This window comes from Lottia gigantea (assembly GCF_000327385.1).
Source record: "Lottia gigantea unplaced genomic scaffold LOTGIsca_61, whole genome shotgun sequence".
Lineage (NCBI taxonomy): Eukaryota > Metazoa > Mollusca > Gastropoda > Lottiidae > Lottia > Lottia gigantea.
In genome coordinates, this window is record NW_008710086.1 from 1059381 (window position 1) to 1131469 (window position 72089).

The 72089-nt window shown below is 34.2% G+C and overlaps 8 protein-coding genes across 8 annotated transcripts in view; 4 read left to right on the plus strand and 4 right to left on the minus strand.

Moving 5' to 3' along the window:
- Nucleotides 1-6417, plus strand: part of LOTGIDRAFT_166832 (hypothetical protein) — a gene marked incomplete at both ends in the record, with an annotated part of 7404 nt that extends 987 nt beyond the window's left edge. Inside the window, 10 exons of the mRNA XM_009064274.1 lie at nucleotides 75-133; nucleotides 434-601; nucleotides 882-1040; nucleotides 1246-1417; nucleotides 1958-2156; nucleotides 2409-2457; nucleotides 2767-2905; nucleotides 4893-5059; nucleotides 5357-5443; nucleotides 6022-6417. Coding sequence (XP_009062522.1) covers nucleotides 75-133; nucleotides 434-601; nucleotides 882-1040; nucleotides 1246-1417; nucleotides 1958-2156; nucleotides 2409-2457; nucleotides 2767-2905; nucleotides 4893-5059; nucleotides 5357-5443; nucleotides 6022-6417 — 1595 coding nt within the window. The remainder of the gene's footprint in view (nucleotides 1-74; nucleotides 134-433; nucleotides 602-881; nucleotides 1041-1245; nucleotides 1418-1957; nucleotides 2157-2408; nucleotides 2458-2766; nucleotides 2906-4892; nucleotides 5060-5356; nucleotides 5444-6021) is intronic.
- Nucleotides 6418-16830: 10413 nt separating this feature from the next.
- Nucleotides 16831-20532, plus strand: LOTGIDRAFT_166833 (hypothetical protein; the record flags this gene model as incomplete). Its single annotated transcript, XM_009064275.1, has 3 exons — nucleotides 16831-19432; nucleotides 19801-20144; nucleotides 20431-20532. 3 exons carry the CDS (start codon nucleotides 16831-16833, stop codon nucleotides 20530-20532), a joined length of 3048 nt encoding a protein of 1015 aa, XP_009062523.1.
- A 3567-nt stretch (nucleotides 20533-24099) lies between these two features.
- On the minus strand, nucleotides 24100-29872 carry LOTGIDRAFT_220364 (hypothetical protein; the record flags this gene model as incomplete). The annotated part of the gene is made up of 12 exons (XM_009064276.1): nucleotides 29845-29872; nucleotides 28998-29227; nucleotides 28583-28718; nucleotides 27999-28232; nucleotides 27382-27646; nucleotides 26929-27148; nucleotides 26360-26479; nucleotides 26038-26147; nucleotides 25650-25839; nucleotides 24872-24979; nucleotides 24548-24626; nucleotides 24100-24360 (listed from the first exon to the last, which is right to left on the minus strand). The coding sequence occupies exons 2-12, from the start codon at nucleotides 29180-29182 to the stop codon at nucleotides 24100-24102; spliced, it is 1908 nt and encodes a 635-aa protein (XP_009062524.1). The 5' UTR covers nucleotides 29183-29227; nucleotides 29845-29872.
- A 2085-nt stretch (nucleotides 29873-31957) lies between these two features.
- LOTGIDRAFT_207048 (hypothetical protein) lies at nucleotides 31958-43219 on the plus strand (the record flags this gene model as incomplete). Its single annotated transcript, XM_009064277.1, has 16 exons — nucleotides 31958-32160; nucleotides 34127-34181; nucleotides 34541-34610; nucleotides 34798-34925; nucleotides 35220-35373; nucleotides 35676-35785; nucleotides 35928-36044; nucleotides 36316-36538; nucleotides 36726-36849; nucleotides 37570-37747; nucleotides 38106-38327; nucleotides 38661-38820; nucleotides 39067-39215; nucleotides 39419-39553; nucleotides 39879-40038; nucleotides 41707-43219. 16 exons carry the CDS (start codon nucleotides 31958-31960, stop codon nucleotides 41952-41954), a joined length of 2436 nt encoding a protein of 811 aa, XP_009062525.1. The 3' UTR covers nucleotides 41955-43219.
- Nucleotides 43220-44557: 1338 nt separating this feature from the next.
- Nucleotides 44558-52709, minus strand: LOTGIDRAFT_128290 (hypothetical protein; the record flags this gene model as incomplete). The annotated part of the gene is made up of 7 exons (XM_009064278.1): nucleotides 44558-44758; nucleotides 45256-45362; nucleotides 45868-45994; nucleotides 46535-46723; nucleotides 47093-47220; nucleotides 47891-47994; nucleotides 52627-52709. 7 exons carry the CDS (start codon nucleotides 52707-52709, stop codon nucleotides 44558-44560), a joined length of 939 nt encoding a protein of 312 aa, XP_009062526.1.
- A 378-nt stretch (nucleotides 52710-53087) lies between these two features.
- On the plus strand, nucleotides 53088-53981 carry LOTGIDRAFT_194714 (hypothetical protein). Its single transcript, XM_009064279.1, has one exon. The coding sequence runs from the start codon at nucleotides 53182-53184 to the stop codon at nucleotides 53773-53775; it is 594 nt and encodes a 197-aa protein (XP_009062527.1). The 5' UTR covers nucleotides 53088-53181; the 3' UTR covers nucleotides 53776-53981.
- A 431-nt stretch (nucleotides 53982-54412) lies between these two features.
- Nucleotides 54413-61497, minus strand: LOTGIDRAFT_194715 (hypothetical protein). Its single transcript, XM_009064280.1, has 12 exons — nucleotides 61300-61497; nucleotides 60543-60610; nucleotides 60077-60142; nucleotides 59778-59856; nucleotides 59321-59452; nucleotides 58941-59050; nucleotides 58448-58601; nucleotides 57949-58109; nucleotides 57512-57709; nucleotides 56926-57117; nucleotides 56385-56532; nucleotides 54413-56004 (listed from the first exon to the last, which is right to left on the minus strand). The coding sequence occupies exons 1-12, from the start codon at nucleotides 61304-61306 to the stop codon at nucleotides 55889-55891; spliced, it is 1431 nt and encodes a 476-aa protein (XP_009062528.1). The 5' UTR covers nucleotides 61307-61497; the 3' UTR covers nucleotides 54413-55888.
- Nucleotides 61498-67614: 6117 nt separating this feature from the next.
- The window catches only part of LOTGIDRAFT_128306 (hypothetical protein), a gene marked incomplete at both ends in the record, with an annotated part of 6038 nt that continues 1563 nt past the window's right edge, over nucleotides 67615-72089 (minus strand). Inside the window, 9 exons of the mRNA XM_009064281.1 lie at nucleotides 67615-67852; nucleotides 68009-68110; nucleotides 68330-68420; nucleotides 68660-68753; nucleotides 69245-69356; nucleotides 70541-70698; nucleotides 71033-71286; nucleotides 71499-71604; nucleotides 72005-72072. Coding sequence (XP_009062529.1) covers nucleotides 67615-67852; nucleotides 68009-68110; nucleotides 68330-68420; nucleotides 68660-68753; nucleotides 69245-69356; nucleotides 70541-70698; nucleotides 71033-71286; nucleotides 71499-71604; nucleotides 72005-72072 — 1223 coding nt within the window. The remainder of the gene's footprint in view (nucleotides 67853-68008; nucleotides 68111-68329; nucleotides 68421-68659; nucleotides 68754-69244; nucleotides 69357-70540; nucleotides 70699-71032; nucleotides 71287-71498; nucleotides 71605-72004; nucleotides 72073-72089) is intronic.

Genomic DNA, 72089 nt, shown 5'->3' on the forward strand with positions numbered 1-72089 from the left:
AACTTACAATACTGTTACTGTACCAGAATGTATATTTCTGTTCTGTTTTGATTGATAATTATTTTATTCTACAGGATTTAATTTTTGTTATTTGTGTTCTACATTAGAAGAACATCAGAGAAACCACATACATGTAAGTAGATACCTTGTTTAAATAACACATCTACTGTAACTTATCGCACATCTTCTTAAATACAATCAGAAGCTGAAATGAAAAGCTAAAAAACTCCTGCTTGCTTCATTCATTCATTCATTCATTCATTCATTCATTCATTCATTCATTCATTCATTCATTCATTCATTCATTCATTCATTCATTTATCTATATCTATGTTCATTCATATTTATTCATTCATTTCTTTTGGAGCAAATGAATTTCTATTCCTATGTGTATTTGTAACCAAAGCCATAAAACTGCTCTGGTTCATTACAGCATTATCCTAAGAAACCAATAAAAGCCAGGAAACCAAGAATTGAATACATAGCACCAAAACCAAGAGTGAAGAAAAAGGAACCAGAACCAGAATCAGCCAATCATGAAGCTTTATACAGAATTGTGGTGTATGTTGGTAACGTGCCTCAAGCAAGCAGTGATGCTAATGTAAGACATTTAAATATTGAATTGAATCTTGGCATAGGTAGCGAAAATACCAAGCCAACAAAGTAGCAGATTGTGTGTGTCATCATCTGTTTGACACCCTTCAAATTTCTTTTTAACTCTTCCACACATGCATACATTGTATCAATATGAAATTGTATGTATGATGGGAAGAGCTTATTAGTAAAATTAGGGGTGTTTTTTTGTTGCTGCCTTGAAAACATCAAAAGCAAAAGAAGTTGCAAGAACTCCATCTTATTTCTTGTTTCCAATGATATTTCAGGTATCAGTAACTATCGTGGGTACAAGAGATATTTTACCTAAAACTAGACTGTGTCGAGGGAAAGCTACCAAGGCAAAATTCTGTTTTGTTAGAGGGGCAGTCGAGAAGTTTTATGTGAAGGGACCAAAACTCGGAAATCTTAGAATTTTAACTATAGAGGTAAATGAAAACAATTTTTTAGATCATGTATGACATGGCTGTAAGTAGTAAGCCACTCAACCTTAACGATATAATAGACTTTCCCACACATGTTCATTTCCAATATTGTTAAATATTGTTAAAATTGTCTAGAAGAGTTAATGTGCTAAATTAGGGGTTTGTTATTGGCAGTCAGTTCATTTTGGCCGTTTCATTGATATTTCAGCACGATGGTTTAGAAAAGCGTCACTCTCTGTATATTGAGAAGATAGAAGTAACAGACATGCAGACAGATTTAACGTGGATGTTTATGTGTAAAAACTGGTTGTCTCTCCATTTCGGGGATTACTGTCTACGACGAGATCTGGAAGCTCAACAAAAAGAAAGGGTATTAAAAGGTAGGATATCCTAAATTTTGCCTTCAATATGTGCAATGTTTTTTCTAAAAACTGTTTTGACTACTTTGATAACCAGCTCTTGATGCCACAATATTCCTGAGTTTGTTAATTTGGCATTTGAACATTATCAGAGGCTTTACACAGCTAATTATTATATTTGGGTTTGTGTCAAATAGACAACTCCACATAGCTTATAATGTTGTTTTGATATTTAAGTTTGGCCTTTTATAGAGAGTTGCATAGTTTTATCATTTCCATTGGTGACATAGGTTTGTCAACTCGGCATCCGTTTCAGATAGTCCACATAGCTCATATAGTTATTTACCACATAAAAGCGCGTGGACTCTCTGAATGGGGTATCTAGTTGACTAGAGTTATTTACTACTTAAACATTTTGAAGCACGTGGACTCTCTGAATGGGATGCCTAGTGGACCTATATAAAAGTATCAACCATGTAGACTCTGTGAAGAGTATTATGTATTAATAAACATTGAATCATTGTGTACAACATTGTATCATCTTAACCTGTTTGTTTTCAGAGTATGAGATAATAGTCTCTACAGGAAACAAACGATTGGGTGGTACAGATGCTAATGTTTATATCACGCTCTACGGAACAGAGAAAAATAGTCACAAAGTTCATCTGAATAGGGGTAAAACTGGGGAACATTTTAATCGAGGACAGTCGGATAGATTCCTGGTGTCTGTAAAAGATTTAGGAGTTATAAAATCAATCAGGTAAGATGCCATATCACAACTTTTTCATCTAGGGAAATCAATGAATCACTGTACCTACCATACGTGACATGACAAGGTTCAACCCATGGAAATCATCAAAAATATATGTATTGATATGAATGGAAAAAACAAGAATGATTTTACCAAATCAACGGAAATTGGTAGACTTGATGTTGTAACAATTCTTTTTAAAGAAAATTATTCTTTTTACTTCCTTGAATAATTCAGTGTGCTTTGTTTGCTATGTTTTAGAGTAGAGCATGATGGTCATGGAATGGCAGATGGTTGGAACCTGGATAAAGTAAGTTGTGTATAGTACATGCAATAACTAGACTGCTGTTGTAAATCTTTAGATTGGTTGAGAAGAGGCTTTCATCTTACCTGTTGATTTGCTGTGGAATACGTTACCTTCATCACTGTCACTTTCAAATGTTTTGTGTTAATGCTGTAGAGATAGAATTTCTGCTTTGTCAAGAAGAAATGAAAAATTTGGACCGTCATAAGTCCACTAGGATGCAGAAAAGTATGTAACTTTATTTCATTGCATTAGTCCAATACAGAACAGTAGGCCTATGTAAAAATTCATTTTCCATTTCATTTCATTTTTCAGATTATTATTAGAAACACAGCTAACCAGAAGGAGATATATTATTTCTTGTATGGAGGTTGGATAGCATCAGATGAGGGTGATGGAAAATTATGGAGGGAAATCAAAGCCAAAAAGAAACTGGACAAGATATTATTAGAAGGTTTGAAGCTTTTTAGTTTTCTACTTTTGGCTGGAATAGTTTGAATAACTAAATGAGTGCTTTATAACAATTTAAATCAAATAAGCTTTAGCATTGCAATTTCAATCTTGAATTTTTTTAATAATGTTTTTGATTTGAAAATTGTTTATCCTTACAAACAGCCCTAAAGCGTAAACTGGAGTTAAAGAGAGGAATGGATACTGCAGGTTTTTAAATATAAAAATTATCTGCCTGCAGTCTTGTCAAGTCTTGTGATGATGTTTTTAGATGCTTGCTGAATTTTTGCTTGTATGATTTTCACAAATATATCTGCATGTGTATCCGTCATATTAAAAAAAAAGTTAAAATAAATTATTTTCCGTAAAAAACTTGCGTAAATGCATGAAAGAATGATATAATTCATTCTACAATATATGTATATATATATATATAATCAAGCCAAGTTATTTCTGGTCTTGTGGATCCAATTCAGAACATGACATGACCTGTCCACTTTGTTCAGGTAGAATGAATAGTAATAGAAACTTTTCAATCTAAGTTAAAATTGTGCTTATATCTTCTTACACTTCCCAAAAGTCAAGTAGATTGCTCATGTCCATGTCTTGAATCATAGGCAGAAGTTCATAAATAACTTTGCTCTTCTATATCAGATAATAATATATTTATTATTTTTTATTTTCACTATAATTCTAGAAGGTAGTTACTAAATGTTTTAATTGTTGTTTTTAGTTTAGATTCTTTTTTATTTGGCTATTGGTGTAAAACTTCATTTTATTTGGCTTGCTATGACATCTTGTTGTTTGGGAAATTTTTTTTATCTGAGCTATTTTTTGCCATTTACCAGAAACTTCAAAATTCTATTTGTTTCCTTCCATGACTGTTTATGAAATTAAAGTGACCGAGTCATGCTGAAGGTACAAACCGCCCTGGAAGTGACGATAGTCTAGTCAGTGCATTTTTGTTGAATCCTAGACTGGGTGTCAATTTTTGAAGTCCTGTGCTCTATCACCTGCTAAAGAATAGATTATTTACAGTATACCTTTAGTTACAAATGAATAGTGTGCCCAAACAACAAGATGAAGTAGGCTTGTAAAGAGGTTTTCTAAATTTTTTATGTGTATCAGGACACTGACAGCATCAATTTGCATCATTCCAATTTTAAATCAGACATCTGTGGTTCTTGCAATTCCATGAAAATTAAGTGTTTGATGTGGCACAAATTGCAAAGTGCTTTATGTGATGAAGCATTGTTTGCAATTAGAGACATCATCAAACATTTGGTTTTAGTAGAATTGCAGAAACCACTGAAAAAACACATAAATTTTTTAGAAAACAATTCCTTCAACTTTAGTTGTTTGGCTATTCGGGTATATTTGCATGTAGAATTTGGTACTTTTATTTATTGTATTTTTTGATTTTGTGTATATTCATGAAAATCTCACAAAATTTCACCATTTTGCTTCAACATTTTTATTGGAGCTAAAAGAGTCTTACCCCTGCTTTTCAAAATTTTGTCTTTATTGAGCACTTAACACCAGAGCAAATAGTACTGCGTAAATCAGATTGTATTATTTGATGTTGGGCTTGTAGATTCTATCATGCACAATATTTTGACTATGTAAAAAGTAATGTTTATTAAATTACATAATAGAAAATTCACAGTTCATGTACATTTCTATAATATAGTCAACCTAGAATTTTATTTGTACTAAAACTTCAACAAACAAACATTTTTTGCTAATCTATTAACATATTCAAAATAAATCCTTACTTATTCATAAAGTTTCTGCTATATTATATGAATACAGATTAAGATATTTTGTTCCCTGTATTATCTCTTGTTTAGTTCACTAATGTGGTTTAGCTGGATATAGACCTAGATTTAGTGAAATAAACCATAGAAGATATAAGAAACTAAATATCTAGAGCTTTATTTTGATCAAAGGGAAATATTTGATGCATTTAACGATATTTTGAATTTTGTTAGGGAGAAACACAAAATATAAAGTAACAGTACAGACAGGAGATCGTCAGTTTGCAGGAACAGACGCCAATGTCTATATCCAGTTTGTAGGACCTAAGGGTAGCACCAAAAAGTTGAAGCTCGATGATGCCCGGAACAATTTTGAAAGAGGGGTTAAGGAAGAGTTTGAGGTCAGTGAAAAAACTTTTCAGCAGGGTGTTGGTCTATAATGGGTTATAGGAAGCCCATTGGCTCATCAAATGTGATGCTGGCTTACTGGACCTACAAGAGGTTCCTGGCTCTCTTCTGGAAATACATCAGCATAATTTTTCAATCTGTTTTTCAATCTGATATGCAACTCAGAGGGGATGACATTGAAAAAACTTCTAGTCATTTGGACGGGACAATTATTTGAGCCTTTAAGTTTTACAGACAGAGCACATAGGATCATGTTTTAATCTGTTTAACATAGATATTCTGTTTCCTAGGTAACTGGTATTGATGTGGGAGAACTGGATCATATTATAATTGGTCATGATAACTCGGGGCCAGGGGCTGGCTGGTTTTTAGATTTCGTAAGTATTCAATGTTCCAATTTGTGCTGACTCATGACGGGAAAAACTTATTGTAGTCCAAAATACTGTTATAATGGTTGGAGAATGGATATCTTCACCTGTCCCTCTTCATCTGTTCCTCTTCCTCTTCATCTGTCTTCGTTTGTTCCTCTTCATCTGTTACTCTCTATCTGTTCCTTTTCATCTGTTACTCTCCATCTTTACTCTTCATATTATGTTCTTCATCTATTCCTCGCCATCTGTTCTCTTCATCTGTTTTTCATCTGTTCCTCATCATCTGCTCCTCTTAATCTGTTCATCATCTGTCCTCCTCTTCATCTGTTCTTCATCAGTTCCTCTTCATCTGTTCTTCTTCATCTGAGAATAGAAGGTCTGAAGAGTCACACAGGCCACGACCTCAGAAACTTGGTAGTTGTCTACATGAACTTATATATTAATATAATTAATCAATATATTATCAATATTTTAGATTGTTGGGTTCCAAGTTTTAAATCTAACTAGAGATGTTATTTTTGTTGTGATACCAACTGTCACTTCTTTATTATTCCTAATATCTTGATTTAATTTGTATACTCAAGGTTGAAGTAGAAAAATATTTTTCCAAGTCGGAAATACGAGAACGATTAGCAAAGTTACGCAATTTACATAACAACAAAGAAACAGAGGATAAGGACGAGGCTAGTAAATATATTGCAATGGGGCGACGGCGAAGTTCGTTCAGTCGCCAGAAAGCTATCAACCAATCAGACGACGACACAGAAGAACGTCCAATCAACAAGCGTTTAGAAAGACGGAGAAGTAAAGCTGAGTTCCAGGAAGTCTTTGACGAGGATGGAACCATCATCAGGATTCCGTATTATCAGAAATATTGGTTTAAATGTGAGCGCTGGCTGGCGGCAAACGAAGATGATGGACTATTTCAACGAGAACTCAAACCTCATGATAAAAAAATATATTTTAAGGAAAAAAATTAATACTAGTACTAACTTAAAAAAAAACTTTGAATTCAAGTGCCAGTAAAGAAAAAATGTGTTAGTAGGTTGTATTTATCAGTCATGTCTGACTAGTATTAAAATATTAAATGACTATTTCAATCAAATAAAACCAATCCAAATTCTTTTTTTTTTTTTTGCTCAAAACTTCCTTAACCTTTATATGTGTTTTTGATGAAACCTTATTTTTATTTTTGAAGCGTTGTAGTTAATTTCTATCATGTGTACCTGTAAAAGACGATGTTAGTCAATGTTCATTAGCCACTTTAGGAACTGAAACCCCATTTCATTTGGTTTTTTTTAAAACTGATGGAACTTCAGTTTTGTAGAGAACGAATCATAGTGATCCATATCAGCTGGAAGAAAAGATATTTTAACGATAATATCATTGAACAGATTTTTATTATATATAGCATATTTGAATTTTTGAATTTTATATTAATAATCAGAAATATTGTGATATTTTACAGATTTTGAAACTGTTTTTTTCTTATTTATTTATTTATAATGAACCATGTTGTTATTTGTTAAGATTAAAATAGATTTTATGTATATTGGAAAATTACCTCCCTTGACCTCAAGGACCCGAGCTCCCCGGTATAGTGTCGGGTTCTCATTCCAAAGTTGACAACCAGCGTAAATATAAATACTAAGGCTGTAGGCTATCAAGTCACTCCCTCTGTGACGCATGCCCCCCTTTCTTCACAACGCCACTGTTACTGATATAAAGACAAAATGCATACATTTGGTTTGTAGGCGATACATATACTGTCGGCTGTAGGCTATGAAACATTGACCCCAAAACAGCCCTCCTCAAAATTGAATTTTCGCGGTACAAAATGTAGGTCTAACGTTATAACCAGAAGTAGTCAACCAGTATTGCATACTAGTAATTTCAAAAATTACTGCTCAGGAAGGGAAATTCCATTCTATTGCAAATTATTGTTAAAAGCATGGACCAAGGTCACAAGAAGAGAACATAATCAATCTTAGTCTCAAATATGAGAGGAATCACAAAAACCAATTAGCGACCTTCACCAAAACAAAAGTATAACAAAACGAAGGCCTATCATATTACTTTGGTGGAGTAAATTAATTAAATACTGCATTCTATAGTATACAGAAATATTAGCTAGGCTATTCATTACCAATATCCAATAACACATGGTCTAATCGATACCTATTGATTTCTCATTAATACTATTCAATTTGTCAATCAGTATTTCAATAAGGCACATGTCTTACTGGCTTGCAGCCAGACTGTCAAAGGTATATAATCGTCTAAAGATTTTCTTTACCGACTATATGTATCACTTTCGGAATGAAGATTTGACGCCCGGTACGTTTACAATTAGCTAAAGTATGATTTTCATTCTAATGAGTGACTTCTAGAGATATATAGTCGTATAAACATTAGCTTTATCGGTGAATAAAACCTTTGCATGTATCAGTTTTCGAAATAAAAATCTGATGCCTAAAACGTCTGCAATGAAAGTAGGATTTTTATTTTGAAACGCTCTAGTCGCTTGACTATTCAAACATTGCTTTTTAGTGTGCCTTACACCTTAGGCTTATATAGTTCACAGAAGGTCTATAATATGACACATTTCTTGTTGGCCTAAATGTAATTCGTTTAAACTTTACGATACAAGGGCGACTGTTTTCCTTTAAGAATATAATATATTGATCTATATCACAGGGTTAAAAGAAGGTAGGCCTTCGTATATACTCATTATATTGTTTACTTAGATCTGTAGACTGGAAGAGATAAAATAATTTCTATTAATAATACATATATTATTATATGCATGCCTATCTTTCGGTGATTTAAATCACGTGAGCTTTTAAAATCAAACTTATGATAGACAGTTCAGAAATGACTTAAAATTTAAATGGAATTATGTATTATGAGCCTTTTTGTGTGCTACCATTGAATCGAAATAATTGGAGCTTTTACATTGTGTTACATAATTTGTGCACTGAGGACACATTTATGGCCTTTGTGTGCCGTTTATATTATTATCATTGCTTATACTGAAAGGATAGGAATGAATTGGGATAGGCATTCAAGTCTGATGATGGATACTAGGAAATGTGGAAATTTCGAATAATTAGAATCAAAAGTAAGTTGGACAATTCCTTGTTATAAGAAAAAACATATCCTTTAAGCGCGAAGTAGATAAGGTATAGCTTATCTCGTACAGTCAAATTACTTGACTTACTCAACTTGAAAATGCATCTGATCACATTCATAAAAACTATTTTGCCAATCACCATCTTCAACCGTGAAAACATTTATTGTGCTCTGCAAGTTCCACCTCGTAACCGCCGAGATTAGGAACTTCGAGAGCAGAACTTTTAATGTGAATAGTTTGGCATGAAAGGATGGGAGCTACCCTGAAGAAAGAATATTTACAGTTCGAACTGTAAACACGGCTGTTAATATCTGTAAACCTACCATACATCATGAATGTGGTAAATCCATTAGTCTAGCCTACTTCGGTATTTTTGTTTTTTTCCCCTCTCTAAGTAATTTCACAGTAATTTCTGCTATAAGTTTTTTGTGTCTTATTCAGTAATTAAGTAGCAATACAGATAGGAACCTTTTTCAACAGAAACAAATAGGTAAGCTACGTTTTGAAGTTGTTTTTACTTTGATGGGGAGCACTCGATGCCCCTCTATTATTGGGTTTGTCAGCTCGTCTTAAAGAATGTCAATTTACAGGGGACCTTTTTTTAATTTTTTTTAAGTGTTGTTTACATGTAGTCTGATGATTTTTTCATGCTGACCACTGGGACACTGATATTCCACTAGACATGATTTTCCACCAATATATTAGAAATGAAATGAGCTTTTGTGCATCTGATTGGGAAAGTTTGCCAGAACATCGGTCGAGGGATCATTAACGTGCTCAGCCTGTGACACACAATTACTCGGTTTATTGTCTCATCCAAACATTTAAAAAGAAAAAGAGAAAATATTTTGGGTCATGCCCTGCTTGGATGATATGTCTGCGTGATCAGAGTGGGACCTAAAAATTACATAAAAATAAATAACGACTTATCTAACCAAAACATTTTATAAAATCAAACAGATAACACCCGAGGATTATCGCCTGTCCATGGTGATGTAGATATGCCGGAGGGGTGGGGCAAAAGGTCATATTATGGATTGAAATGATATGTCAAGGTAAAAACAAAATCAACATAGATAAATCTTTCCTACAGCGTATTTAGGGAGAGGGTCACTGGGCCATGCCCCCCCCCCCCCACCACCCCCTCGGGCATAGGTCTATGATAGGTCTTTTGAAATAAAAAAAATTGTGACTGGGTATACTTTTAAAGACCTGAATGAATAGTAAGATTTCTCTTTAAATCTCCCAACTATTGAAATATTGAATTAGCCGAGGTGTAAAGGTGTAACCCGTAGAGCTGTTTATATTCTCATTAGTACGGTAGTTTGTTTGTAGGGTGAAAACAGTAATAATAGGGGCCATAACAAAACCCTGAATAATACTTGCTATTCCTTTATTGACTGTAGAATAACTAGGGTCAGATATATACAAACATGACAATAACTATAGACAATAGGTACAGATATATTATAATCACAGAGGTCGACATATATTAAACTCTGGTTTATAAGAGGGGGTTGGTTTATGCGTGCTGAATGGGCGTTTAAACATTGTTAAGAATGGGGATGGAGTTTCGCATTTTTCACCAGTATGAAGAACTAATGACCATGCTTACTCTTTGGAAACACCTGATGGTACCTTGGAGAAGATTTTGATTAACAGAATTGTCTTGCTTGTATGGAATATTATTGATATGTATCGGGCTGTGATATTATGTATCTTAGTAAGAAATTATGCTGTTGTCGGTAATATCTGCGATAAAATGAGTGTATAGATTGTTTGAAATTTGATAAAAAAAAAAAAAAAGAATCGAAGGAAGTGATGACAATATCCAGGTCGTTTTATCACGAATTTTAGAAAGTTATTTTAGAATTATTAGTAGCCAATATCCCTTTATATATTAGAAATTCTGCAGTAAACCGAACGTACAGTTCGTCTTCAATTTAAAACGATGGTTTTAAAAATATCAAAGCGAATTATGACGACCATATTCTTTAAGCTATGATAATATTGAACTATCTGTAGGTTATATTATATATTGAAGTAACTTCTGATTGGTATTAAGAGGGGTCGGGGTAGTTTTTGACCCCCGTTAATTTAATCTTTTGTTGACTATTGTTTATCTCGATATACTCATATATCATACATTACGGTTAGGATGCAGTGCCCTTCTGCTCTCCACAGTTTACTACAATAGCCTAATGTAAAATGGTAGAATCTACATAATAGACTAAAAAAAGGAGTTTAAGTTCCACCTGAACGTTATGGTGAAACAATTTTTAAATCTGGCTGGTTTTTTTAAAAAGTTTTAAGCAAAACAATATCTATTGTCATTTATATAAAAATCAAAATTCACTTCACATTATTTTTAATATTTAGTGGCCATTAAGTGACAGGGTCTAGGACTAATTCCCGTTTTCGTGAAAGTGGCACACAAGTCAATCCCGTTTAGTGTGTTCGCTTTCTTTACCCTAAAGTCTCCAGTTTCAAAAGTGTAATTTCATCCCCTGATCAAATTCATTATTAATGTGGATATACAGCTGTGTTATCTATATTTAATCCTTAGAAAAGGATGTAGGGCATATCTGGCAAACCAGTCCTATAAGTATTGTGTAGTGTAAACGAAACGAATAGATCATATTTTATATATCTTAACTTAATAGCTTTTATATTGACTCGCCTTGTAATACATTGAATATTCTATAACTACAAAGGTAGGGTTTTTTTATATATCTTCTTAAATTTTGATTTATCCCTGGATTTTACGGATTTTTTCTTCGAGATTTTGAATGGACTTTATATGTAAGAATTTACTACAGTAGTTTCCAACACAGGTAATTACATTGTTAAAATGTTTGATTTATTCAAAGGTGATTTTTTAAGAATTTTTGAGATTTTCTTTACTTTGTTTGAAGTACAAGTATATACGGTAGACCGGGTGGGATTTGAGTGTTTTATTTTTTATCAATTTGAGAGTAGACTGTAGATATATAGGAATCACTAACAGGCCTTTATTCCGTTCAATATTAAAGATATCAGTGCCGGTTTAGATCTAAGTCTATGTGAAAATTTGTAAATCTTGATTTTGTCTCGGACAATTCAGTTGATACATCGATCAGTGAATAAAGGTTTCAAATTGGCAGCATGTTATAATTGTCCGAAATAATTGCTGGTAATATCTGGAAAGCAAAACCAGTAACATTGTAAACGAAACATATGATATAGTTCCCACGCTCCAGTATTTATATATATCAGATATTGACCATAGATCGATAATAAAACCAATCAGTTCTGTTAGTACCAGTTCCGTGCATTATAGAACACTATAATCACTACTCATTACATATAGGCATAATCACTTATTATTTTGAATCATAGTGATGTCTGTAGTAAATCATTAATTCAGAAATAAACTCGTTTAAATCCTGTTAAAACTAGGGTTTTATTCTAATCAGAGAGGATTGAAATTTAAAGTGATGTTTGTTGTAAGTCATTTACTCGAAATACTCGTTTAAAACCTTGCCATTTTTTTATTTTAATCGTCGCTGAGCTGTTATTAGAGACTGCATGTACAGATCAAATTAATGTTTTAGTTATCATTGTGGACGGAGTCATGGGAATGTAACTCATTTGGATCTGACGTTATAACATTAAGCACTCTATTCGATTCAGCTACAGTCTCACTCCAAAATATAAATGGCTTAAAATCAAATGTTTATTTATCATTTCAGTATATCACGGTTGAAAATGTTATCAGCTTGATTAAAAAATGGAAGTGAAGTTGATAATTTTTATGAAGATTCCAGAACCAATGAAGTCACTTTATTAAGTGCACGTATACCGAGAAATGCATACAAACTGAAAATTCGTTAGTTATTACCTGCTAGTACTAATTCGAAAAGTTTTAATTATGGTGCTGTTAAGTTATATTGACATGATGTAAGACGTGTGTCGGATATATAATCCTCATTAGGAGAACTGTCTTGAAAATGGGGTAAATTCTGTAGATGTGCTCTAAAGATCTATGAACAAGTTAACCTAAGCGAAACTTGGATATACTTCGACGTGCACAGTTAAGGGCGTGTGCCAATTAGTCAAAAAATATAGCCTATGATAAAAAATAATGACCCCAATTTCTGTTTCTTGAATTTGACTCAATATTTTAGGAGTTGGTAGAAAATGTTTATACTGCACTGTAACTTTTGATATGGGAATCAGCTCTATTTGAGTATTATACAGTGATATGTGCTAAGGTTTTGTGTCCAATTCTGTGAATTAGTGCTTCCAAGACAACAATGGCCAACGGAACAGAGCCAATTATTTTAATATCCGATTCCACACAGACATTAAACGTCATCACTAGTCTGCTGGTAGTTCTCGGATTAATCGGAAACTTGATTTCATTGGTGCTTAAAATGTGTCTGCAATTCGTGATTCCCCCGACTTGGAAAGTCGCCATTTTTCTTGGAGACGTGTCAAATGTGTTTCTCGGAATCGGGTTGTCGTTCTTTCTGTCTCACGCTAGCAACCAGTCGCTAGGGATCTGTAACGCAGCAGGATTCTTCATACTGTTCTCCATCTTGGATTGCCTCACTTCCGGTTTACTTTCAGTCGTCATTTTAATGTATATTCAAAATCCTGTGAAAATTTCCAATTTTTCAAACTACTCCAAGAGTCTGCTGTTTATTTTGATTTTACCGCCAAAAGTATTAGCAATCGGAATTTCGTTCCTGCCTTTTATTCCAGTGGATTATTTCGACATTGAATCCGACTACCCTGTGAGTTGCTTCCCTTTGAGAGAATCTGGCGCCAAAAGTGCGGAATATGGCGCCGTGATATTTGTGTTACTATGGAGTATTTTGTTAGCAACAGTGATCATGTGTGTTATGTGCGCTTTCAAATTATGGCGGAGTAGTTTAAGCAGAATTCATGCGTCATCGCCGGATCTGTGGCAGACGCAACTTCTAGGCCAAGGGAAAACGTTCCAGAAGTTTCTTCTCATGGAGCAGACAATTTGGGTGATTACGTTGTTTCTGCTGACGTTGATTCTCTACACAAACTCCACAAAGTTGCTCGTTCCTCAGTGGATTGTGTACGTAGCGTTAGGAGTCGTCACGACCCTGCATTCCATTTTCAGCCATCTTGAAACGGGTCTCTGGAGCACTCTCTGCTGCTCCACCAACAGAAAGAACAAGGAACCTTATCAGAGGTTGAAGAAGCTAGAACTGATCAAAATAGAGGTAAGGAAGACAAGAAGAACTATTTACTATGACAACAAGTTAGGTTCACAGAGATCCTGTCTTCCAGCTGGCCAAACCTTTTGACATCTCTCCTGCATTATGCGTAGGATTACCTATTTACAGCTGGATAGACCACCAGGTTGGGTACCGGGGGACTAGGATAATCAGGAAGGATGAATTATTCCAAGGTCAACAGTAGTTGAGGATTGATAAATTAAAATCTGAAAATTGTTTGATCTTTCAGGCTACCAGTAAATTAAGAATGAAAGCATCTTGGTCTCTCCATAAAGGAGTGAATAAAACAGGGATGCTGAAAGTTTACGGGGTGAACCACGTCCAGTACTGGTCCCAGGAGATAGTCATTCTGGGAATGTTGAGGAAATGCCATCATCCGAGCATTCTACAGTGTTTGTGGACCAGTACATCGAACCCGTTCTTTGAAACCATGACCTTGATCAGTGGGCAGATCATCACCAGCGACTCTAGGTAGAAAGTTAAAAATTCAAAACATGTCACAAAAAATTCTACGATCTTTTAGTGAATTCATCCTTGATTTTATATTGATTCTTTCTGATCTATTAACAAGCTCAAAAAGTATAGCCAAACTATGGAGCAACCAGTTGTCCAGACAGAAAATAAGTCTACAATATTCTGGTTATTAATTTAAATTACAGATTTCAGTATTTCTTAAAATTTTGATTATATCTTAGTTAGAGTCTTGTGTCCCAGAACGACTTTGATAATTTCAGTTGGGTCTTTTTGTCTGTTGCGTCAGAGACTGTTCATTACTCCATGCGCTCTATCTGCAGATGGTGCACAGAAATTCCATCAGAACCCTCTAATTGTGGCCAAAAAGAACACAGACAAGCATCATTGTGCCCAGTGCAATCTACTACACAACTGAACGTGGTGATACTACGACAAATTCATGTGGCCATTTATTTTTGTCATTTATTTTCAGATTGATCTGTATGGAACTTACAAATGGCGGCTGCCTTCACCAATTCCTACGTGACCTTGACATTCCCCTACCAGAATCTTGCCAGCAGACGATACTTCATGACGTAGCAGAAGGCCTATCTTGTCTTCACGATCAGAACATTCTTCATAACAACCTCACGTCGTTTTCTATCTACCTCAAAGGCTCGGTCCAGGTAAGCTTTTTTGCTAGCCTTTGGATTGCTAGTGCCATTCGACATTTCCGATTATTTCCGTCTACCTGAAAGCCTCGGCTCAGGGTACTTGTTAGCTCTTGGGGCTTGTATTGTCGTTAAGCATATCCTATATACTCTCCTCTGTTGTAAGCCAAATTATATAGATAAAGCAAATTTGGAATTGTTGAATTTGAAGCTGAAACACAGGAGTCAACGTAGCTGAGACCACTTTTGAAATCATGATTCCACACTTCATAAACCTTAATAAATTTTATTTGGCAGTGGCGTGTCTCAAAATGATTATGCGGAGAGACCGAGTAGGTGCCACCACGTAGAAACGCCACTGTTATTTGGTTGTTTACTGTTTGGGCTACTTTAGAGAATCCACATTCCTAACTATATGTTAATTTTATTTAGCTGTAGTGTACAAATCTCACGACAATCTCTGTCTTATCTGTCTTATCTTCAACTTCAAGTGGATCAACATGATCCCAATATCAAAAGAGATTTTCTCACAAAGTGTTTTGAATTGACAATGTATATACCTACTTCATTGTAGACGGGTAGATAGCAAGTAGATTAAAATGCAGATCTTAAGATGGCTGCTTGCGAACTTTAAGATCCGGGTTTTTTGTTTTGATTTGTATTTGAATACGAATCTCAATACGAAAAGGAACCTTAATTTTTCTTATGATATCTCTGCTTGCCATGGTCAGTGCGTAACACACAGATAAATAAATAGGAAACGAAATAACCTGATACATTTAACAAAGATTAGACAGAAATCCCCAAACATTTTTGCCCAGAAGCTGGTCCCGAACAAACCTCTTGGCAATAATTTTTACAAGGTGCCATTTTGACAACTTAAGCGAGGATCCTGCTTATTGGTTCCTGACCAAATCTCTTTACCATTGCCATCTTCAGGTTCTCCAGCTGGTCTTTTGCCAAACCTCTTGGAAATGTCATTATATCAAAAAATTCTGCTATCTCGCTAGCTAGACACAACAATAACTGCTAAAATATATTTCGACCATACTTTAAATTCTGTAGATTTGGCTGAATGACTCTGTATAGTAGCAATTCAATAACCGACGTGGATTAAACTATGATTAAATATCTAACAGATTAACGAGAGGGATCAAATGACTGATATAGATACCGATATATAGATTATATTATAATTATTATGGTTCAGATATAGCCTAGTCTGTAATAATTATTTCCCTGTAGGCGATATACTTAATCTATTCTTTTAGATGGTCCACAATTGGTATTTGGTCCACTCAGCTACTAATGCTTTGAATGTACTGAGTTTGTAAACCAGTATCCGTTTGGCATTTAGTCTTGTCAATTCGGCACCCGTTTCAGAGAGTCCACATAGCTTATAATTATAATTTCTTATACTTGTCTTTATTGTCTCATTTCTATTTTCAGTGCCTGGTACTGCGAGCCTCTGTCGGAGATTTCGAACACGCTTCTGTTTACGGAACTCTGCTATCAACCGGAAGTGTGTCGACACCAGTCAGCAAGAAACAGTTCTTCTTACCGGATATTCGCGCCTTTGCATTGGTTGCTTTGGAGATACTGGGTGTCGTCTGTGAGAAGAGGCAAGAACTCCAATCTCATCAACACAAAGTCGGGTATCAAGTAATTCCAGAAAATGGCGATTATTTTCATTACGAAAGACCGGACTCTAATCTTAGCTCAAGCATCCCGGACTCTTATCAGCTTCCGAACCAAACAGGCGTCGGAGGATCTTCAGGAAAAGGGATGCAAAAATCGGGAGGGAGCCAGGATAAGTTTCTGGTCGGAAACCGTCCGATACCGACGAAAATAATCGTGGAAAAGTACGTTTCAGATTCCAATATGGCGAAATCTGGAGATTACCATGACAACGATTCTGTGATTGACAGCGATGCGGTCTATCAGACTTTTAATTCCGCCAAAAATTCATTTCTGTCTGTTCCGTCCGAAGAGCGCACAATGAACCCTTATGTGAATGTTATCGGGGGTAATAAAGGGCGTCCCCTTTCAGCAAGGGGTCTACCACCCCCTCCAACGCAATCCTTTATTGCTTCCTCACCCGGAGAAAGTCTACATCCGTATGTTAACTTTCCACCGAGACCTACTGAGGGGTCGCGTTCATTTAGTGCTAATAGCAAACTACAACCGGGACAGACCTCATCTGGACATGACCACCCATCCCCGAGTCCAACATCCGCTCTGGGAACACAACAATATGTATCCGGGCTCGATCCAAATTCAGCATTTTATCGAAAAAGTGAAAAAGAGCGCGAATATGAGGAAATTGACGAAATCGCAGAGTGCATCGAGTCGGATTATTATCGGAAAAATATGTATCCGACAAAACCGCAAGCTAATAATCAATCCTATCAAGAGCGGCCGACAATATCTACTTCAGGATCTATGCAGGCATCAACACCAGCTTCAGGTGCGGCTTCAGGAAAAGGGAGCATTGTTCAAGTACCCGCGAGACCAGTTCCTCCAAAACGAAACCACGGGCCTTCAAGCAGATCTTCAGGAGCGGATCAAAATCATGCTTCGTTGCCAGGAATGGTGGACAGAAATTCCTTCAGAGATGCCCCGTCCCTAAAGGATCTCATGTCCGCAAACGAAGCCGCAAAAATCCAACACCATCTGGAAAGCTATCAAGTTAGAGTGGATGGGCAGATAAGGAATGAACTGTTACATCCCGGGAATAAACCTTGGCATCAAGATCCAAAACCAATTCAAAAGAATGGTAAAAAGCCAGAATGGTTTCATGCGCAGATTCCGCAACCCGAAAATGAAATCGAATATGTAAACGTGCCTATCAAGCAACCCGTTGAGGTAGCGAAACAATCAGTGGTCAACGTCAGACCGAACACAGCGTACCCATCCTCCCAAATCCAACGACCAACTGCCCCTCCCCCTCCCAGACCACAATCAGCAAAACCAGCAACACAAAAGCCACCATCGACAAATCCACCGTCCGGAAAACCTCAAACTGTGAACGCACCACACCAAAATCTCTTAAAAGCCCAAGAAGAGTCGCAAACGGTCGAAATATCTTGCGAATATCAGATACCAACCGTTCGTGTCCAATCAGCGAAGGCATCAAAAGCTCGGTCGGCCATGAAAAATGCCATCCAAAAGAACTCTCACAACCCAGTCATGAACTCCGATCGCGGAAAATCAAATGCCGATATTGAGAAAAAATATTCCAAGTTCGATCAAATCGGAACAATACGCGACACGTTCCGTAGACTGAAGGAAAAACGACGCAACGCACCAGATAGTTCTTCTAATTCGGATCAAGTAACTCAAAATCAAACAAACGTTCAACAAACGCAGAATCATGAACACGAAACTTCTGTGAATCATCAGAGAAATGTCAGCAATACAAACAATAATGCAAAAGTGGAAACTGTGTCTAGTTTCAGTAGCGCTGATAGTTTTAATAGCAGTCTGTACAAACAGCATCCTCCCAAATCAGGTGAATCGTTAACTAGTGGGGAGGTATCTTCGCTGTCTTCCCAAGCGGAGATGACCGCTGATCAACTGGAACACAGCGGCTACGCGTCCGACCCGATCGCTATCAATAAAAACGTTGTTGTCGCAAGTGCCAAAATAATCGATAGCGGCTTTGAAACAGCTTCCATAAGTAGTGCTATAGGAAATCATGCATATTCCTGCTCGTGCGTGGACGAAAAAGTAAACGCACCATGTACGTGCCAATACACATCTCCTCAAAAACAAAATAGTGAAACTAAAACATCTTGGAGTAATACAGATTCCGTTTCATCGTCGCTAGAGTCGGAAACGACGCTCACCCAGAATGTGATATCGTGCCCAGACGTTGTTCCCCAACGATTGACTCCAACAAACGGGCCGGACGTGTTAGGACCGGATGAGCAATACCCGCAAAAATCTGAGAAATCAGACCGCACTGAACCTCAGAAGACCAAGAACAATAAAATATTCTCTAAAATGCATACTACGAGTATAATGAACAAAAAAGCACAGAAGAAAGGTGTTGCTTCTAAGAGGTACCAAGAACTCGCAAAACGAGGTGTTCCGTTAAGAGTGTCCGTAGTTTCTGCTAAACAACCTAGTGAGAGTTCGGACACTCAAACGGATTGGAGCGAATTCGATTCCAATTACGAAGCGGAGGTAATCGAAGAAGATCCGGAATTCGCAGACGAGGAGGAAGTGTACTCGGATTCAGACGCACAAGACTTTTTAGACAGTTTAGACTCGTCCTCTGCACGGAGCAGCGTCAAGGCACCAGCTCGGATCGGATCATTTAAATCAGGATCGGTCGTGAACGAGGTGATCCGGGAGGTTCCGGAAGAGTCCTCGTCGACTTGTGATGAGGAGTCTAAAGGATTATTGAGACCAGGAGAAAAGTTGGTGAAGGGTTTCGAGATTTCATCCAGTAGTGCTTCTGATCAACCTCCTGTTGCAGGTACGTGCAAGCCCGTCTCTAATTTCTTGACCTATAAATCCTCTCATTTCTCAACTTTATTGTCAATTAAGCTGAATTTTAGGAAAGATTTCTTACTTAATCAATTAATTCACATCAACAATTCTATGGCCTTTTTTTTGGTTCACCGGATATATAGTCTCGAAAAAGAAATCAAATTCAATCTTGGATCACAGTTGCTGACTCATTCTTCTCGTCTCTTCCAGTTTTGTTGTCTAATTTAGCAATTTAGTCACAGACTTATACCGGATAAATAATGACAGACTGCTCTCTTGCTCGGTCCATTGTCACTAAGAGAGCAGAAGTTAGGCTGAATCCCAGTGTTAAAGAAATGTTAATTCTCTTTTCAGGAGCTGGCTGGGATGAAGAAAGTAAAATCGACAGAATGTTCACTAAATCTCTTACAACAAACAAACCAAACTCATCCAAGGACCCAGGAATGGGGTTGGACGAAACGACCATCCGACAAATTGTCCAGAATCCCGCCACAAATCGAGCGCAGACGCTAGGTTACCGTCCGCCAGTTCCGGTTCGGAAGGGCCTGGACACGCATCACGTTAAATACTGTCAAGAAATGGCGTCTAAATGTAACTTACTAGAATATGACGACTTGATGCCAGCTCATGTGGACAAATTCCAAGTTCTGCGAGATAAACTTCAGAATGAAGCCAAGCTTGGATCTGTGGGCGTTCAGGTGAGTATTACATGAAGATCTGTGGTTCACTGACGACTGACTTTACTGGTGGTGGTAGCGAACCAAAGCTCTGTTTACTTGAGTTCCACAAAAATACTTTTTGATCCGTCTCGATAGAAAGACACAAAAGTAGAAAAATATCAACTCTTTGGGAACATTTCATGCCACTGTGACGTGTGAGCCCTTTTCCCTCTTATTTCTGTCTATAGTCTGTCTTCTTTGTATCAATCCTTTCTCTTCCCATCACACATTTTTTGGTAATCCTATTCTGTTTTCTTTATTTCAGCTGTTGGACATGATACAGAAATGTTGGTTAAACGATTGTCCGCCATCGACGGGACAACTGGTGAAACAACTGAGAGGTCCCGTCACAGAAACGGAATTATAGAGAAATGTGCTTACTTGCTATTTGTTTATGTGTGTGCGTCCTGTTATCTTGGACATCTACCAACTGTGGGTGAACGCTATGGTTGTCTGATGATAGTTGAAAGGCGTTGACTTTTTAATAATGGCGTGCTTTTCACGTAAATGGCGGGATTAATTACGCGGGAAATATTTCTAAACGGATTGTCACGTGACATTTTAAGGTTTCAGCCAATTCTTTAGAACTCTTGTATTCTTGACTCTTTTAAGCTGTTTTCGTCTGAATCAACGATTCTGTGTGGAACTTCGTGCGCTTTAGAATACGATAGAGATCTTTCATATTTATTAATCATCACTGTGATATTATATTCATCCGTCCATCATTGATACACGACCTGGTTTAGCTTCAGCTAATTCTTTAGAGCTCTTGTTCTTATGACTCTCTCCTTTCTCCTCTGAATAAAAAAGGGTACGTATGAGGAACTTCGTGCGTTTCAGAATACGGTATAGATTTTTCTTATTTATTAACTATCACTGTGATATTTTATGCATCCGTCCATTGTTATATTATTTCGTCTATAACTGTTTATTTTTACTATTTGTTTAATGTTTTGTTTAATTTTGCATTTATCACGCTACAAGTGTATTAAGCACTATTTTAACAGTGAAAATATTTTATTATTGTAATTTAGCATTCAGCAATTGTAAGTTAACATGGTCATCCCAAGTTCTAAACTGACAAAACTGATAAAATGCAGATTTAGGCCTTAGATGTTTTCTTTGTGTTTCTTTTCTATGGGTAATAAAATTACATATTTTGTATTAATGTAAGCCATGGAACCCCATATAAGATATAATTGTTATTATTCTCAATTCCGTCCGTTTTATAGCATTTCTTTATAATATTTCAATAAATCATTTACATTTGTTTCTCTGTAATATTTCTCCAGAACAAGTGTTCAAATACGAAGGCGGCATACCATTGGTAAAATGAGAAACTTTCAAAGATTTTTATGAAAATTGAAGCCTACTCCAGACCACTAGCCATCAAAAGCATCTTTTAGAAATTGAATGGGTCTTGGACACTGTCTGTTCAGGCTTTTTGCAATAGCCTCACCCCTCTTTACTCTTTCTCTTTCTCATTGAAATAAGAATACACTGCAAGTGCTCTCACACAGAAGTAAGAAACATAACTCAGAATAACATTGCAGGTGGTTGAAAAGAATGCAACAAATGTTGATTAAATGACAGATATATTTCTTATCTTCTGTATAATTATAAAATAATTAACATGTTTTATTAATTACTTAATAACTTAAATAATATATCACAGCATCTCATCTACTTTATCAAATAACATAGGTACTTTTAGCTTTTAACAGACATGACTGGTAAGTGAAAATACAGCTATTTTTATCAATAGCATAGAATGACTGGTAAATACAGTCAACTACAATTCTGGTCAGACATGATTGGTAAATACAGTCAAATCAACAGTCTAGAGCTCTAGTCAGACATGACTGGTAAATACAGTCAAATCAACAGTCCAGAGCTCTAGTCAGTCATGACTGGTAAATACAGTCCAATCAATAGTCCAGAGCTCTAGTCAGACATGACTGGTAAATACAGTCAAATCAACAGTCTAGAGCTCTAGTCAAACATGACTGGTAAATACGGTCAAATCAACAATCTAGAGCTCTAGTCTGACCTGATTTGTGAAAACTATCAAATTTAGAGCACTGATAATCATTGGTTAGATTCTTAAAATATCTGAAAACCTCACAGCCGAAATTATGCCAAACTAAAAAATTCTTAATTAAATACAAAGATATATCAAAATTCACAACTTTATGTACAAAAAGATCATATTATAGTCGAGCAAATATACTAAAACTGGGGACCCATCAAAACACATCTTTACAATGTCAAGCTATTATGAACTTCGTACTTGTACCCTGACTGCAATAGCCACCTTTCTTGTATCAAGGAAGTTTGTCAGCGATTTGATTGGATGCAGCTTTGTCAAAAAATCTGTAAACAATAAGACACGTTTACAGTAATTCTGTTAGGGGCTCTGATAAGCTATATTTGCTAGCATACAATCCAATGAAATCACTGCATTCCATGACACAAGAATAGTAGCTATTACAGTCAAGGTATAAGACGAAGTTCGTAATATCTTGACATTGTGAAGATGAACAAAACATAAAATGTGCAGGCCATGTTCTGAATTAGAAGTTTGAAACTATACAAGTAAAACCAATATTATATTCTTTACTACTTAAGGTGCCCTCACACTATAGCAATCACCAGTTGTGTATGGTGGCCAATAAGAATAGTGGTCTTCAGTTTCAAACAGAACTCTTCTATGAACTAACCTGTCAATTGCAATCGGAAATCATGACTACTTTCATTATTCGTAACCATAGACAACTGGTAATCGTTATGGTGTGAGAAAACCTTAACACTAATTCAAAATAAAATTCATTGCTTGTGTTTATGTTTTGAAAGGTACTCTGATGTGTATATAAATATATCTGCTCGACTATAGTTGAGAAAAGTGTCATTCTTAAAATATATTTGCATATAGTGATTAAAAACAAAACTATACAATTAACCCTAACAATACTCTCTCACTAGGGGTTAATCTCACATGCCTGAGCCTGTGCTTTTGTAACATTACTTGCAATGTTACAAACTAAAATTTCGGACCTAATTTCTAAAGTAAGTCCATCTTACTTTGAGCCCTAAAGTTTGCTATCATACTCAACATCTCATCCTTCTTCTAATCCTTAATATAATCCTTTACATCCTTTAGTTTGGCTAACTGTGATCTTTAATATAATCCTTACACCTTCTAGTAAGGCTCAATGTTTTCTTATCTTTGATGCTTAACACTCTCTAGTTTGGTTTACTGTGATCTTTAACATAATCCTTCACACTCTTTAGTAAGGCTCAATGTTTTGTTAACTTTGATCCTTCACACCCTCCAATTTGGCTTAAATATATAGCATCCCCTATATAAACTGGTATTTATCAGATGTATATATAAATATTAACAATAATAATAATATATAAAGGTTTTGTACAAGGGAAATAAAAGTAAAAGCCTTATAACAGGATTTGATTAGAAACTAATAATTCTATTGTAAAGAGGATTTCACATTTTTTGGTGTGTATCAGGAACACTGATAGCATCTATTGGCACCATTCCAATTTTCAATCAGATGTCTATTGTGGTTCCTGCAATTCGATCAATGTCCATGAGTCAGATACAGAACGAGTATTTTAAGTTAAAAATAACATATCCATGTATATACTGGCCAAGATAAAAAATATAATATTTGTTTAGGAGGTAAGCTTTGAGTTTTAAACCAATCAAATAATCAATATACAAGAGAAATGATCCACGAATAATACAGCAATTCTCTAGTAAAGTTCCATCCTGATTTCAACTGATACGAATGAGACTATCCTCGGTTGAAACTGCAATCTAGCTCTAGGAAGAGCATGAACACAGCAAAAGAGTGAATGTACCCAAAGTTTAAATCTATTTTCAGTAAAGCTACACATTCAACAAAGGGAGATAAAGCTATAAAGCATCAATTCTATCAGCTTCCGGGGTATCTTGTTGAAAATCAGGTACAGCATATTGATCCAATCCTTGTACTCGCGGCATCTGGTTACACTGGTTATTCGGCGGTCCCGCTACGCCTATTTCTGGTTGTTGAGGGGCTGAAGGATCTCGCGGAGATACGACTGGATGGTTGGGACTACCGGGAGCACGATGGGTTGTCGCTGGATTCACTCCGTTTAAATCTGCCGGACATTCAAAATGGACACAATGAAATACCTGAAGATAAACAAAATTGTTATTTTTTATGATACACAACCTTTTATTTCATTTACACTCACTGTTCAAAGGGTTAAAGAAACTATCTATATCACTAGAATAGTAAATGAACCCTTGACTTTAAGGTAAGTGAGTGAACGTCTAACTCACTGAGCCACAGCAGTTTTATCATAAAAGTTGTACGTACCTCATTGGCTGTATTATGAGTTCCCACTATTCTAATAAATGCTATTGGTAAAGGATCGAATGTCAATAACTGCCAAGCTCTGAAATTCATAAAACATAGGAGAAAAGTCAATTAATAACATCAATACACACCTCCTTACCCTAACCAATCAAAAAAAAATCTCTTGCAACTAGAAATCGTTGCCAAGCACGATATGCCCTAATAAATTTTCAGAATATCAAGGACTGTAACTCTGGAAAGATTTACCGTATGGTGGTCTGATTGGACCTCATCCAACATATCGTGATAGGCAAGATAAGAAATATGAAATATCAAGTTACGTACTTGCAGTGTTCACGTCGTTTATCAGCCACAATGGTCCAGGTTTGATGATCGAAAGAAACTTCCACGTAAAAACTATAACTTCTATCATCACAATCCCATAATAATAATCTAAAATAATAAATAAATATATAAATCATAAATTACAAACAATTACTAATAAATAAATAGATTAAGGCCCTACTCATTTACAACCAATCTGAAACTGGATTCCGAATCCTTGTCACTCATTTACAGCAGTTTGCCCTGAATCTGAATCCGGATTTTGAATCCATGAATCCGCCTCCTAGGACAGATTCGTCGGATTCAAGATGGCGTCATTCATATAATTTTAAATCAGTCTTGCTTTTCGAATCTGTTTCATTCGTTTACAACACGAATCTGATGTACCAAACTGGTTTCAGATTTTTTGTAATCGAGTAGGGCCTACTTTCAAAGATAACTGTCTTGCCTATTTACATAATGTTTAATTTGACTCACCAAATTAACCAGTTTTAAGAACGAAAACTTGAGTTATACAGTTTCTGATTGGATAAATACACTTAATTTAAAATCAGTTTTAGTGATTGACAAATCAGATAACTGGAAAACTAAGATCATCTTAAGTTAAGGCCCCTTATTTCAAAATCTTCTGTGCTCCATAACAGAGAAGACACAAACCCTTTCCAAATGTATTTATATCACAGTAACTGAGAGGACGTTCATTCATTTCTTTATTAAAACCAAAGTACTGTTCGAAATAAAAAGTTAACTTTAAAGTGATATTAAAAACCTGCCATACCTCATAGAGCCTATTATATAGGGTTGTGCTAGTTGAATTACAATAGCCCCGCTACCTAGCTGATGACACGTATACCCAGAATCCCAATCATAGTTCTTGACGTCCCCGTTAATCAGAGCATTACGACTTCTACTCACTCCCTCTATAACTACAGCGCTATTCTTGATAGTAGCTACATTCTCGGCCGGCACTGCAATAGAAAAAAACTTCATCATTATAAGCCGAAACAAAACACAATAAAACTCAAACATGCCACCTCGCTGAATCTTTTAATAGATGCATTCTTTTCTTCTCCACACAATCAGTTTTAACTCTGCTCTTAACCATACTCCTAGTTGATAAACTGCATATTCAGATGTTTATATCTACTAAACCATGATATACATACCTACAAGTCCTCTATCTAGTGTAAAAGGTTTATTGGTGTAATATCCTTCAATAGCTACCAAATGAAAAACACGGTTCACTGTATTATGGGTTCCAACTATTCGGATAAATCTGGAAAAGAAAAAAAAATTCTTATTCTACATAAAATCCTCCTTTTTCGGGTAAAAATCTCATAACTAGGTTAGACATTCGGGCAATCTTAGATATCTCCCCCCCCCCCCCCCCCCTCGGAGGTAAACATGGCTCTGCCACTGGATATCTCATCAGAGGAAGTGGTAGAGCCAGATTTATCAGGCTACAACCAGACCTTGGGTAAAACTTACTTGCAGACTCGAATAGGAAAGTAGAGTTTCTGCCAGGAACGACAGAGATAGGCTGTATGATCAATAACTCTCACATAGTCTTTATCATCCATTGATACTTCTATATAGTACGAATACGACCTGGATAACAGACACAAGAAAGAAGCTTAAACATAAATATATATACTATGATAGTTTTTATTTAGATTAGAATTTACAGAAACAAGAAACCAGAAGTCAGGTCAGTGCTTGTTTGAGAATATCATTCTCATCTCAGTTTACACTAACAATTCTTCCCTCTATTACTGGCACTGGCTTGGAACACTGTCCTTTTGTGGTAGAGGAATAGCTCATTCAGTAGCAAGTTGGTTTGTACCTGCTAGGTGTTTAGATGTAATTAAAAAAGCTGATGTTCAATGGAATCGAACCAAGTTCAATAGGTGTTCATTAGACAGCTGACTGGTATCATGCCTGTTATACTTAAAAAAAAATCCATTACAAGAGTAACAAAAATGACTTCAAAGTGTTCTCTTTCAACCGTATCTGAAACCCTTAGACAGAATAATTTTATATCTATATCATGTTCTCACCTCATATCTCTGTCCCAGAGTAACAGTTTAAACATATTGAGAATGTAGGGACGATCTAACTTTAACACGATTCCTTGTCCGTTATTATCGTCTATTGGGTGTCGAGAAAATCCTCGGTCTAAATCATAATTATGATAATCCCCATCTAATAACCCTGTTTTCATCTCCCCACGGTAAACATGAGCTCCGTGTAATGCTGTAGCTATATTCTCTTCGGGTACTAAAATATATAACAATAAGCACTGAATCATATAAAACACTATAATGTCATATACTCTGAATTTCAAAATGGTTTTATGTGACCATTTTAGCTATAATTTTTCTAAAGGTTAGGATGGTTGTGAAGGTCACATGTTACTATTCAACAGAAGGCATTGACCCAGGGTTTTTAATCCTTTGATACTAAATAAATGTTATTCAAAAAAATTTCAAACTATTAAACATAAAACTTACATAATAATCCTCGATATTTCAGCTCCATAGATCTACTTTCAGTTTGTGTTTTGATGGCGTCGAGTATGGAATCGGCAGGCACCAGGCTGGTCGGTCGAACGTTGTTTAAAAGTTCCGGCATCGTCATTAACGGTAGCCTGACACTGTCTAATATTGGGGTGGGGTCTGTGCCGTTATTAAACTCCGCCCACTCACACACGGCTTTAAATATATCCAACTCGTGAGCATAGAAAGAATCTCTAGCTATCAGTTCTTTTACCGAATTCTGTAAAAAAAAGAAGAAATGATACGAAATATGCCAAAAGTTTGGCTCAGCCTTTGATAGTTATAATATACGTGTGTAGAGGTCCACAATATCAATTTGAACCGCTCACATCAAGGACAAAGATCAAACATGGCTAGTGTAGAACATTTGTAACAAACTGTGTTATTTCATTCGTCGGCCACTTTCTCCCATATTCTACCTGTCTGTATTAGACTCTAAATGAGACAAAATCCAAGGATTTATCAGATTCAACAGATTTTCTCACAGATTCTGCTAGTTGCAAGGTGGACCTGAAGACCTTCCCTCCCCCTCTAACACCCACCCCCATCCTCTTAATATCAAGACAACTTACCTGTGATAGAGAAAGAAAAGATTCACTATGGAGAATCTCGTTAGCATTTCTGTCAATAAATTCTTGACACATGAGACACAGGGACATTAAATTATACATGTTGGCTAGGTCATAAATAGGACAGACATTACGACTGTTTAACACTGATTTCAGATAATCGGATATAGCTGTTTCTAATTCCTCAAACCCAAAACGATGAGCCAAACCTAGAATATCTAATATTGTACTTTCTTCCTGAAATATACAATAAATATGATCTGTCAAAATTCCTGAAAATATATTCCAGTTCTTGTTAATTCCAGACTTCTGTTCAGCGATTCTATTTTGACATGAAATAATTCACATCGTTTCAATTAAAATACACGAAATAGAAACACATTTTTTGTAAATATTTCTAAAAAAAGCCCTACCCCTCATATTAGCCCAGCCCTGCCCAGCTCATTATTGCGCAACCTTGACAGTTTGATCTTTAAAGAAAGTATGCATGTGCATAAGAGATCAATATACAGTTGTGGGTTGTCAAAAAGATGACACTATATTCTGCATTGTGCATGGATTAGTTGTGCATTGGATCTATTTCTTACCTTAATCTCTGTAAGGTGAAGTCTACCAGTATATATATATTTAAATAAAAATGAGAAAGCTGTGGCAGGAACATCATGTAATTCTATCTGGGCTGTTCCTGGCTGTGATTCCTTTAATCCTCCATAAAATAATGCTCTGCAAATAAAACAGGAAAACATGAAAAGAAAATCAAACAAGAAATTAATTACAGAAATCTGTCAAAAATTTATTTAAGATGTCATATGTTAGTTTTAATCAATCTGTTATACCTATAAACCATGTTTGTTCAAAACCCAAATCAAAACGACTGTACTTAGACTACAGTCATTACGAATTATAATAAAAATAGTAGTGAAAACTAAAATTGAGGCATAGGTCCCCATAAAGAGTTTACGTCTGCAAAAAGATGATAATTCAATATATACATTTACTTACCGAAAATATTCCGATCTAGCGGCTAAAATAACTTTATGACCTTGAAATTCTCCACCGTCCACTATGAGATCAATATCACTATAGTCACTATTTTCTACTAGTTCACCAAAACTGTCTGATAGAGATCCCACATGATCCACCACCCCCAGGGGAGCTGGAGAACGCAGTTGACGATGGTCACACATTACTGATCGGATTCTTTAAAACACTCAACGATTTTCCATAGTTCTCTGAAAGAAAATACAGAATGAGCCGAACTCAGTAAAGATATTGTCAATTATCAGACGGAATAAGCTAAGATCACAAAACATAATTGATTGGAGAAAAATGATTGGTTGATATATGACAATTTTACGCTCGCTTCCAGTAGATGCTGATATCGAAAACAAATAGAAGACGATCATGTACTATTTTGTCATTCTGGCAAGTAAACAAGATAGTAATTATGTATTGAATCAAAAAAATCGTTATATTATGACATGCAACAAATGATACAAATATGGTATTCATGGTTATGTAATCACAAGAGTCCAAATATAGATGAAATCAAAAGGATCACTGTTGAAGATCAATACGTATTGTATCGCGGTATGACTGGTTATAATCGGAATCAGACAAATGTCAATCCAAAATGAAGGAGGGGCAGATCAGTTGAAGTTTGTTTACATTTTGTAGTCAGAAAAATTCCACCATTTGTAATGGAGTTCTGCAATGTAATCAAACAACGATGAGGTTTTCATTTGTTCTTCTGCTTAAATGAGATACGATGCGTCGAAAAAATGCAATGAGAACGATTGTGCACTCATAGAAACGACAAAACATGAAGAAAAAATTAAAACGAAATTACCATGAACTCCATGAAAACATCGGCCATCTTGGTTTGTTCCTCCTTCCGTTTGACTTCCGCGAATATAGTTCGTGATTTGATTCCAATTAGATTCCTTATTAGGCAAATTACGATATATTTGGAACAATTTCTGAACATGTTCAAGCTATTCATTAGACAATTTAGAAATCCTTTTCCATTTTATTTTAAAAATATAACCTTTATATCCCTACGCGTCAGTTAAATCCGTTCTAATGTAAACAATATGGAACCATGATGAGGTCTCATGTGTAAATGTTATTTTGAAATTCATTTTATTTCGTGGAATTTGACTTTAACATGGCACAAAATGGTGACAGTCAGTTGCCTAGACAACATAGCAATGGAATTAACCCAAAAAATAATGCAACTTTGTCATCTAAACAACTTTTATATTCAGAAAAATTTCAGGACGATTCATTGAAAATATTAAATGGGGACAGTAAGAAAGCTAAAGAGCCTCCAAAAACATTTAAATTACCTCCAAGTTCTATTCTAGGGCAAGTGAAAAATTTTCTTCCAAAAATGATGGAAGCAAATGATAAATTGGAAGAAAAATTGCAAACAGATCCTGAGAATTTGGACATTGAAAATGTGAAAGATTCGGAACAATACATTGAAATGAACTTGGCCCTTGTAGAAGACCAAAACTCAAGTGACAGTGATTTTGATAGTGATTCTGAAAATAGTGACTCGAGTGAAAATGAAACTAAAATTCCAGAGGACAATTCCCTTAAGATATTGCCGAGCCTAAGTAAAAGTAAAATGGCAAAAATTCAAGTCTTGGGGGAAGTGGACAAGAGCCTGAATACTGTGAAAAAATCTTAGCATATTGTATACAATTATAAGGAAATAATTTTTTGATAAAGTGAGGAAAATGTGTCCAATGAGGATCGAAATCTTTGAGCTAATCATCAATTGGCACCTCCAAACGCATAATGAACTATTCTGCACATGCACTATATTCATGGTATCGTGTGAATGCGTAGAAGAGTTGATTTATAGACATACTAGCAACTCTATGTTTCAGTTCCAAGATATATAAATGATATTAGAGTGGATTTTTCAATACCGGTATCCAATAAAAGATTTAATTTTTTGTAACATAAATATTTTATATTGATTAAAATATAAATCAATTCATTTATGTTATAATTTCTTCATTTTTTATTGAACCAACCAGTCTAAGGATTCAATCTTTTTTATGGTCATCGTCAATTATTTTTCAACTGACCAATAAACACACTTCTACATGGTCTTTTTATGGCTGGTTTTGTAAATATGAACATTATTTAAATTAGACAATGGTGGTGCCAGCTTCCTGAGACCTGGGGTATATTTTGGGGCAGACAGACTTAATGGGGTCTACTGTTGAGATCTGGCCACATATTCTCGAAATGATCTTAGCACTAGGATGTCCTAGGTTCTTATCTTTTAACATTGATTCTAGGACATCCTAGCGCAAGGATTGTTTCGAGAATACATGGCCAGGATTCAAAATGTTGAAGCGATATAGGCCCATGGATCTTCTGAGAGGATTTCTCCACCCAAGACATTTTTTAGAAATGGGATTAATTTGGTGCATTTTGACAAATATTTTATTTGGTACATTTGGGGGTAAGCCTACAAATGCCCCTCCCACTCTGGTGCCTCCACTGAAACCAGCGTCTAATCTTTTTATTTGTATGGGGAGCGATAATTAAAGAAATATTGGTACAGTTGCTTCAATATTTGCTTTTAAGACTTTTTCGTTTATAATAAACATATTGATCCATTTGTTTGTAAGACATTTGATCGTAAGTGAGGTGGGGAGCGGGGTGCAAAAGCTGGCCGAACCTCTTGTCTAATTTAATCAAGAATTAGCCTTGTGTCACCCAAAGCCAAGTTGAAGTAATGAATAAATTTAACAACTCATGTCATGTTATTGCCATTCATTAGTTGAATAACCTTTGAAAAAACCTAAAAATAATTTGAGAGGGATTGAGCAAGTTTCATTCATTCATGAATCAGAGAGGAATGACATGACGTCACGTTACGTCATCTGAACTAGTATATAAATAGTAACAATCTGGTCACATGATCACAACAAATCAAGATGGCTACCTATCTAGCAGTACCGTTAAAAAAGACTTATGAAGTCGATTTTGCTAAGCCTTTAAGAAGTTTTATTCAAAATACTTATACATCGGCAGAACCAGATGATTATAATTCAGCTCTTAGCGAATTTAATAAATTAAGGAATTTGATGATCACAAAATCAGTGGACAAACACGAATCTGCATTGGAGGTTTTGTACCGGTAAGTTAAAATTCGTTACTCAAATCATCAGAAACGAAATAAAAGGGTCGTGAGAAGGCAATTAAATGACACACCCTAACGTTAAATCTGTTTTGAATTGTCTTGATCAAACATTGAACTTTTGTTAAATTGTCTCAGAATCTTTTGTTTACATGAAAATTTGAATTTTAGGCTTGGACAGTCAAGAGACTATTCTATTTTTAGCCAAATGACATGATCTTGTGTGACCAAATGTTATTTATCTAAATGAGTATCTGTTCTAGTGAATTCTGAATTGTGAAATATTTGACATTTGTCATTGCCATTACCAAATTGAAAGAATCAATTAAGGCCTCTATCGTGAACTAAACTAATACCAAATATATCGTAGATATTAAGATATAAATGTAAAAATTCTTTGTCTTTTTGAACAATAAAATTGTCTGTTCAATAAAAATCTCAAGCAATACTGTGGTTGTTAAGAAAATTACTTTTCATTTTCTTGGAAAATTCTACCAATGTAATGTAAAGCCTGAAAGGTTGTCTATGTATTGAAATGAAAAATAAAAGTACATTTAGCTATAAGCCTTGATATACGAACAAGTCAGGCTAAAATCAATGGATTTGCATTTAGAGAAAACTGCTTTTTCATTTAGTATTAAATTTAAACTACAAACACACTGACACTGAATTTTAAGAATTGTTTATTGTTTTAGAGATGATTGTCATAACTATTTGTCTATTTATCCTAATTGCAGTGACTTCTTCAAAACAACCCAAGATTTTTTTCATTTTATAGTCCATTTCTAGTGTTTGACCTACTTTGGTATCCCAGAGTTCAGATCCTGAAATGATATAAGCTTATCTAACCTGTCTTTGATCTCTATATTTCTGACCCTAGCCCTGAGAGGTAGAGATGATGTCTCTAGTGAGAAATATAATCTAAATAAAAAAAACATATTGAAGACAGTTAAAGCTTTTAGAAAGGAGTTGTAATAAATAACTTCACCTGAATCATTGATCTCATATTGGTCTGTAGGATTTAAGATCAGAGACCAGACTAAACTGACAAAGTCATTAGAAGCAAATACAAGTTACATAATGTTCTAAATACAAGATTATTGATCATCCTTCTTCAGACAAAAAGGTAGGGGGTTTGGGGGCGGGGTGTTAATAGATTTATAAAACCTGGAACCGTGAATAAAACCTTTCTCCCAGTGTTCAGCCATCTCTGGATTTTGTTAACATATTGTGAAGTCAATTTTGATTTCTTCATAGAATAAAGGGAGTCAATTAAACTAAAAGATATTTGTCTTTTAAACTTCATTTGATTTTTCAATTTCCTGAAACAGTCTGATCTTCAAAATTATAAGTTTACTTATTTGTTACTGGTACTCTTCATTAAGATTATGATACGAATCTCTCTAGATAATATACTCTCTCTTAATTGGTCATTTTAAAAAGATTTAACAAGGGACTTGCATTTAACAGCCAAATTATCAACAACAAAAAAACATCAGGAAACTTGATATTAATATCTTTGATAAAACAAGATATCTAGGACTGATAGAAGTTGTATAGATATGATTAAGGTAATACAGGAAGTTAAAAAACAATATAACTTGTCAATACAAATCTCAGGTTCACAAATTTATTATAGATTTTAGATTATTAGATATCTCGTTACTAACAAAATTCTTAGTCAAGTCACAAATTCACATTTTTTCAATAACTGAAGGTGACATAACTTTCGCCAACGTCATACAAGTTATATTACTTTAAGTTCAGTTTATATAACATTTTCTTATATTTCCACTTGTTATTTAAAGGGTTTATATAGAGTAAAAAATACAAAAAAAATCAAATAAGATAAATACTCCATTTTTGCCTAAGTGGGGATTTGAACTTATTGTGCTTTGATTGTAAACTAGATAATAATCAAACTTTTGACAGATGTAAGCTAACCTATTATATTATATATTTACAGATACTATGATCAGTTGATTGCTATAGAAAATAAATTACCTATCACAGAAAATCAGGTATTATATCTTGTTTATATAGAAAGGGCTGTGAAATGATTTAAATTTGGTGGATCTGCTTAGATGTGTTTCATGGGGATGTATGAACTGTTTATGTTTATGGACTTAATCATCCCAAGATGTCCACAAATGTCTCTGTTTGACTGTAATATGGTTTACAGTGTACAAACATTAGAATGTAGAATTCTATGTCCTACAATGATTATAATAAACATCATTATAGAGATGACACATTAAATGTGATTAACCAACTTCTATCAGTGCAGCTTTGTATATAATAAACCTAGAAGTAGTATATCCATATAACTTATGTTCTTAATATTAAAATGAAAAGGTTGAAAATTGTTTTTTTTTTTCAGATACGTGTTTTATTTAAGTGGAAAGATGCGTTTGACGAAGGCTCTTTATTTTCTGGAAGAAGAACTCTGGGTAGGTGTTGAAAATTGATAAAATTTAGGTCATGGTAATTATGTTTATTGTCAATCCAATCAAATTGATGCATTTATATACTGTAAAGATACAAGAATAATAGCTATTGCAGTCACAGTATTAATAGTTCGTAATAGTTTTACATTGTGATATTTTGATTATTATTTTTTGTCTATTATGATTTCAGCTATTGCGTCCGGAGCTTATGAAAGAGTATGTATGTTATTTAACATCGCGGCTCTACAGAGTCAAATTGCTGCCGTACAGAATAATGACAGTGATGAAGGTTTGAAAACAGCTGCTAAATATTTCCAGGTTTGTTTTGTGTTTCGTTTTAGAGATATTTATCAAATTTTAGCAAATTGTTATGTTTGTAACATAACATACTATTATTATGTATTTGAAAAAATTTATCAAAATAAAGCCAATTATCCCCACAGTTAGATAACTTATTCAATGATTCAAGATGTCTGTGGATTATTTCACTAATTGCTTTGTTCAATTTATGGATTTTCTCTTTCTGAATCTTTTTATGACGAAGTAAATGCAGAATATTTTTTGTTTGCTCTTTTCTGGTGATATTGAATGTGTAATTCCTCTTTTTTACAGCAAGCATGTGGTATCTATGGTCACCTGAAAGACGTGGTGATGTCCCACGTTCAACAAGACCCTACCCCCGATATTAACCCTGACACAGTTAGTGCCCTTAGCTCCTTAATGTTAGCCCAGGCACAGGAGGCCTTTTATAGAAAAGCTACAAATGGTACGTTACTTCCAAAAATACAATATTTTCAATCGGTTTTCTCCAAATGGTGATGCAGGTTTAAGAGAATGGCAGGATGAAAGAATGTTGTTAAGATAAGACCGGTCGCCAAACCAAGTGATTCAGACTGTCAGATAGTGAAAAGACATGTGACTTATGCCACTATTGTGACAATCTTTTTCTCATTGCACACTGCAGGTTGTTGTTGTCTATATTTTGGTACAGAAAAGTAAGATGTAATACCTCGATTTTACTAATTTATCTTTAAATATTTTAAAATGTCCTACTGTTGATTCTTTCAGATAAAATGAAAGACGCCATGATTGCTAAACTAGCATACCAGACGTCAGAACTGTATGCAGACGCCATGAAACTTATGCAGCTCTCCTCTATAAGAGATCTCTGGCCTAGGGTAGGTAACTCTTGACTGGTTTAACTTTCGTTGTCATTAGATGGACTTAGTTGTGAGTTGTGTGCAGAACTCGTGGCCTCTTTCATGGTTTTTAACCAAAATTGTGTTATATTAATTTTTATTGTGTTATATTAATTTTTAGGATTGGTTATCAACAGTGGTAATGAAACAGGCAGCATTCCACGGTCTAGCTGAATATTATCAGAGTCAGGTGGCAGCTAACGGTAAAAATTACGGAGAACAAATTGCTCGGCTGCAGGTGAGAATTCCCTATTTGTAAGATTCTGCCATTTTTTGATGGAGAAATATTAAAGAGAAATGTTATTTCAGACTGTATCCCTTTGTATTTATAAGCATTGAATAAAACTTTTACAGATTACAAGCTTTTTAAAAAAAAACTTTGTGATTGGACAAGAGTTTTGGATATAAATCCTCATCAGGACTGCTAGTTTGAAGTGGCATTGAGATTTAACATGCTAAGGGAAATAGTCTTCACTTTATGTATGACAGTGTTACATTAATTATTTCAGCATGCCCAAGAGCTACTCAATGCCTCCCAGACCCGAGGTGGAATGACGTTTAGTTTCCAGAACGATGTCAGTCGTGTCAAGAGGGCGTTAGACGCTGCCAAGAAAGACAATGACTTTATATACCATGAAAAAATACCAGAAGTGAAAAACCTACCCCAGATCGGGAAAGCTGTGATAGCTAAACCTTTGTTTCCTCCAGCCCCATTCAGTAAAAATTTCACAGGTAAACAATTGATATATAACTTACAACTTTTTATACCAAATAAATTTGGTTTGCTATTTTTTTGTTGATCAAATTTGATTTAAAATCAAAATTAGGGATTGACCAATCACATAGTTTCCATACGATTTCCATTTTGGAAATTATCGTATATATGTTAGAAATTAGGAAAATGTTACCTTTATTGTAGATTTATTTGAGAAGTTGGTTCCACTTCAAGTTCACGAGGCCCTGGTAGCGTTTGAGAATCGTAAAGCCCAGATAGCTAATACTGAAATAGGACGGCTACGTGAGTCTACACAGTTAATGAATGGGTAAGATTTTTAAATCCATTTATTTCAAATATTTTAAGGAAAGTTGTCACTATCAAAGTTTCCATCAAATATTTGGTCAAAAAAAATTTGATAGTGACAACAGGCTAATAGAAGTGTTTCAACACGGTCTATGTCAGTGGTTCTCAATCTTTTTCAGCCTTCACACCCCTGGAGTAATCACCTGAACCTTTCGCACACCCAAAAATTTGTTTCATCCACATTTTCAGCATGTGATGATGTGAGGTGCTCTCTCAAATTGAAAATAAATTCTTCTCCTACACCAGTTGTCCCACCCCTGACACCCTAGTCCCACACCCCCAGGGGTGAAAACACCCTAGGTTGGGAACCAGGCCCCGTATTCTCGAACCGATCTTAGTGCTAGGATGTCCTAGAATCAATGTTAGAAGATTATACGGGGCCAGGGATCTATGTAATAACTGTTATTTAATGTCAAATGCCTAAACATCATTTTCTTGGAGTTCAGAGTTTAAATGGGTAAAGAGTTTCAATAATTTTCACTAAAATCAGCTTAGCAAAGATGAACTCTGTCTTTTGATAAACAGCTCATATTTCTCTTTAACAAAAACCAGATTAGCATTCATTCTGCAAATATTTTGTCCATGCAATATTTATATATATATATATAAGTTATTCAGAAACTCTGAATAACAACATTTTTCAGGTTCTGTTTTATAATATTTCTCTCTCATCTTTCCACAGAGTGCTGTCGTCTCTCAATCTACCAGCTGCTATAGAAGATCTAACTGGCCAGGCTGTACCCCAGTCAGTTATTGAGAAAGGGGAACAGCTACAACAAGTTGGTGGAGTTGATCATATTGTCAAATTAATGAAAGAATTACCAGAACTGCTCTCACGGAACAGACAGATTCTAGATGAGGTACGGTACGCATATATTTATACCACATGTTCGAAACAGCTGTGTTTTTTGTCAGTGTTGAAATTCTAGATGAGGTACGGTACCCATGTATTTATACCACATGTTCGAAACAGCTGTGTTTTTTGTCAGTGAAGTAGAGGAGTCTGTAACACAGTCAGCTCGAACCTTGAAATCTTCATATATATCATTTGTAAAAGATTTAGCCAAGGACCAGCTTGTAGATTTTCATTAGGCCAATAAGGTGCAGAACAGTAGGACAAAACTGTCCATTTCATTCTAATAAATAAAAGAATTTCAAAGAAATTTTTCTTAAAAATAGTAAGGACCAAGAAAATAATTTCCAAGATGTTTATTTCAGTGTGTACGTCTCCTTGACGATGAAGAAAAATCCGACAATCAACTACGTGAACAATTTAAAGAACGTTGGTCTCGTACGAAATCAGACGTTTTAACAAAACCCATGAGAGAAGAGGCCGCTAAATACGGAGCCATTCTCAACAATGCAGTACAGGCAGATAGAATCGTACATGAGAAATTCGAAAAACATAAAAATGCCATTTCTATTTTATCAAAACCTAGGGTAGGTAGAAACAAAATGACTATTTATTGACTTGAACATGATGTCTTTCACAAATGTCTTATGAAGATAGGAAGTTAATATTTATGACTTTTATAAAAAGAGTTTTAATTGGTTAGGTGTGCTCTAGCTTTTTTTTTTATGTCTCTCAAGACCATTTACAATCTCTTGAAATTGAGGGGGAAAATTAGGTCTTATGTCTGGCAGAATGTAAAAGCTTTATTCTGTTTGAAATCCATAACTATTAAAACAATGGTCTGTATATTGTGAGCTTAGCTAGCCAGCTTAGTGTATGAATGGATATTTTGTTGTTTAATGAGATGTTGAATTTTATAGAATGAAATGGAGAAAGCATTGCCGTCTGCTAGTCCAGGAGCTGCTCTTCAATCTTCACCTGTGGTACAACAACTCAGACAACATATGGAGGCAGTGGAAACACTGAAAGCTGAACGAGACGTAGTGGAAACTGAACTGAAAGAATCCAAGTTTGATATGAGTAAGTTATCATTGGCCTAGAAATATTACATTCACATTGGTTATAATTATTGTACTTCTCAAAGTAAAATTCCTAGTTGCGTTATTCTCAAAACTTTACTTAAATGAAATTAAGCCTCATATATACTGAAAGTCTACTGTGGTATTATTAGGAATCGTACTATGATTTAGAAATTGACCCAAGTGATAAGTATTGTATTGATTGTTCCTGGCAAACCTATTATTCACATTAATTTTGTTTTTTCAGCCAGTAAATTTATGGCTGCGTTAGCTGGGGAGGGTCTGATCAATGAGGAAGCGTTATCTACTGCTGAATTAGATCGTGTTTATGCTCCGTTACGTATGCAGGTTTCTGATTCCATCCACCGTCAAGAAACTCTGATGGCTTTGATCCAGGTAGCTTTTATTATTGTTTATTCTTTGTTTTTTTTTCTTGTCAAAAAGTTAGGTCTTTGTGAAGATGGACTTTATTTGTGTTTAAAGTTTAGTTTTCGGGTCTTGAAATCACTTTCCCTGAGATCCAACTTTATCAACTTTTATAATTCTTATTTATAGTTTTATAAATTTCATCTTATATCTCTGAAAATTGTTTTTTCTAGAACGCCAATACAGAATTCTGTAATGCAAAATCCTCAAACCAGTCTGCAGCCCAACGTGAAACTATGTTGAAAGATCTGGCATCAGGATTCGATATGTTTATGGAACTGAAAGGAAATTTGGAAGAAGGAACCAAGGTAAGAATATTTTCTGAAGGGAGTAGTGTTTAATGTTATGGAGGCAAATGCCTTACTTTTGAAATTACACTTGAATGGATATAAAATTCACCCAGATCCTCTTTTGCCTCATTTAAAACTTGGATTGCATTATGATCTTAGCATACCTTGTTAGAGAGTCCACATAGCTAATATTATTTATTTGAATCTATGATTTGTCAACTCGGCATCCATTTCAAAGAGTCCACACAGCTAATAATGTTTATTTGGTGTTTAGGTTTGTCAACTCGACATCCCTTTCAGAGAGTCCACACAGCTAATAATGTTTCTTTGTTTTTATTTGTAGTTTTATAACGACCTCACTCCATTACTGGTTAGACTGCAGAGTAAAATATCAGACTTCTGCTTCGCGAGAAAGACAGAGAAAGATGAATTGATGAGTGATCTTCAGAAACAGATTGTCAACACTCCCGCCCAGCCTCCCCCTGCCACGCCCCAATATCAGGGTGGGTCAGGCACACAAGCAGGTAGGTTTGATTTGTCAGTTTAGGATACGGAAAGTATCGCTGTGGTATTTTAGATAATTACCTTCAAAAATGTTAGTAATCTTTCATTAGTTAACTCTAACTGTTTAGTTGGTGTATTAATATATTTTTTGTTTTTTTTGTTTGATGTGCTCTGGCTATATAGCTTCTATTTCAATTCTTTTCATTTCTTTTCCTGGTCTATATATAACTAATAAACACGGAAAGAGAAGGGTGGGAGATGGGCAAAGAATGAAAATGTGAAAACTTAAACCTTTACAGTGGTATTATTTTGAGATCTAATACATTTTCATGTTGAAATCCATAGTCTCTACTTGTGACCTAGGCCAGTGCTTCTATAGGAGAGTATCTTCTTTAACACCTATAACTATTGTTCCAGCATTAATCCAAATTATTTACCTGTAACTAATGAGAAATATGCGTGGGGAATTTTATTAAATTATGAAGTTAAGAAATGAGAAGAACTATTTCAATTTAGTTTTATTTTTTCTGAGTATTTTTTTTTTTTTAAATTTTGTGTTTATTGTTGTGATTATTATTTTCTAGTTGTTAGTTGAATGTTGTTTGTATTTTCATTGTTCAGCAGGAGCAAGTCAAAGTCGGGTCCCCCCTCCCAGACCCCCTCCACCTACCTTACCAACCAGTACTAGTGGAACCACCCCAGGGGGAACAGGATCTACCCCAGGGACACCCTCACAATCTTCTGGTAATTTCTTCATTTTTTAGATAACCACTAAGAATAAGACCTCCGTCTTACTGGCATTATTAAACTGGTGGGCCCTTTCATCTAGAGCTTCACACCAAAAAAACAGGTTGGGGCTATTGTCACCTTGGCATTGATTGGACGAAGTAACGCCATTGGGGTTCCTAGTGGTCAACACTACATAGTCTTGTTAAATCATGCTGTTAGTGATAGGGATAAACGAATACAACAGCGGTCCAGTGGAACTTATATCGTATAGACTAAAGCTTGCTCAGTGAGTTGGGCTTCAATCGTGGCATGGGTCAAGACCTTACTTTCGCTTTTTTTCAACTCAAAACTACAAAACTATATTTCATTAACACAAAATTGTTCTTATATCATTTAATAATTAGTTTAATTAATCAGTAAAATTCTTATTACCAATTAAGTATTGGACGTCTCCAATTATAGATCTCAGCAATTTGTAAATTTCTATTGTATTTTTGAATTCTGGTCTCAGATTAATACAATAATGTTATATGGTAAAGCGATGCAAACATCAATTTTTTTCGCAAAATTTTTCTTTTTTCAAGTTTTTCATCAAATTTTCAGGAGGACCACCACCAAGACCAACAACACAACCAAACGCCCCTCCCCCAGCTTCATCAGGGGCTAGTGCCCCACCCTCACAGCCACCCCCAGCCTATCCTGGACAACCCCCACAACAAACTTATGGACAAGGTAAGAACAGACTTTTAATTTTAAAAAAGGCGAACAAAAAGGCCTGTACATTCAATATATATTATATATTCTGCCTGAAATGGGATCATGAAATTATTAGTGATGACGAAATTATCTCTGAGCTCTATTAATTTTAGATCATATTGAAATTTATGTTCTAAGATTTATTTTTAGAAAATCTTTACTGTATGTTTCATGTTTTTCAGGCTATGGATCAGGATGGAACGCGCCCTATCCCCAGGGACAAGGATACCCCATGCCAGCTATGCCTACAGGAGGATACAGTACATACAATCCTTACATGTCATACCCACAGGCACCCCCTCATCAACAAGGAGGATACCCATATCCACCCCAGGGGTATCATCAACAACAGATGGGCTACCCACAACAAGGGTACCCTCAACAGGGCTACCCTCAACCCCCGTACCCACATAATCCACAATATCGATAAACTCTTACCCAATTTGTCACTTTGAGGAAAATTTTGTAAATTTTAAATAGTCATTGTATATATTGGATCTAATCAAAAATATTGGACGCCTTCGGAACACCTTATGCCACTCTGAGCTTGAGGTTCTCATGTATCAAATGCCTATTATAATGATATTATGTGTAGTAGTGCCCAAGGGGAGTGTATCAGGTTTAAAATAAACAGGTATTCTGACTAAAACATGTCTCCTAAATGACTATATTATATAAATTATATTTTGAATAATGACAAATAAATTTTCTGTTTTTGATTTTATATTCATGTCAAAAGAAAGTAATCCTTCACTTGGTGTCTGCCGGGTATTGACTATGGGGGATATAGCCCCACCCCCCTCCATAATGAATGAAATTCTGGACCATTAAGTGCTATAATAACAAGGCCTATAATACTATAACCTCTCAGAGCATAATGGTTAGATTATAGCTGTATAGTGTTTGTGTTTTGTTCTATTAAATTATGCAACATTGTTTTAATTAGTAACACCAAGTTATTTTTCACTGATTATTTGTAAACATTGTGTTATTGTGTTTGTTTATAGTTAAATTTGTGTGTGTATTATAAATAGGTATGTATTATATTCACAAATGTACAGTATACGAATTGTAGTTTATGTTTAATGCTATATATGTTTCTTAAAAAATACTTTTACAGTTTGACATAGTTTGCTTGACAATAATTGATTTTAATGCCAGAAAGGAAAAGTAAAAAATAATGAAAAATGCTCTTTTTTGTCATTTTAAGTGTCTAAACATCCAAACCTAACACAATACCAATCTGACTGCTCTGTTAGATAGATTTACGCGACATGAAACCCTTGTCCACACAATGAGCAGGGTATTCTTCACAAATCCTGGTACGATTCAAAACAAAAACAGAACAGTCCAACTTACATTAAGGTTTAATTAAACACTGTAAGTTTAATATGTATAGTTTCTATTACTATTCATTCTACCTATAAATAAACTGGATGATTGTGTTTATGTTTAGAATCAGTCCAAGTTGTATATTATTACTATAAGTTCAATAAGGTAGTGATCTATATAGGTCAATGTATTTTGTTTCAACTCAGTCAAATTGACTCTAGCTTATGTTAATGTATATTATATTTATGTCTTTTCATTTTTTTTTTTATTTGTGATGTAATCATCTTCTTGTTATTTCTAAGACTATTAATACCAGCTTTTTGTCAAATTTCTGTGGAATAAAATACTTATTTTATGGTTAAATTCTGTTTTTATTGGTATAATTCAACTAGTAGCCTAGAATAGTAAGACTCATCTAAATAATTGGAATTCATCATGATACTGTGGCATGCTTTAGGGATTATCAGGTACCCCCTGCTTGTTGGGACCCCAGGCTTGTAACCAAGGTTTACGTAAGGGTTTGAGAGGCTCCACTGGAGTGATTCTATAGAGCACTCAGCAGACAACAACCCAACTCTCTTTGTATGATAGGATACGCTCTGGCTTGTCAAACTGAAGTTGTGGATATCTCTTATCACCCTCAGATATAACAACAAAAAATCTCTATGCAACCATCTCTAAAATACCCCAAAATATCTCAAAATATTCCTGTTTAAAATTTTATTAACAGAACTAATATTTACAACAAATTTCAAACATGATTGGATGAAAAAATATATCATTTATATAATCTTTTAGAAATATAGACATGAGAATAAGTTCTACTTGTTCAACTTCAGTAGGGACGCAGGCTGAAAATAGGTCAGTTGTCTGAAGATCACTACTTGTTCAACTTCAGTAGGGAAGTAGGCTGAAAATAGGTCAGTTGTCTGAAGATCACAACTTGTTCAACTTCAGTAGGGAAGTAGGTTGAAAATAGGTCAGTTGTCTGAAGATCGCACAGCGAGAAACTCTTAGTACAACATATTTCAAGTTCTGTTTTAATATTTCTAATCTAATAGGGATATAGTCATCTAAAAATATAACTATAGAATACAGAATACTGGAATTGAGCACAATTTAACAACCATATCCCTTTAAATCTTCAAACTGATTCATATTTATTACCAGAACAATTGTTATGTTAAAATAAATTTACTCAAATCCAACTTTTCAAAATATTATAAAATTCTTTCATCCCTAAATCACAACCAAACAACCTTTTTCTTTCAAAATTCTACAAGCACACTCAAAAATTCTAGACCAAGTATATTTTTATTTCAATTACAGCTGGTCACAGTAGAACCTTTTTTGAGTAGTATTAATACTCTAGTTCGTGAAAGTTTCGTACAGGAACAATAATGCTTCAGAAAAATATTCAAGTATACTAGATCTGGCCAGTTGTCATTTTCTATTCAGAGAACTATATACTCTATAATCATGACAACTGATTTCTTGGTACATCAAATTTCTACGCCATATCTTTTAAAATCCCAGGTTGATTTCATTAGTGGAAATTTTAAAACTTTTCCTTCTTCAACATCTGTTAAAATATCCACCATACAGCACCCATTAGTGTTCATGACAGCAGTTTGAGATGATTAAAAGCCTTCCAAATGAGATTTTCCATAACAATAACATTCTAATAATTTCTAATTTTGATTATTTTTTCTTTTTCTCCTTGCCATATACACTGTCAAATCCGAGTCCAATAAAAACTAACACTGTTCCAATCCATTGTTTCCCACCCATGGGATTTTGGAATATTAAAACTGAGGTTAAAATGGTAAAGAATTTTCTGGTCGTGGTAACAATAGAACACGTTAAAGGTCCGAACGTCGTCACAGTGGTAAATATAAATATCTGAAATATAATAAGATTTTTATAATTTATTTTAACAGTTATTTGAATACCTGCTAGGAAAAGTATAACCTTAATTTTGCTATGTACCTTTTAATAAATAAACCCCACTTTACAAGGATACCAACATGGGTTCTGGAGGATCCTGTCTACCAGCTGGTACTTGGCCAAATCTTGATATTGATTTTACAAGGGTAACTTCGGCAGAAACTCTTGACATTGATTTTCCTGGATTAACCATACCCATTCATAGTTGGCTGGACTGGAATAATGACTTATTCAGGGTAATAAACTTCCACACACCGTAGGAGATTAGCACTCACAACCACCCATTTTAATAGCATCTGATTAACAAGAGTTCATCACAATCTGTCGACAAGCATTTCAGATACACAAACCTCATCAGGACATTTAGTTTTGGAAGTGGGAGTTAACATTTAATCATCAACCTCTAACCTAACGGAAAGATTTTTGCTAAATAAAATAAAATGGATACCAACCTGTCCAAGAGCACTGGCTAAACTAAATGATAACAAATTAAACCAGACGACTGGAAATCGAGTGGAAAAACTTAAAAATAACAATCCTTCACCGGTTACTATTAATCCTGAAATAGAGAGATGTCGTATAAAATTAATGACGATTGAAAGTAGATCCTTTTATCATTCTAGGACTATAAATAAGTTTTATCATGTGACAACAAATAACTCAGTAAAGAATTATTGGACCATAAGGATATATTGAAGGACAATCATTGGTTACAATCCAATTTTCTTATTAATGAAACAGAAATCTTAATTTTTAAACCTAATTACACTTATGCATTGGTGCATTTCCATGCAGTGTTAAATTTTGTCTTCTCTTTTTCAATTTTCAACTGTAAAGGGATCTTTATGCTTCAGGGCCTCAGTTAAATGTCCCATCCTAACTCCTTGATGCTTTTTCTCAGTTAGCCCCTCTGACTGTCATTACTGGCGCCAAAACTAGTTTGAAAAATCTGAGAGTATAATCTAAGTGATTTTTACCCTGCCTTTTAACTTTCAATTTGGGTCTAGGGTACGACAAATATTAACAGCCCCTAAAATAACGAGAATAAAATCAGTGTAACTTACCTATAAATAACCATAGAATAGAAAATAAATTAACAAAAAACATCATACTGTAGCCTTGAGTAGAATATTCAGATCTCATCTTATCTTGACTAGCTCCTGTTAGTCCATCTAGAGTTAGAGAAACTAGCTGGAAATATAAAATATATATACTCTATAATTATGATTATAACACACACCTTATTTTATTCTCAATTCTATTCTTAACCCTTTCAACCCTAGAGGTCTGTTTACCGGCCACACACTAACGCAATATAGGTCCGAGCAGGGGGTATACCGGGCGTTACTAAGTGACGTTATACAACGTTAACATCATACCCTTTTACTGATATTACTTGAAGTTCAGGGTATATGACGTTTTATTTCATTTACAATCAGTGTTCAAAGGGTTAAATTTATTTCTGTAAATTATGAAATGCTGCAGGATGATCTTACATTAGAAATTAGAAAGAGAGGGGATTGGACGATGAAATGATCCTTAGCTTCACATCTGTAACTACAAAATAATATATACTGTATGTATAATTATGAAATTTAACGCCCACATAATGTTAATTTCCTTATGTATATCAAGAAAAGCCTCTTTCTTTAGATAATGTAATACTGCAAGATTCAATCGTGTTATAAAACACATGTAAATAATACAGATCCAAAGAAAATCATGACTTACCAATAAAAATTCACCGATTCCAATTTCATGTTTATCAGATTTAGCCGCCTTATCATCTTTATACATAAATAACGCTACACCAAGTACAATCATCAATACAAATAAATATTTTACTAGTGGGTAACGTTTTCTAGCTATTAATACACCTAATATCATTACAGGTATAGGTTTTATAGTTTTACCTAGAACCTACAATATATATATACAGTAAATTATTAAATATGTGGATTTCAAATTGACAAACCCTTAAGACCAAATAACCAATACTAGGTAGCTACTATGAAAGCAGGGATGACAGTCAGTTAGTATGATATCTTTGCGTGATGTCATTTTCTTGCTGATGTCAAACAAATGGTGTTCTAATCTCGGTCAGCTTATGAAATGGGTACAGATAATTCTGGAAAGATCAATGCCAAGAGGTTTGGTCAAGGACCAGCTGGTCGAAAGGATCCTTAAGAATCTAAGTTGCTATCCTTGTCAAATCATTGCCCAAAGGTTCAACCAAGAACCAGCAGGGTTCAATGGATCCACGTGAATCTAAGTTGTTATCTTTCTCACCTGAGTAGGATAAGAGACGTGTTGTAAAGCGTGGTTACTGGCTAACATAGCACCTAGATACGTCAACGAACACGCTATATAATATTTAGTTGGCGTGGCGTCCACTTTTTTCTGCATATACTTTGTTCCTAAAAATACAATGAGATCACATCAGTTATCAACCATGTTGGTGCTTTTCATATTTCACGTTCACATTTCATCATAGACCAGATTGGGTCAGCTACATTTAAACAAGGAAGTGTCCAGGGGCATGTTCCTGAATTACTATGGATGTGGTTAGGAACTCAGGGACTTTGTAAACTAGGAATTTTAGGTTGTAACATTGTGCTTAAGTAATGTACCGAAAGCACAGGCACAGGCATGAAAGTCTAACCTCTAGTGAGAGAGTATTGTTTGTGGAGTTATTTAAATAAGAGGATACATGAAACTACAATGGATTAACTTTTATAAATGAGGGGTCTTATAAAGTAAGTCAAGGCTATACACCGATTTTTATCATTAGTCACATTGAATGCGTTTTAAGAGTCATGCTTTTTACTTGTCATGTGCGTCTGATGTATTCAGCACGGTAAACTAGGAGACTGTGGTTTGATCAGGACAAAGATTGAGATAAAAACCTCCGGATTTTTCAACCTAGTTTCTCCAATGTCAATGATTCAAAAGTGCTGGACCAATGAAAATATGTCTAATAGTTTGGATCAGACAATCAATTGAAACTTGGGATAAATAGGGACGATGTCATGAAGTGTACAATGAGCAAAACTGCCTGACAATAAGATATAATAAGAATAAACTAACCTAAATATGCTGCAAGTACATTAACAATACACTGCACAAAAACCAACGATAACGTATAAACAAACTTCTCTCTTTCTTCTCCTTCTCCATACTTTCCTTTCGTTCTGAAAAATAAATTGTAATTTGTCTATTAACGACAAGCAAGGTTGTACTTCTTTCAATTTGTAATTGAAAATAGACTTTGTCCCGAGCAGGCGCAAGCTAAACAGAACAGCTCATAAATATCCTGGGGCCCCAATGCCCAACTGATTATCTCTTGTCATCAACCTAAAGTTAAATTTCTTATTAGGCATGGTTTTCAGTGATTTTGAAATCAAAAAATTTGACCAAAATATTCATCCATCTTTTTTTATTAGAATCAGATATTTAGGGTCCCTTGACATATTTGGGCCCCCTGGATGTAAGGGTTATCACTTTTTATTGGGGCGAACAATTGAATGGAAAATAAACATAATGTCAAAATCATGAAATAATTTCAACATAAATAATAAATGCAATTCAATTTAACGTTTATAAACCAAACCACGCTTGACTTTTTTAATTCAATATACTATTTAGAAGTTTAATAATGAATATTTAGATAGTAAATATAATAAGGCAGTACACCATGTAATTATAATCTAATAAGATTTGTTTCCACATGATTTCTGGCCATCAAAATCACACTGCTCTTTCAACGTTTAATGTACATTAACTATGTAGTTATCATGGAATATTTCAGAATGATTTAAAGGGACAGGTAGGCCATTTTTTTGACCAATCATACTTTAGTCTCAGAAACGGGAATTCTTTAGCTAAGCCTAACAGTAATAGTGTCACCGTCGAAATTTGAGCCTTCAAATCCATGTGTGTCCAGAATTAGCTGCCTTTGAATGTTAAAATGACGACTCGTCAATTTAAGATATTACTATGTGATATATAGAAAAGACATATATAGAAATAGTGAGTAAAATTCCTAGTTTGAAGTATTTTTAAAGGATTTATTGAATTTTCGTACATTTCTAATACCTCTAAAGACTATTTACATATATTGAAGACTAAATTCAATCCTCAAAAATGCACACCTGTAAAAGTGTAAAAATAAAAGTATAATCCATGCCATTTAAAAACCAAGTAAAACTCAGTAATAAAATATGGAGAATTGAATGTATAACACACCAAAATAGTTTCAAAGTAAAATAGCAAGTTTAGGTTCTGCTATCAAAATAAAACTGTAGCCATTAATACTGATGTACAATATTCATATTTAATACTGGAAATGTTTTAATATAAATCATATAATCAATATTTCTATAGTTAAGTGGCAAATCAAATAAAATAGTTTGATAATTGATGGGAAACTATACACATTGTCATTATTTAGTCACACAATTTAACCAGGGATGATTAACCTACATTTACCAGTCATGTCTGACTTAAGCTCAAGACTGATGATTTGACTGTATTTACCAGTCATGTCTGACTTAAGCTCAAGACTGATGATTTGACTGTATTTACCAGTCATATCGGACTAAATCTCTAGACTGTTGATTTGACCGTATTTACCAGTGATGTCAGACTAGAGCTCTAGACAGTTGATTTGACTGTATTTACCAGTGATGTCAGACTAGAGCTCTAGACTGTTGATATGGCTGTATTTACCAGTGATGTCTGACTAGAGCTCTAGACTGTTGATTTGACTGTCACTGTATTTAAAAATCATGCAGCCATGCCCAACTTAAAATCTTAGTATACACATTGATTGATTTCATAACAACTCAATTTCAGTTTATAAATCAAACTGTATAACTTATATCTTTGACTTTTTATTCACTTACACTTCTAAATTTGACTAAAATTGACGTTGATGAAGTGTAGTACCGTATGGTTAAAATTATGAAATATTGGGAGGAAGTTACAAAAGAAACATACTGACAGATAATCAATCTCTTTTATAAACAGTTGTAAAAGTAAAAACAGAAACATTAGCTTATACAACCACTAAACCATTGCCCTACAGCCATATTATAATCTAATAACTGGTTTAACCTTATAAACAGTGATTGTTGTTCCACAAAGATATTAGAATATTATAACAGAACCTGAAACATGTTGTTACTCAGAGATACACGCTGTGTGATCTTCAGACAACTAAAACAGAACCTGAAACATGTTGTTACTCAGAGTAACTCACACTGACCCTAACCCATATCTAACCCTACGTTTTAAACTTTGTAAACAGTAATAGATTGTAGACAAGATGCCCTGTATAGTACATCATCTCACAACTGATCATTTCATCTTAATGATTTTTTAATCTTATTGGCCAGGATTTAATTGTTGTTTCATTTCCAATCTAAAGACAGAAATTCTTATTTTTATGAATTAACATCCAATAGAATGAGTCTTACATGAAAGAGAGTGTTGAAACCCAATATTCTGTTTAGTCTAATTTTTCAACCGGGTTTCTCCCTATCAGTGATGCAAGTTAGAGGGGCTGACATGAAAAAAGCATCTATTCCTTCAGATGTGATCAAAATGTGTGGCCATGTGTGCTATACGACAGGCTGTACACATTTAAAAGATCCCGCGACAGTTGGATACTGCATGGTGTTACCTATCTTCATTAGGCTAAACAGGCACAGAAAAAAAGGATGTAAAACTCCATTTCATTTCATGTATACAACAGCTTTGATAGAAACATAAACTAAATGATGTGAAACAAACACTAATTGTTCAATTACCTTCAATTATAAAACTGGCCACAGGTGGCAAATCTCATATTTATTTAAACTGTTCCTTTGTTTATTGGTCATTATCAAAATATATTTGATAGTTATTATTAACTAGAGTTAATGGGGCATTCTACAACATAACATTTCCCTTACATTGATTTGCTGTTGGTCCAAATACAGGAGATTTTAGTCACAGATTCATTTAGATTAAAGGAATTGTAAAGAAGTTTTCTAAACTTTTTATGTATATCTGGGACTCTGATAGCATCAATTTCTTGCAATTCCACTAAAACTAACATGTTTTATGACTTCACGAGAGGGGAACTGCATAGATATCAATAGTAGCTTCAAGAAGCTATCAGTGTCCCGGATGCGCATACAAAATTTAGAAAACCTCTTTACTATCCCTTTAAGTTCAGTTTCAGGAGAAATTGTAATTTGGTTTATGAATGGTTTACAAACAAATACAAACGTCTTAAACATGTCCTAAATTATATAAATTTCTGCTAACATAGTAAAATCATTTAAAAAAAATCTGATTCTTCAGTTATAATCCTGTAGATAACAATATTCAAATAATAACAATCTTAATGTTTCAAATATTTCAATTAAATTGGGGACAAACTACATTTTAAAGACTAGAGATATATATATACATTTTACTTCTTCAACTAACTTTAACAGTATTTTCATTGTGAAAAGTTTGAAGTTAATGGACTGCACAATACAAGATTTGAGTCTGTTTTAAAAGAAACTGGGTGTGTCTGTTTAGAAATTAAACTGATTATAAGGGTTCTATTTTTGGAGAGGTGAGAATTGGGGCAAATTTTAATCAAGATGAGGCCACTAGCTTGAGCACAATTTAGTTTTTCTTCAATGAAAGGAAGGACTTTCATTGGAATTTTGTCAGAACTGTGCAAATAAAGTCTCAGTGTGTCTCTGAAACACATATAAATGCTAAACCTACAAAAGCTAGAATGGTATGTATTGAAGATTTAAGTGTCCCTGATAAGATATTAAAAAGCTAGGAACTCTTTGTTGAAATCCTTTGGGAGTAAAATCAGAAATGTGCAAATACAGTCTCAGAGTGTCTCTGAAACACATAAAGACTAAACCTACAAAAGCTAGAACGGTGTGTAAGAGTATACAAGATTTCAGTGTCCCTGATATATATCAAAAACCTCTATTGAAATCCTCTAACATAAGAGTAATAATAAATCATGATAACATTCAGTCAGGTGTAAAATGAAATACAAATTGAAACAGATTGCAGTAATAGGATATTAAATTTTGATGTAAAAAGATGACATGGTATACAGGTATATTCGCTTTCAGTAAGTAACTTTATAATGTTCTATTTTTAAGCCGATATCCACTTGAAAATAATCAGAAAAATATTTTGTTTAACAACAAAAGTTAGCTCTTTCAGAGAGTATTAAACAGATGCATGCTCCCTGGGCCTGAAGCCAATAAAATCTGATTTACAAAACTTAAGAAGTACCAGTACCGGTATGGTAAGTTGTATTAGACCTATTTAGCGTCATGTAACTCAGGAGCTCGAAATGTTGATGGTTCTCAATTGTCATTCATATCAAACTTAACCTGTCCTCACCAAGATGCTATGAATATTCTAATTCTCCAACACAAAATAAAACAACTCTTAAACTTTTACTATGAATAATGATGAAATAACACAAATAATCACAGATCACAGGCATTAATCTCAGATAAAATTATGTAGACCAGTAGATGACTGGCTGTCCAATTTTTTTTTTTAATACTGAATATTATTACTATGGGTATTAAAGATCAGCTTCAAAATAGCAAGCACTTTCTTTGCACTATCATCGGATTCTTTTGTGATTTGGTGAATTACTTTTTACATGTTATTGATATATCATAGATAAATTGCAGACCATTGTTTACTACCAGTCCAATGCCAGTGTAAACATAACACCAATATGCCACAACTGTCACAGAAACAACAACGTTCATCACTTAAAAATAACACCGGGTACTTACATTTTTTCTTGTAAAATGCCATAATAAAAATAACAAACAAAAATTCCAATGGCACAGACAATCAACTTCTTATTGACACCCATCATCTTGTCGCCCGCTTTAATGTCGTTCTGTGCGCCTCGTGTTTCCAGTTCTACAACGGTCGCGTTCTTATCGACGACGGCTGACATAGATTATTTCCGTCGAAGACGTACCAGATGTTGATTTGCCGAGGATCATTCGATAACTACGACGTGTCACCATTTCCAAGTTCGTCTTTATCGCCGGAAGTTTACCTGTCACAATTTCTAGCAATTTCATTGGTTGAAATAATGAATTTAAGAAATCCTCACAAGGTGGCGTAACACCTTTCTGGGAAAATCTTCTGACGTAGAAAAGAAATTCCCGTTTACTGACTTAGGAGGTTATTCGTGAGGTCACTGATGGAATCCCCATAGGTGGCGCGGTTTGTCGAGGGATACCCCTAAGAGATCTTGGCAAAATGGTATAAGGTTTTATAAGAGATACTCTCTTATAGAAGCACTGGCCTAGGTCACACAGATCTTTGACAATATAATGAATATGGCTAGAAATTCTTTGCAACAAGCTAAAAAACTCTTACGGAAGGAAATGAAGGCGAAGCTGTCAGAAATGACAGAAGCAGCCAAAGTAACAGAATCTGGCCATGTTGTAGCTGATGCTCTTTCACACGAATTTTACGTTCAGAGTCAGAGAGTTTCCATCTTTTTAAGTATGGCAGACGAAATCCACACAGGAGCAATAGTGAAGGACCTGTTGTATCAGCAGAAAATGTGTTTCATTCCGTATTACCATGGCCCAGAAATGGCTATGTTGGAATTGAAGTCCATGGAAGATTTGAAAAACTTACCAGAAACAAAATGGAAAATAAAACAACCTGCAAGTAAAGAAGGTAGACTGGATGCCCTGAAATCAGGAGGGTTGGATTTAGTTTTCGTCCCTGGATTAGCTTTTACGAAGTCTGGTGCACGACTTGGACGTGGCAAAGGATACTATGACAAATTTCTCAAAGAATGTGAGAAAATGGGACAGAAACCAAAAACTTTAGGATTAGCTTTTCAGGCACAGATGTGTGAAGAAGTACCAACATCTGAAGACGATGTGTTCTTAGATGAAGTTATTCACATGTAATTTTTGTTTTATGTTCTGAAGTTTCTTGTTTGACCAGCTTTGAGAAGGTTGACCTTGTTGAGTTTGAAGAATTTTATAGTTTTGTTTCTGTTAATGTGCTAAATGTTCGTTTTGTTAATTTTGAATATAATCCCAATTGTCTCTCCGTGTGATGGAGACCTTACTCTATAATCCAGTTTTAACTAATGATGATTGATGATGTAAACATAAATATTTCCAGGACAGCAACAAGAGCCCCTTATTTTTTAACTGTCAAGGGATCTTTCTCATGCACAAGTTGCAGTGCACAGGGCCATTGGTTCATTGACAGTTACTCTCCATGGCACGTGTCATATTAAGGATAGACTCTTCAGTTGTTTTAAGGATATTGACCTCTCAATCACTATAGTCACTCTCAGACTAATTCTTCTGCATGGCACAGTCCAACAATCTAGTTTTTATTTTGATGAATCTGGCTTTGTTCTCTCAACCATTTAGTTTAATACATTTTTTATATTTGAAGCAATACTGATACAACTTTTTGTATTTTTGTATAAGTATATTAATTTGTACTGCTGTATAATATGTATTCCTTGAGAAAGGCTGATCAGTGCATTTCCTTTATCCTTTTACTTGTTAATCAAAAAATAAAACAAAAAAGTTTTATAAATAATTTTTATTCTTTTATTTTTAAATTTGATTTCACATACATACAACAGAATGACTTCAGTCTGGTCTTAAACATACAAATAAATTTCTGATAGCCTTGAGTGGGTAAGGGCTGGGGAGTAGGGCACTGTTAGGGTCTTAGGGTGGGTGATATACCGGTATCACATGTCACCAGGGTGGTTCAATACCTTGTAAGAAGAATACTACAAATCTGTATTTCTCAAGGTCACAAAGCCGTGTTCAGCCTTTAAAATTTGCCGATATTAATGTCATTTTTCCCAATTTATTTCAACACAATTCTTGATACTAAGTAGCTCAAGTTTTCAGTTTCCCATCTTTGTTTCGGTCCCTATTCCCTGCACCAAGCCCTTAATTTCATCCTTTAATATCTTACAGTGTATTGGTGGGAAACTGACTGAGAAAGGCATTTTAAGTCTTTCCTTAAAAATATTTTGAATAGATGAAATGCAAGACTAGCGTGTAGATCAACCTTGAAATGGTTTGAAATGCTGTATCAAATATATTGGCCAATGAAAAAGTAGTAACGATTTAATATTGACCAATCAAAATAGGGTTTTCTAGGCTATTAACATAAAATTTTCACAGAAAAAGTTTAAGTTACAATGAACAAGGAAAAAAAAAAATGAAATGATCGTGGAAATTTTTAGCAAAATTATCTTTTCAATTAAAGCTATTTTTTTTTTTTCGTTTTTGCCGTCACCCATACATTCTATCAAAAGCATTGGAAAATCAAGCTTCATTTCTGCTGAAATAGTAGAGTATCCTCCCCTGACTAAGAAATAAATAAAATTTACAACTATATCTAATCTATCATTAACACGAATCACAAATGACCCTGTGTTCAAAAAGTTTCGAAGCCTTATTACAGTTCTGTCTACTGAAAGAGTCACTTTGTAATGTAAAGTGACTCAAGGCGCGACAAACATTTTGTGAATATTGTTTTGAAAAACAGACATCGGAACGCAGGGCAATTATGCACATGTACACCTTTGAACAAATCTTAAGGGGAGTAACTCCATTTAATGACGCCATATAATCTATAATGTACAGTTGCATGTCATGAGCAAAATGTTTTGAAAAAATGCAGTTTCATTATATACAATTTAACTCTTTTTTTTTTTGCAGTTTTTACTTTCACTTTCTGCATTCTTGCAACGTAAGTTCGTTGTCACATGACTTAAATCATCCGATCAAAAACAAACACTAACAATAATGGTTTAAACTACACTGAATGAAGGTTTTGAATCTTAATTAAATTTATACGATCTAGTTATATTTATGTCAACAATAAACGCGTCAAAAGTTTTTTGAGAAATATGTTCAGTGTAGGCAACCAATCAAAACAATTCTGAGTCTTAATGAATATGCATTCCTAAACAAATTGTATAAATGACTGGCGAAAGATTGATGAAATATGATGTTGGACGAGGTAAGTTCAGTAAAACTAAAATAATAACATTCCCATGCCACCCATTTCACCCTGTTCTTTAACGAAAATTTCAAAATATTGATAAATATTGGTTACAGCTAATAAAATACCAGTTCCACTACCGATAGCACCTGTAATATAGAAAATAATATTGTAATGGAGCAAACAAAATGGTAAAAAGACAAAAACATTTAAAGGTAATCTTAGTAATTCAAATGGAGTTAAATGTTTGATTTTTACACCAACTTTTTTGGCTAATAATTATATGCAACACCATGCAGTGTGTAGAGGACTATATGCCATGACTTTTCAATCTTAAGGTGCACACAGAGCCTCAGTTTATTGTCCATGTGAAAGTCCCTCCTCTGTTCCAGACCTTCCAACCTCCATCACTGACAGAGCAAAATAGGCCGAACAATTGGAAGACACTCTCCAACATTCCAGAAGTGAATCTTGATTCAAAATGTTAATCAGCCAACAAGCTAGTACAAGAAATAGAGTTCACCCTTACCCATAAAGTCAGCCATGACAGAGAGAGCTCCGATACAGAGACCACCGAAAGCTGCAGCAGTTGGAATATAACGGTTTAATTCTTTAATCATAGAACGATCACGATGTCCTCTCATTACCATCTGCTGTTCTTTAAGTTGTTTAGCAACCTATAATAAAAACATAGTACATTAGGACAAAAAACAACATGGGATATTACATCTTTAACAGAAATTTTGACAGGACCACAGCATAAGTATATTCTATTTGGATTTGAAACTGTTAAGGAATCTTTAATGAAGCGAATGGAGACTTTATTTTTGGAATTTGGGACAGGCAAATTACAGTTTAATCAAGTCACATTTCAATCTTAACACTTCTATTACATATCTAAATAGTTTGTTAAGTTTAGGTTCTGGGACTCAAAGAAAACACAGAAAAAAAAACATTTCGCAAACAACAATACTGGAACAGGAAATCTGCCGAAATTTACGAATATACTGACTCTCTCTATTCTACACATGCTCCTCCAGCTTTTGTTGTTGAATAAAATAAATACTTACATCTTTAGCACTGGAACCCGATACATCAATCCAGGTCTTGGAGAAGAAAGCACATGATCCTAACATAAAGGCAATGTATAGAACAGCATGTATAGGATCTTCTGCTACATGGGAGAGTGTTTCTGGTGGAGACATATAGTAACACAACCCACTGACAGGGTAAGATCGGGCAGGTCCTCCACCCCCAACGTCCTGTAATAATAAAATTAAAATTTATTTTAAAATTTCTCAATAAAATTAATAATTATCTCTTTGAATCAAGGACAATTAAACTCCTCTTATACTGCTGACATGCGTTTCAGATACACTGTCCTCATCAGGGAAATGAACAGTATTTTAAAGCTATAGTTTAACTCATGGCGTCAACATGTGCTTTGGATCTAAAATCTACATTAAGACAGTGTGTTTAGAAACTTTCTAATAGTAAGCTAACTCTCTGAATAGGCTTATTTATCAATATAAACTACTTATTACCCTCATACAAATAATACTAGATATGCCGAACACAAACTTCTTTCTCAACTATACACATCAATAGTCAATAAATATCAAGGAAACAACGTAAAAAATTTAACGTTATACTTACAGCCCAGACACCGAGTAAATTGACGAAGAAATTTCCACCAAACTTCGTGGCTAACATCTGAGATATGACGTATAAATTAGACACCAAAGCAGACTGAAGGATGATGGGAATATTAGAGGTGTAGAATAATTTGATTGGATACGATGTGAATTGACCTCGATAACGTGCAGACTTGATTGGTAGATCCACTCGGAATCCCTGAAATACAACAAAATTCAATTAGTATGCCAATATATACAAACAAAACTTGGAACCAAAAACTTGGAATTAGAGTCTTATAAGCATGAGTCCCTTCTTTCAAGAATAAGGCCTCTTTTTTTAAATGAATTTATAAATATTACACTGAGAAATACCATACCAAAGTGAAAATACATGGCAAGATTTTAAATTAAACACAACCCAAGCTTGCGAATAAAAACTAGAACACGATAACTTACCTGGAAGTAAATGACTATACCAAACACGAAAATAGTGGCAGTTAAATTCATCAAATTGGGTAAATTCTGTCTGTAGAAAGCTTCACGTAAACCTCGTACTTTATCTGATCTGGTGGCCAGAAGATGGAAGAGAGCAATAATAGCTCCTTCAAACTCAGTTCCTATAAAACAGAATGATCAAAAATGAATAAATTTTATGAAGTTTTATGTCCTTCTTTTCTGCAACTGATTAGGCTATTGAAGGACAACACCATGCAGTGTGCTGTAATGGAAAATTTACCAGGATAACTGCATAATCTTATTCAAAGATTCTTAAATTCTATAGATCTATAAGAATACTGTAGGCCTAAGTTTCTATGCATAAATTGACTTCTTCAACTTCAATTGCCATGATTTAGATTATCAGTATTAGGTTCAGCATTTACGACTATTGAAAAGTTGTATTCAGTTAAAATTCGCAAAGAAAGGAAAGTATTTCAAAATCATTAGTTTAACTTACCTCTACCAGTGTTGACAGTGGCAGGACTGAAAGCTTTCCATACAATAGTCTCACAGATATTGGTGGTAATAAACAATGAAATACCAGAACCTAAACCATAACCTTTCTGTAACAATTCGTCTAATAACAACACTATTAAACCTGCTACAAATAACTGAAAATAGAAAACACATTCCATTGTAACTTTAATTGGCACGGGTCACTTTAAATTTACTTAATTTCCTGTAAACCATATTGGTATTAAATTTGGTCCTCTCTGTCACTCCTTATTGTTATACAGTAGTATGGTCCTAATGCCCTTTGTGACTTTTTATTTCAAATCTATGTTAAAAGTTAGGTTTGAATAAAGCACTAGATGACTGGAAATACCATGTTTCAATTTCAAATCTTATCAGTTTTCAGTTTTAAGTTTCATGTATTGAGCTTCATGGTCTATTACTTTCGATTCCAATCTTCAATAAATCGATTAATAAGATAAATAAGTAGTACCAACCTGAATAATAATAAGTAAGCAAACACCGGCTCCGATATCAGCTGGATCACCATACATACCGGTCATAACATAAACTATAGCTTGACCCACAGTGATAACCATACCAAATACTGAAATTTACAAATAACAGGGTTTTTACATGGGTCTAAAATTCAAGTATCGACTTCAAATATTCAATTATTTAAATAGAAAAGATTGAAAGAAAACATCTTGACAACTTTTAAATGAAGAATCCAACCCCACAGCAAGACCACAATCTAACTCACTCGAGCCATTCCATTCCTAAGATCTACCTTCATTTCCATGCACCGAATAATTATCACTGACAAATCATCTTGTTATTTGATCAATTATAAAAGTATTACAAAAGTTATACTTACATTTTTGAGCACCATTAAAAAGAGCTCTGTCTTTTGGTGTGTCACCTACTTCAATAATCTTAGCACCAGCTAACAGTTGCATAATTAAACCAGAGGTAACGATAGGTGAAATACCCAACTCCATTAAGGTACCTGAAACACAAATACATTCACATTAGTGGGCCATATTTCATACAAATTTAGTATAATATCATTTTATCAGTCTCTTGCATAATGCTTTCATCACAAGCCGTAAGTTGTTGGCCTAGACCAATACTCTAATGAGATCATTAGTGGGCCATATTTCATACAAATTTAGTATATCATTTTATCAGTCTTTAGTTGTTGACCTAGGCTAGCACTCTCATGAGAACATTAAGTCCTAAATCACAGTCAAATAGGCTAAACTTTAAACATGAACATTCAAAGTACAGAGCATAAACAATTCTTGCACAATAATTATTAAACCACAGCCTACCTCTGTTACTGGCCAGAATAACACGAATCCAGTAGAAAGGATCCGCTGAATCTGAGGACATGATACCAAATAATGGAATCTGGAAAAAAAATAAACATGAGAATAGATATAAATGGAGATTTTGAAAGTTTTTAGTTAAAAATTTTTATATCCTTCTCTGTACATCAGATTTGTTGGATTACAATCAAAATGGACAAAATCACAACAAAGTTTAGAGAAGAGGGAATTTTGTCAAAAAATTTAAACACTTTTAATACAATATGAAAATAACAAAAACAAAAAAATAAAGATTACTGTACCTGACAACAAACTAAAAAGATAAATAATGTGATAGCTGTCCATAATATCTTCTCTCGAAACTGGATCTAAAAATACAAATTACTCCAACTTCAAACTACAGATTAGGTAATAGGGGTTGGAAGACAAAAGGACTGGTCATGGCATCAAAATTTTATACCTTAATGTGGACCCACAGCAGACAAAAATCTTACATGTAACCCATGGGGATATTCCACTGCCACAATGAAAGGAAATGAATGGAGTTTTACGTCCTAGCACCTTGTGGGCTTATGAAGACCGGCTGCCACGAAGATTCAATTAAAGATTTATTCAAGTTATCTCTTATATATGTAATTTTCATGAAATTCAGGTCAGCCATGCTTTCTATTTACAAAAGATCAATCAGTGTTTCCGGGATGAAATCAACTTGATTTACATCATGTTTTAAATGAAAACGTAAATTCAATGAAGGATGAAATTTGTTACCTTTCTGTCTGGTTTTGATACTTCAGGTAAAACCGCACAAAACGGTTTTACAAACTCCAAAAACTTTACTGAAAAATAAAGAAACTTTGTTACAAAATGTGATTAAGGGCACGATAAAGTTTGCTTAAAAAAATGCCACAAATCATGTCAAGCAATTCAAAATAAATCTGAAAATATCCTACAGATTCACAAACTGAATATACTTTAGTGAAGAGGTGAATTTTTAGAATGGACATGATAACATTTTGTGATGTAATACTGAGCTAATGTCTAGCTAGGTACGTACAGTGTCGGTCAATGTTCTAGTTGATTCTATTATAGAAAAATTCTATTTCTTCATTGCCTTACACCATGATTATTGAGGTTTCAATCTTAATAAAATTTGTGAATCCATGATCAAGATAGGTTCTAGATATGATTGAGTAACTAGGGGCCATTTAAAGTTCCAGAAAGAAAATGAATGATGAAATTTAATAGTTTTTGATAAAACATCTGGATAGTCAAAAAAAGAAACAGATTCAAAATTAATCCATTTTTCACCACTCAAATAATAAAGCTTGTTTTGGAATATGAGTTAAAGACCAATCTTAACTATAACATCAAATTCCAGTCTGCTTTAACAACTTTCTAAGTTTGGTTGGTTGCATAAAAGTTGGCAAAACGCAGACACCATCCCATATTGGATTAAAGTCCAGCAAAAACATTCGCTTTAAAGCAATCCTACCCAAATCTAAAGAAACAAAATCATTCTACTTACTCCCCATGATTAATTTTTGGCGTCTGCAATGTGGAAATTGTCAGATCGCCCAACTTCTAAAGAAATTTTGTTGTAAAAGGAAGCCGACAAGAATTTCTACGTAGCACCAACTTCGCCACGTCCTGTGTAAAGGGTTAATCACGTGACCAGCATTAACTAGCGTCGTTTTAAAAATCCTTTAAAACTGTTGAAATTCAAGGTCCCATGATGTGAATGGCTTCAGTTTTAGTCCTAAAATGACTTTAATTTTAATTAATTTGAGAAAAATTAAGGGTTTTTCATGGTTCGGTTGTTTCCGTATGTGACGTCACATGCCACGTAGCAGGGCGGATGTAAAAATAGATTGAGGCCACGCCTACTGGAAGCCACGCCTACTTGACATGTAAACAGAAGCACATTGCTGATTTGGCAAATCTTATTGAACTAAAGGATTAACCTAAATCATATCAAAAGATTAATGGCGATTTATTGTCCTTTTTTGGCTTTTCCCCAAAATATAAACCTTATCAAAATGGCGATTTTCTGTAGATTATTCTGCTCCATTTCTGTCAGTGTCTATAATTTTATGACAGTCTGAATTTATGAACAAGGAAGAAACTAAAAAAAAGACAATCCCCCAAAAATATGAATGTATATTGGACACATGGCTTTAAATACATGACCTAAAAGAGTGAATAATAACAAAAAAAACCTCTCTTTACTTATGACCTTGGCCAGTGCTTATATGAGATTTTATGAATGCCATTTCTTAATACCAAATTATTAGTTATGTTAATATTAGTTGATGTACGTTGCTAGTAAATAACTTGAACTTATTTGAATATTGATCAAATTTACAGTAAACTATAAGAGATAACTTGATATCAAATTGAAATATCCTACTTTTGTGGACTCTCTAAACCAAGACTCTTATATTGTGTAAGAAATCTATTAACTATGTGGATCCTCTTAAAGGAATTGGAAGTATATTTAGTTTCATTTAATCCCAAACATAGATACTTATTAAAATGTAGAAAAAGTATTAAAAATTTACTATCCATAAATAAAGTGTTGTGTGCCCCTATTATAACAGTTTGTATTGTAAGGGGTTTATTATCCCCCCTGGGTTACTATTGTCACCCCAATTACCCCAGGCCCCTACCGTCTACCTTTGACCTCTATTGTCTAGCCCCACCCTCAGGCTATGTTACCATTATAATTCATCATTTACCTTTCAACTCAAGTATTGAACCTGACTTACAAAACATACTGTGTTTTATTTAACTGTGTTCACTGGGCAATGACGTATTTAGAGATCATTTACAAAACTTAGTATTAAGACTACAGAAGTTCCAAAAATCTCCTTAGCAAAGCACTGGCCAAGGTCATAAATAAAGAGATCTGCAAGATATGAACTAGGGTAGGGTGCATATTAATATACTACATAAATACAACCAATGTGAACTCTCTGAAATTGAAATACCAATATTGTACATTATTTGGTATGTGGACCCTCTGAAAGCAATCCTCAATTTTCTAAACAAGGGGGTTACAATTCCAAATAGTTGCAATCTTAATCATGATCTTCATTTTAGGTTTATGTACGCATCTTTTTCAAAATGGTCTAGAACTCTCTACAGTTAACAATGAAATATGCACAGACGGACATAGGTGACGCAATCATCTTTCAGCAATCCACACTTCTATAGAAATAAACAATATAACAAAACAACCTAATTATACCTACATATAGATCCACCCTTCATCAAGAGAAAAATAAACAAACTTCAACAATTGATATTATTTTAAAACGATAAATTTTATTTTTGTTTGTTTGTTAACAATTCATAAAGGATGAGTTTTTACAGAAAATTAACAAATACAATAGACAATAACAAACATATACTAACAAATTATATATATCTCATTAAAATACACATACAAATATTATGTTTCATTTAGTTTCTGAGGGTTACTTTTAACTAGGTAACTTTCTGTCAATCTGATTAAAATACAGCTCCAGATATTTTATTTCATTTATTTTCTGAGGGTAACTTCACTCAATCTGATTAAAATAAAGCTCTAGATATTTTTGTTTCATTTATTTTCTGAGGGTAACTCTCAATCTGATCCAACTACAGCTCTGGATATTAAGTTATTTGTTGTGATTATATCTGTGTACAAAACAAAATTTGCAGAGTTCACAATATACATCTATATAAATATTTAGTTTCAGTAAAACTGGACATGTGCAAGATTTTCTGTGCATTTACAATTGATGACTGAAATTATTGTTAAAGATATGAATGAACTTACAGAGTGAATGATTGAAAACATCAAAATGAGCTGGTTGTTTTATTTATTAGTAGTAATGAACACAATATAGGTATAGCTTCAAGAACTCTGTTTTCTACCTCACAATAAAGTTTACTGCTTGTGTTTATGTTTTGAATAATACAACAGAAAGCTTGCTACATTACAAAGGAGACAAAACTATGTGAAGAAAAATGAAACAAAATTGCTGTAAATTGAACATCCAACAAACTATCTCCAAGTAAAGTAGTCTATTTCAGTTTATATATAAATATCTAAGACAGGAATAAACTAATTTCATTTAATTAATATTTCAACCATAAATATATATAAGAACAATTAAAATAGTTCAGCTGCCATTTCTTTATCATGTCTTATAACTCCAGATTTTTAGTGGTCTTTTTCTTATTCTTGTTTACATGTTAATGACTATTTTGGCTTCAATTTGTAGAATTCTGATTTTCCAGACAATTATAGAAGTTTCAAAATTCCAGGAAAACTGAAAACCAAATGATGATTTAAATGATATCTGTGATAGTTAAGTAATCATAAGTTAAAGGTTTTCTGGAATTACCACACAGTAAATTTGAGTTGTACAAATTGAGCCTTAATCTGTACTGTGTTTACATAAACAGATTAAAAACTTTATTAGATAAGAATCCCTTGAATTTAAGGGGGTTTAAGGCTGACATTGCCAGAAAACAATTCCTCAAATCTTCTGAGCTACCCCCGGCCTTGAAAATTAAATTTTTTTTAAATCCCTTCATTAGTTTAACAATTTATAATTATACAGTGTAAAACATATTAACAAATAACATAAATGCAATAGTGTAAAATTTAAATTGTAACATTGTTATACCAAGTTATAATGTAACATTGTTATACCAAGTTATAATGTAACATTGTTATACCAAGTTATAATGTAACATTGTTATACCAAGTTATAATGTAACATTGTTATACCAAGTTATAATGTAACATTGTTATACCAAGTTATAATGCAACATTGTTATACCAAGTTATAATGCAACATTGTTATACCAAGTTATAATGTAACATTGTTATACCAAGTTATAATGTAACATTGTTATACCAAGTTATAATTTAACATTATTATACCAAGTTATAATGTAACATTGTTATACCAAGTTATAATGTAACATTGTTATACCAAGTTATAATGTAACATTGTTTTATAATGTAACATTGTTATACCAAGTTATAATGTAACATTGTTATACCAAGTTATAATGTAACATTGTTATACCTAGTTTATAATATAACATTGTTATACCTAGTTTATAATATAACATTGTTATACCAAGTTATAATGTAACATTGTTATACCAAGTTATAATGCAACATTGTTATACCAAGTTATAATGTAACATTGTTATACCAAGTTATAGTGTAACATTGTTATACCAAGTTATAATGTAACATTGTTATACCAAGTTATAATGTAACATTGTTATACCAAGTTATAATGTAACATTGTTATACCAAGTTATAATGTAACATTGTTATACCTAGTTTATAATATAACATTGTTATACCAAGTTATAATTTAACATTGTAACATTGTTATACAATGTTTTAAAGACAGATAATGACAATTTGACATATATAAGAAATATAATATTGGTCTACATTAAAATCTTTATAACCCAATTACATGCAGAAAAATGGGATGTAAAACTCCATTAATTTCATTACATTAAAATCAAAACTTTCAATTAAGACCTGATTTTTTTTAAATGGAAAATAGAATTACATGTAAAAAGGTCAATTTTGAGACATCCCATGATTCTATGTGACGCTATTCTTCATTCCAATTCACACACCCTGAAAAAACACCCTAACAATTCTGTTAATCAAAATCTCATCCAATCTTTTCCTGTGGGACACCAACCACATTTTTATTCCTTAATTTTATATGACCAATCAGAAACAACCTGACCAAATGATCCAACCATACATGATGCAGTATTTTCAACCTGGCCAATCAACATGCTTCAACATTCATATTATTTAGTAAATACTAACACATGAAATGAAAAATTAGAATTGACCATCACTTTAAGATAAGAAAATAATTAATCCAAATTATAAATTTACAGTTAATTAGAATGATTACGTCAAACACCGGTAAGTCGAAAAAATACAATGGGGACGTGAACTCTGATAAAATTTGGAGAAAACAACATCAAATGTTAGATAAATGCTTTTCAAACTTGTACAGATTCCATGGGGAACACAAATATCAAATAACTTTCTAAATGAGACGTGGAGTTGACCTGACAAACCCAGTAGGGGACATCAGTCCATGTATTTTCGAAACGATTTTAGATGATCTAAGCTCTAGGATGTCCTGGCCACGTTTTCTTGAAACAATCTTAGCTCTAGGATGTGCAGCACACTTATTCTTGAAACGATCTTAGCTCTACGATGTCCTTGAGAGATACCTTAGCACTACAATGTCCTAGAGAGATGATCTGTTAGTGTTAGAAGTTAAGAACCCAGGGCCGCGTATTCACGAAACGATCTTAACACTAGGATATTCTTGGGTCTTAACTTCTATCACTGATTCTTTCAATAATATATGGCAAAGACAACTCAGCGCTAGGATTGTTTCAAGAATATGTGGCCTGATATTTAAAGATGCAGCAATACAATAAACAAAGAGAAGTATATGGAAGGAATGCAAAAAGTTTTAAAAGAGCAGTCAAAATAGACAAGACAAAGGCTAAATATTAGTGTTACAGCTCTACGGGAGGCCTTGTTAACATTATTAAGTATGTGAACTCTCTGATACAAATACAAAGTACAAACACCAAATAACTTTATAAGTTTGAAGGACAGGGATGCCTAATTTGTGGCAACAAAAGTTAATCAGGCAGAAGACCATGAGTAGTCTTGATACATTTGATTGTATCCTTTAACAGAATAACTATTGCTCTTTAATTTTAATGCTTTAAAATCTTTTTTAATGTTTCAATATCTCATCTTACATGTTTGACACTGACACACCCATTTCTTAAAATGAACTCTTCCAAAACTATTATATTGATTGAGAAATGCATGTGTGGAACAGTTCAATAAATGGTGGAGGGGTGTCAAATACTTGAATGGTGCACAATATGTAGCAGTATCATTAGTATAACTTGAGTTACTATTCTTCTCTGTTGTCATATTATTACAGATAACTCTCGATTAAATCCAGACCACATTAAATAAAAACACCAATTACACATAGATAACCCTGTTTCTCTCAGACTACAGTTAAATAACTCTCGTCTCCACTGTCTTTAAAACAATATAAAATGTCTTTCCATGTAAATTATTCTATCAATTTTAACAAAATTTTATATTTATTGCCTTCATCATCTGAAATATAAAAAGGAATTGTCAGAAATTAGTTACAACTTCACAATACATCATCACGATTTTAATCTATTACGAATTTCGTCTTATACTGTGACTGCAATAACCACCTTTCTTGTATCACTGAATGCAGTGATTTGGTTGGTTTGTACGCTTGCAAATACAGCCTAGACATAAAGGCTGACAGGATCCTTGTGAACCTTAATTGTTATCCTTGTATCCTAATAACCAAATGGTTTGGTCAAGGACAAGCTGGTTAACAACTGAACCTTAAACACATGGTATGGAAATTGGTGTATTGAATTATAATTGTCCATGATGCTGGTGTGAAAATCGTTCTATATCAATAAATGACCTACCTTTCATACCCTCGACAGCAAACCGAGCCTGATCCTGTACATGCTGCATGTTTTGAACAACCTAAAATAAATATATAAATAAAAAAAAAATAAAGAGACCCACAAAGACTAATATAATGCTCTACTTTGGGTTTTAGGCTACCAAGAAACAGGTTCTACATAAAACATGTTTAATTGGTTAAAATAATATTATAAGAACCCGACTGTGGTAAAAAACTTGTCAGATTGCAATGGAGATCAAAAACATTACAAAAAAAATAAAATGAAATTGTACTTAAATTTATTCATCTCCAGTAAATCTAAACTTACCAACCCCTAACCTCCCACTCTGAACCCTACCCCCTAAACCTACCTCATTGGTGACCAATATATGTATGCCTGAAGGACCCTGTGTATAGATATCTCCTATATGATGAAGTTGAATTCCAAATAAGGCTGCTAATTTTGATGCCAGTTCTGAAACTGTCATCTGCTCTAAATATACTGCATGATAAACTGAAATAAATTGGAGAAAATGACTCTAAACTATGATCATTTGTGAGGTTTTGGTAAGAGGTGTTCTAAACTTCAATATATATCAGGGACATCAATTTGAACCATTCCAATTTTCAATCAGACGTCTGTGGTTCCTGCTAATTCAACTTAAGCCAAGCGTTTCATGAAGTAGCCATGACAAAGACCCTTGAACATTAAGTGTGATGGAAAGAAAAAACTGAAAGGACTTACTGGATTCTGATTCTTGACAAACATAAATAGTTAAACGTGGACGAACACTCCTATAATAAATAGATATAGTTAGTAAAATAACCAATCAAAACATCAGATCAAACATGCAGTGTGGTGATAGGAAAAGACGTTAGAACTTGGAGAAAAGTTGATATTCCAAGCTGATAGAGCTCAGTTTCAGTTATCTTCCAAGCAGTATAGATCCAGAATCTCTATAATAAAACACCAAGAGCGTTTTCTAATAAAATAAAGAAATAATGTAACTATACCGTGATTGTAAAGCGTTGTTTAATCGGATACCATCTGCTAAACCACAAATCTGTATCAAATCATCTCGTGTTAACCTCAATAAATCAGCACCTATTTATATTGATAGAAATATACAACATATCATTACGTTGCACACGAAGTTCTTACTCAAAATATAGAAATTAAGCCACATTTCTAAACCTGATACAGATTTCATAACTGAAACAGAGATGAGTGCAATTTTACTTTATTAAATCTCGATTGAACAAAATAAGTTCTTAATCAAGCCTTTATACGTAATAATATTCATATTTCAAAGACATAAAATTATAAAATCATGAGAAGCGTACCTGAGAAATTTTGAAATATTCGAACATAATGTGAAAAGCGATGATAATGTAGCCATTGTGTGACCTCTGCTGCAGTGGCGTCTCCTAGTAACGGCTGAAATATAATCACAATAGTCAAAATTCAAAACTACACAAGGTTTGAGGAATTGCCTCTTTGGGCCGGCAGTCGGATGAAGCAGCCAAAAACGAGTTGAATTGTCGTCTGCTAGAGCAGTTGGATAGCTCTATCAGAAGCAAGTTATATTGTTGTCTGCTAGAGCAGTTGAAAGTGATTGGGATATCTTCTGTTAGGAAGGGATTAGTTAGTCAGTAGCACAGATAGTAAGTTCGTTGTTTGTTGGATGGTTGAGTACTTTGGATTCAAATCCCTTCAATAAATCAACATGCTATCAAAATCATATTAATAGATAGTATAGAAATGTTTTACGTCCTGCTTTTCTGCAATAGAAAGTATAGAGGGAAGTAGTTCAATAGAATGTTCAGGGATGTCATGTAGATAACTGGTACAATATATACTGCCTTAAAGTCCCCCGATTTTATCGCTCAAAATGAATAATAACCATATCAGTAACTTACAATATTGACTATTTTAGCCGTATCATCACTAGATGACGACTGAACATGGTTGGTTGATGAGTTGTGAACAGGAGTTGATGAATTACTGTGACTGAGAGGTGTAATGGGGGTTGGAGGCGGGCTGAAATGATAAAATAATCACTAATAAACAGGTTTGTTATATTGCCCCGCCCTAATTACTGTGACTGAGAGGTGTAATGGGGGTTGGAGGCGGGCTGAAATGATAAAATAATCACTAATAAACAGGTTTGTTATATTGCCCCGCCCTAATTACTGTGACTGAGAGGTGTAATGGGGGTTGGAGGCGGGCTGAAATGATAAAATAATCACTAATAAACAGGTTTGTTATATTGCCCCGCCCTAATTACTGTGACTGAGAGGTGTAATGGGGGTTGGAGGCGGGCTGAAATGATAAAATAATCACTAATAAACAGTGCTGGTATATTGTCCCGCCCTAATTACTGTGACTGAGAGGAGTAATGGGGGTTGGAGGTGGGCTGAAATTATAAAATATAAAATCATTGTTCCTGCCAATTGACAGAAGATTTTAACCATCACTCCAACAAGCAACACTAAAAAACCATAGTTCAAATTAGTATAATCCTGAAGAAATTGCCAACCCAAAATTCTGTAAGAGGACCTAAATTCTCAGATGGGTTGCTCATTATTGTTTCTTAAGCAAAACAAGTCCTCTTGGAAAGTACCTTATCATTCTAAAAGCTATATAACATATATATTTTACATTATCTCTACCTTGAGAATATAAGGATGTACTTTCACTTTATAATTTTTAAACTATTTTTAGATTTTGACAATATAGTTGACTTACCTGCTTTTAATATGTCTCCAGTCTCCTGCCCCGGAAACATTGATACTTCCTCCACTGCCCGTGCTGCCGATACTACCTCGATGTTCTGATATACTCTCATCTGGGGATTTGATACCTAATGAATTCATAGATAATGATGATATTGATGTGTCGACTGGTATCTAAAAAAAAGACACAAGAGTAAAATCAAGGGAGGGAATAGAACTGGTCAGTGTCCGGTTTGAACCAGCGATACAGTGCGCGCATGGATATTTTTGTTGAAAAATTTTCTGAAAAGGAGCTACTTTCTGTATCTATCTCTCTATATATATATATATACTATTAAGTGTTAAAGAAATAATTTATGAAAGATCAAGATATGACATGAAAGATACAATAAGAATAATTTGCAAAGTATGTAACAGTATCCTTCTTTCAAGGGTTCTGTAACAAGCCCAATCTGAATCTGATTTGATCTCCAGCCATTATGTAAGCACCTTCTGACCGTTATGACACAGGTCAATCTGATATTAACAAAACTTACTTCTGTTAGGACAGTACATTCATACGAAGGCTGATATTTTTCTTTTTCTGATTCCGATCTCTTGTCCATTTTTTCTCGATCTGTTTTATGTTTTCTGTCAGCTCCTTTCGGCTGAAATAATAACGTCAGTATTTATATTTACTGGTTAATCAAGATAACAGGGGGGGATGGTGGACATGTCACAGCACCCAGGCACAAGGGGCTTTAGTCCTTAGCACCTCGCCACGGAGAGACACCTCTCATTCATATTTTGCCCCCTCAGACATTTTCTGATTACACTCCTGATGACAAGTCTCAAGTTCAGAAAAGTCAATGCCTATTTCTACTAGCTGTCTGATGAGTAAAGATGCCAGCAGCATGAAATGACCCCCTTATAAACGGCCCCTATAGATATAAAAAGGTTAAAAAATCTCATAAAAATCCCTTAAACACTTTCAATTCTTACCTTAAAAACTTTCACCTGACAGGAAGCTGAATGGAGTAATTTTTCTTCCTCTTCTTCGTGAGAAAAAGTATCGAGTTGAATTCGGAACGGGACACCTTTCTCTCCACCATGTTTTTTAGCAGTAAATTCAGTACTAATACAATGAACACGTATATAGATTCCCGTTGATTTGGTCGGATCCCAGATAAATTCTGCTTCGTTTAGTTTGATTGGATCTAAATTAACGTCTATTAAACCATAAGATAGGGGAATATCTGGAATATAGATTACAACAAGAATTATAAATCTTATTGTTTCCTAGAGATCTGGAAAATTGATTTGAAGGTAGAAGTTTTTATCCTTTTAATGATGTTCATGGAATAATAAGTTTGACAAACCTATATCTAAAAGACAAGTATTATTTAAAATGTAAACAGAATCTCAACAACTTGTTAAATGCTTATAAAAGAAAATAATTCTGACAAACCTATATCTAAAATGCGTTCCCCTGGTCTGTTCTGTTTCCACGTTTCTATCTGTTGTTTCTCCATATACTGTAACCTTCGCTCGTGAAAATGAACTCTAACTAAACTCTGAAATACAGAAAATTATAGCAATACATAAATAGTAGTCATATTTATTATAGGATGGCAAGAGATGGCCTGTAGATACATGTATATTGTTTGCGAGGCAATGTCCTTTGAAATATCTTTTTACAAGAGCCAGCAATGTACAAAATTGACTGGTGTCCATTGACTTGATGTCTTAGCATGGCTTTCTGATGACATTTTAACCATATTTTTCAACTACCAGCATGCCAAATCATTTCAATAGGATGGCCATCTATTCATAAATACGTTGTTAGCCAAGTTTGGTGTCAGTAGGGCCATCCATTTCAATTAAATGTCCTGTTATTTTTGATAAATATTCTATAAATATAAACAAGTTCTTGTTTGGTTCAGTCTAGGGAGTTTATAAGAAACCAAACCTTACCTTTAATAATTTTCCGTGAGAATTTGACAGATCTCCTAGTTTTTTTAATTTGATCTCGTATGATTGTCCTGCAAATATATTCTAC

Coding starts and splice junctions, on each gene's coding strand:
- LOTGIDRAFT_194714 (XM_009064279.1), top strand. CDS start 53,182: ATGAATATGGCTAGAAATTCTTTGCAACAAGCTAAAAAACTCTTACGG.
- LOTGIDRAFT_194715 (XM_009064280.1), bottom strand. Junction 60,143..60,542: donor TATCAAAACCAGACAGAAAG/GTAACAAATTTC, acceptor TTGTATTTTTAG/ATCCAGTTTCGAGAGAAGAT. Junction 58,110..58,447: donor CACTGTCAACACTGGTAGAG/GTAAGTTAAACT, acceptor TCTGTTTTATAG/GAACTGAGTTTGAAGGAGCT.